Raw genomic sequence first — 67,555 nt, 5'->3', positions numbered from 1 at the left:
CTTTCCAGGTTATCTCAAAAAGTCAATGATTCATGCAATCGTGTTTGTATGTTAAGTTTAATTGTGTTTTAAGTATTTTAAATGCAATGTGAATTGCAATGTGGTGAGGCCTGTTGTTTGTCCACCTATGGTGGCCTCAATGACCAAAAGACCCCAACAGAAACCAAGACTGACTCCCAACGTGTTCCTCCTATAGATTCTGTGAAATGTGTCATGGGCTATACTCAAAGGTTTACTACTGTTGAACACCAGGTAGCGCTCGCTCTGCATGGGGCCCCTGCCTCGCTGTCGTTGTGCCAGTTTTCTCCTCACATGTTTTACCAGCTTGCAGACATGCTTTGCTGCCGCAGCTCATCCCCTTATTCCCCCACAAGCTAATCCTCTCTCTCCCTCTTACTCGCTCTCCCTTCCAACTCGTTCTGTCCTTCTCACACTGTGTGTCCGTCTCTCTCTCTTACTGTCCTTCTCACTGTCTCTCTCTCTTACTGTCCTGCTCACTGTCTCTCTCTCTTACTGTCCTTCTCACTGTCTCTCTCACTTCCTCTGTCCTTCAGGCTGTCTCTCACTTCCTCTGTCCTTCTGTCTGTCTCTTTTTCTCTTACTCTGTCTTTCTCACTTTCTCTCTCACTTACTGTCTCTCTCTCTTACTGTCTTTCTCCCTGTCTCTCTCTTGTATTTTTGCTTGTCTCTCTCTTACTGTCTTACGTGCTGTCCTCATCTGTCTCTCCTATACATTTACTCTGCCAATTTCTCTATCTCTCTTTCTGTCTCTATCTGTCCCTCACTGTGTGTGTGCGTGCGTGCGTGTGTGTGTGTGTGTGTGTGTGTGTGTGTCTCTGTCTCTGACTCTCTGTCTCTCTCTCAGTGTGTGTGTCTCTCTCTGTCTTTGTCTCTCTCTCTGTCTCTGTCTCTGTCTCTGTCTCTCTCTCTCTCTGTGTCTCTCTCTCTCTCTCTGTCTCTCTCTCTCTCTGTGTGTCTCTCTCTCTCTCTGTCTGTCTCTGTCTCTCTGTGTGTGTATCTCTCTCTGTCTCTCTGTGTGTGTATCTCTCTCTGTCTCTCTGTGTGTGTATCTCTCTCTGTCTCTCTTTGAGCATGTTCAACAACAATAACCTCTTGTCTTTGGATCTGTCCTCGGTCAAAGAACTATTTTCCTTCCTGTCCCCTCTTTGCACTTTTGATTAAATTGGCCTCGGCCCTAATCCAGAGATGTTATTTGGTGAAATGCCCCTTCTAACCCTACAGTCACAGACTGCATTCTATTGGTCGGTTTCAACGCTCCCCAGGGGTCACTACTTACTTCTTCCCAAAGTATTTATTTGAACCTCCTCACTAAACAGACCTGAGTGTTTCAACGGCAGTCAATGATTAACCACCAGCATCAGGACTACTCAGATGTACTACTAAGCACCACAGCATTCCTGCATGCATGCCCCCGCCGCCCAAAGCACACGAGTCGTCCCTACTATTGACCCTATTAAACCCCTCCTGAATGCAGTGCTGCCAGCTGTTTAAGGTCCAAATGTGTGTTTCTATGGAAACGAGACTGACTTTATCTCTATCCCCCCCCCCCCCCCGCGGTGCAGATCCGGGTGGTGAATGCATTCCGCAGCTCCGTGTCCCTCTATGAGGGCATGGAGAAGCCCGACCCGCGCTCCTCCATCCATAACTTCATGAGCCACCCCGAGTTCACCATCGAGGACTCGGAGACGCACATCCCCCTGATCGACGACACGGACGCCGAGGACGACGCGCCCACCAAGCGCAACTCGGCCAGCCCCCGCAACGCCTCGCCCGCCCCGCCCTCGCCCGGCCCCGCCCCCGGGAGCCCCGCGCCCAGCCCCGCCCCCACGCCCCCCCTCCAGGGCCCCGAGCCCCCGCCGGCCACGCCCAACCAGAACAATAACGCCGTGGAGAGCAACAACCACCTCCACGTCGGCCTGAAGCCGCCGGCCCCCACCGCCTCGCCGCTGGCCAGCCCCGGGAGCCCCCTGCACAGCCTGGAGACCTCCCTCTGAACCCCCACCGAGGGAGGGGGCCCTCACAGCCTGGAGACCTCCCTCTGATCCCCCCCCCAGGGAGGGGGCCCTCACAGCCTGGGAGGGGGCCCTCACAGCCTGGAGGGGGCCCTCTGATCCCCCCCCCCAGGGAGGGGGCCCTCACAGCCTGGAGACCTCCCTCTGAACCCCCCCCAGGGAGGGGGCCCTCACAGCCTGGAGGGGGCCCTCACAGCCTGGAGGGGGGCCCTCACAGCCTGGAGGGGGCCCTCACAGCCTGGAGGGGGCCCTCACAGCCTGGAGGGGGCCCTCACAGCCTGGAGGGGGCCCTCACAGCCTGGAGGGGGCCCTCACAGCCTGGAGGGGGCCCTCACAGCCTGGAGACCTCCCTCTGTTCCCCTGGGGCCGGGGGGGCCACACTGCTACTACTACTACTACTACTACTACTACTACTACTACTACTACTACTAGTACTACTACGACACCCACACACACCCCTGACACCACCTCCCTCAGTCCCCCCCAACCCCCCCTCCACACACACACACACACACACACACACACACACACACACACACACACACACACACACACACACACACACACACACACACACACACACACTGCTCCACGCACGCCACCACTTTACCGCCCAGCTCGGGAGGAAGCTCTGACTACCGGACAGATGCACTAGCAGGGGAAGGGGAGAGGAGACGAGGAGGCGAGGAGAGCAGTCAAGGAGGGGCCGCAGGCTCCTCGGGGGGAGCAGGGGGGTCCGGGATTGGCCCGGCTGGGCCTCGTGATGCATCAGACATTGGTTCAGAGTGGAGGGTTTTGGTTGGTGTGGATGCATTTGTCTTTTTTCTCCCCCCCCCCGACTCCCCGACCTCGCCCCCCCCCCCCCACCACCCCACCCCCGGACCCCCCCCCCCCCCCCCCCCCCCCCCCCCCGGACTCCCCGCCCTCGCCCCCCCACCCCCGGACTCCCCGCCCCCCCCACCCCCGGCTCCCCGCCCTCGCCCCCCCACCCCCACTCCTCGCCCCCCCACCCCCGGCTCCCCGCCCCCCCCACCCCCACCACCTTCCTCCGTGGTATAATTGTCTTTTTCTCGGTGCACGAGAGGTGTGATAACAAACTCGGATTGAAAGTGACCTGTTTTTATTATTATTATTATTGTTGTTGTTGTTATTCTTATTCTTCTTCTTATTATCATTGATTGAGGAGAAGAGAAGAAGCTCCTCCTGGCTTGATGATCGGCTGTACGAATTTAAAAGAATCTCTACGCTTTTATCTGAATGATGTATATTTAGCTCTCTGGCCCTCGCTCATTCAAAGCCTCTGCTCCATTGCTGTTAATATTCTGAACTATTTATGTTTTTTTTTTTTGATAAAGCAGGTCTGTTTACAAAGTTTGTAGATACTTTTTTCTGTTCGTGGGCAAAAAGAGCTTCCTGGCGTACGATCGAATTAAAACTGGGAGCAGTTTAAAAAAACTAAAAGAAGAGACACAAAAGATCGAATGAGACACGTATTTCAGATACTGCTGTAATTTTCAGGTAAAAAAAGGGTGTTTCTATGGAAACCTAACTATATTTTGCCTGCACGTTTACTTGTTATATTATTTGTAGATAATATAAACTCTCTAGCCAAACAGATAAACACTAAGGCTTGTGAAACAGTGGAACAGAGGTCTGCCGCAGGGGATTTCACAGGAAAAAGGGTGTTTGTAGGACAAACCGGACTCTCTCCACTCACATTTCTATGTACAGTTTCTGAGGAGCTCCGAGTTCTATTCACTCACTCATTCATTCAGTCATTCATGGGTTTATCGATTGCATTCAGGGCTCTGGACACCTTGATGGCTCGTTTTGAAAGGGTATGTTCTTAAGAGTTTTTGAAAACTGCTGGTTGACCTACACATTGACCTTCTCTTGATTTCTTCCTCTCCTTTTTTTACATCAGTCCCTGCCAATGTACAATATTCATATTTGTTTACTCAGGCATAAGAAAGGAATTAATACAACAGCAACAAAAAAAATCGACTAAGACGGAATCTTTTAACTTAACTTTGTCTTTAGTAGCGAAATGTTGTCTCTGGTCAAATCAAATGGATTTTTTTTCCTTCATATTTCATTCAATCTTTAAGATCTCTCTTTGGAACAACTTTATGCATCCCTCTATCCCATATCTATTTTGTTGACTTTTAAAAAATAATCCCTCACCACAAAAAAATAAACAGTTTGTATCGTCCATCTTTGTCCATAAGACTCCTTCTACCACCACCATGAAAATGTTGCTGCATCTGGGTTGTTTGTAAAATATTTTTGACACCTGATGTACTGGAAACAAACAAAAAAAAAAGGATTTGACACGTCAACATAAACGACACATACACTGGTATCTGCACAGGGTACTTTATTTCATAGCGTCCCTTGGGGAACAAATTTTGATACACACCAGACAAATTGTACCTTTGTATTTTTATGACGACACAGATGCTAACCTTTCCTCCTACTCGCAGAACGCGAGACTTGACACACAAAAACGCGGGACTGAGGTGGGGGGGCTTCAGGCTCTTGAGGATTAAAACAAATGGGTGTAAATTGGTGTGATAGGAATATTCTTCTCAGGGTGCACACGTTTTGAAAGAGAACCGGCTTCTATAGAAGAGTTTGCGGTCAAAATTGTAATGCATTGTGAAACCGATTGGGGGAATTCCTTGGCCGGCACGGTGACTGCATAGCATCGCTCCTGGTATGAACCTGGAGGACGGAGGCACAAGGGAAATGTTAACCACAATAATACATAACGTTATTTTCTGGAAATGTTTTCTTTTTTTTTTGTCATGTTTTACAGATGAAATAAAGCAGCTTGATATGGCGTACAAACTGAAGGATGAGAAAAAAGCAGTATCCATACAAAGGAGTTTGTTCCGTAGCTTCTTCCTGTAACGGGAATGAATGTTTATCCATCTGTTTTCTGGATTTTTTTTTAACATTTGGAAAATAAAGTACTTCATGTCTGGTTATCTTGAGCAATTTAAATGGTTATCGTGATTGGATTTACATTTGAAACTTTGTCAAGTAATGTGTATGGTTTTTAAAAATAAAAAATGTATTTAGCCTAAATGCAGGGCCCTGCGTTTTATTCATCAGTGGCAGATTTGGCAGGAATTCGTGAAGACGACTACAATGTGTAAACAAATATTCAGACAATTACTATAGTTATCTATTATTGAATGTTAATCATTTTTAAATGGACTATAGGGTGTGTGTGTGTGTGTGTGTTTCTATTCATGACGTTATCGGTCTCTTTATGATAACATGGTATCTGTGTTCCTGTTGGTTCTGCTGTAGAGAAGCAGCTGACTCAGTGACTGAGTAGCTCTGCATGCTGGTTAAACCATCGAGTGTCTCTTGGTTTTTCTCTGAGCTTCTACACATCACAGCTCTCTGTCAATCGTTCTTATTTTAATAAAGTCATTATTGTTGGATCAGCCGCCATAGCATGTCAGTCTGGGAGGAGTATGAACTTGGAGGGGAACTGGTCCAACTGGTTGGTTCATAATTTCCTTGTTATGATTCGGACGGTTTGTTGTGGCTCACTTCATCACAGCAGGAAGACGACCAAGGTACGTAGGCCATTCTTATCTGTGATAGATCAAGAATATGAATAACTTTGATTCTAATCAATAGTTTGATTTTAAAACCGAATGGTTAAAAAAGTAGTCAATGTATGGATGCATTGCTATTTGTCAAATTTGCTATTGAACATCTTGAAGATTCCCGTTCTGTAGAATACTACCTGTTAGAATGTGGGCATATGGGGATCGAACCCAGAACCTCCCAACCTGGAGTGAGCGTCAGGTTGAGGTTATACTGACTGTTTCCTCTGATTTAGAATTTGTTCTTAATCACAAGTGTCCTGTGGTGACTTTAAAGGTACTTAAGATATAATGTACAGTTATTATATTTGTTGTGCGGAATTATGATTCCATTATTTAGACAGGAAGACGGCCATCTTGGTTAGGGAAGGTGTTTAAACGTCATCTTGTACTGGGTCTTGTTCTCTGTGGGCCTTCATCATTCTGCCGTAGTGTATAGCCTTCTCTATATCTGGGAGAAGGTTATGTGTGTGTGTGTGTGTGTGTGTGTGTGTGTGTGTGTGTGTGTGTGTTTTTCTTGGCCCTTATCTGAATACCTGCCAGTAAAGGGTGTAACACGAGGAAGGGAAAAACCAGAAGAATCCAACCCAACAAGATTCTCTTGACGACTCATTCAAGAGAACTGAATAAAGAAAATCCCCCTGCTATTATATAATCACATGCCAGTACAGCATGCTAACCCTTTCTGAGTACTCTGTACTCTGAATTCGCTGTACTCTGAATACTCTGCACTCCGAGGACTCTGCACTCTGAGTATTTTGTACCCTGAGTATTTTGTACTTTGAGGAAACTACTCAGTACTCGGCTCCTCTGAAAAGAGAAATCATCCAACTATTGTATAGATTCTTCCGATTCATACGTTCACACTGACGCAAATAAAGAGTTGATTTAAACAAGGTGGAGATGTCTTTAAAGGATGGAGGAGGATTGTGCATGGAGGAGTTCAGCAGACACAGAGCAGAGGAGGCCTTTTCTACTTGATGTGCTTCTATTCATGACGTTATCAGTCTCTTTATTGATAGCATGGTATCTGTTCTGCTGTAGAGAAGCAGCTGACTCAGTGACTGAGTGTCTCTACAGGCTGGCTGAACCATCGAGTGTCTCTTGGTTTTTCTCTGAGCTTCTGCACATCACAGCTCTCAGTCAATCGTTCTTATTTTAATCAAGTTATTATTGTTGGATCAGCCGCCTTAGCATGTTAGTCTGGGAGGAGTATGAACTTGGAGGGGAACTGGTCCAACTGGTTGGTTCATCATTTCCTTGTTATGAGTCGGACGGTTTGTTGTGGCTCACTTCATCACAGCAGGAAGATTTGTTCTTCAAAATGTCCAAAGATTCAAATAACTTTGAATCTTATCAATAGGTTGATGGTTAGCTTCCTGTAAAACCACATGGTTAAAAACTTTAGTCAATGTGTGGATGTGTGGAAGTTAATACTGACTTTTTCTTCTTGTGTGTCCTTGTGTGACCTTAAAGGTATTTAGGACAGAATGTACAGCTGTTTTATTTGTATTGAGGTATTATGATTGCATTATTGAGACAGTAAGATGGCCATCTTGGTTAGTGAAGGTGTTTGAACGTCATCTCTTACCAGGTCTTGTTCTCTGTGGGCCAGCATCACAGATCTGGTTGTGATGTCATACCCAGGCCTGCATTAACCTGCCATTGGGCCCTGGGGCTGAGAGGTGTCGTAGGCCCCCTGAGAGGGGATCTTACAATGAAGATGTGTAAATTATTTTCCGATTGGTTGGACGACTGTGGCTGTGGTGTTCACTGGGCCCAGCTACCACTAGCCCCCTTTTTTCTTGGCTCATGAAAGGCCTCTGATCTTTGTAAGCCCCAAACAAAAATCACATTGTCTTGGGCCTTCGCCGATCGGGGGGCCCATCATGAGCCAGTATAAAAAAAAAAGAAAACATTTACCGCAGCTCATGATAGGCCCCCTGATCGTCGTAGGCCCTGGGGCTTCAGCCCAGGTAAGCCTGTGCATTAATACCCCATGAGGAAGTCCATATATGGTCCTGCCTTCAGAGTGGTTTAACCAGCACAGAGAGCAGTTGGTATGATATCCACACGGGGAACTTGATCTTATCAGACACATCTGAAGACCGTTGAGACCTTCTGTGTGGAATGATGAATAGTTATTAAATAGTTTATTAGAAACGTCTGGGCAGCATCTCCACATCTCTCCCCTCGTTGAGGACGAGAGGGTCTTCGTCTTGGAAAGACCAGCCTGCCTCATCTAAAAGCAGAGAATAAGGACTGAGTGGCCGTAGGAACCTTATGGAGCTGTGTTTGTCTCCAGTCTACTATGGATGAGGAGAGAGAGGAGGGGGGTCCTACCTCTAAGACCACTCTGTCTGGGGAACATGGTCACCATAGGAGAGCTAAGAGGTAAGAAGAGGATCTCACTTACTCTGGCTGTTGTCCATCTCAGAGCTCAACAGCGATACATCATGACTCCATCATTAGTCTGAGTAACAGCTGTGTGTGTGTGTGTGTGTGTGTGTGTGTGTGTGTGTGTGTGTGTGTGTGTGTGTGTGTGTGTGTGTGTGTGTGTGTGTGTGTGTGTGTGTGTGTGTGTGTGTGTGTGCTGAAGCCCACAGCAGCAGCAGAGAGCAGACTCCCCTGGACCCAGCTGTGTCTCCATGAAGAGTGACTGGTCTATGGCACAACCTGTTAGGTTTGAAGATGGAAACCAGTCTATTGGGAAGAGGTGAGTGTTTAGAGAGTGACCGGTCAGAGACATGGAGGGGGGCTTCTTCAGCGGTGGACGGTCGTGGGGGCGGGGGTGGGAGATGTTATGGTAAAGGTATGGTAAAAGGCTGTGATTGGCCTCGTCACACTGCAAGCAAGAGTTGCCAAATTGTTTTACTCAAAGGTGACTCCGATCTGATTTCATTCAGAACAGTGTAACAGCACAAATCACACAGAATCAGGTCTGTTCAATTCTGGTGGGGCCACTTTAATACCTGGTCCTGAATCAGATACAGGAGGGGTTTCTCTCAATGCGACCTCAGGTTGAGCAGTCGTATCGTAATGTGACTTTGACGTCACTCTAGTTCCACATTCGTCATATCGACCACATTTAAAACACAACATGAACAGCTAAACCAGAAGACCATGAAGGAAAATAAATCTGAACTGAGCATTAAGGCATCAGCTCCCCAATATGAACAGATTTCTGTCTTTGTTCTTTACTGTGTTTGGTCGGCTTAGCTCAGGAGGTAGAGCAGTTGTATTGTAACCGCAAGGTTGCTAGTTCGATCCCCAGCTCCTCCAAGCTGAGTGTTGATGTGTCCCTGAGCGAGACACTTAACCCTAACTGCTCCTGAAGAGCTGGCGGTCTCCTTGCATGGTTGACTCTGCCGTCGGAGTGTCAATGTGTGTATTAACCGATGTAAGTCACTTTGGATAAAAACGTCTGCTTAATGCCCTGATTGTAAATAGTAAATGGGTCTAAAAGAAAGATTGTCACTAAAACATTGACTTCCATTTGGTCATTGTCTGTTCTTGATATAAGAGATGGAAAGGATAACATGATTAAAATAAGACTCTGACTTTGACAGAGCAGTTTGGCACGTCAGTGTTGATCAAACAGATTTATAATTCTGTGATTGTAGTTTTGAGGTCTCAGAGCCAGTAATAACATCTCTGTAACAAGTTATAAGATCTTATCAAGATAATTAAGGACTTAAAAGCTTGAAACAAGTGAAATGCTCTCACCTAAAAACTGCCTTGTAAGAAGAATTATCTTGTCAGCATAAAAACTGCCGGGTAAAAGATGTGTGTGTGTGTGTGTGTGTGTGTGTGTGTGTGTGTGTGTGTGTGTGTGTGTGTGTGTGTGTGTGTGTGTGTGTGTGTGTGTGTGTGTGTGTGTGTGTGTGTGTGTGTGTGTGTGTGTGTGTGTGTGTGTGTGTGTGTGTGTGTGTGTGTGTGTGTGTGCTGAAGCCCACAGCAGCAGCAGAGAGCAGACTCCCCTGGACCCAGCTGTGTCTCCATGAAGAGTGACTGGTCTATGGCACAACCTGTTAGGTTTGAAGATGGAAACCAGTCTATTGGGAAGAGGTGAGTGTTTAGAGAGTGACCGGTCAGAGACATGGAGGGGGGCTTCTTCAGCGGTGGACGGTCGTGGGGGCGGGGGTGGGAGATGTTATGGTAAAGGTATGGTAAAAGGCTGTGATTGGCCTCGTCACACTGCAAGCAAGAGTTGCCAAATTGTTTTACTCAAAGGTGACTCCGATCTGATTTCATTCAGAACAGTGTAACAGCACAAATCACACAGAATCAGGTCTGTTCAATTCTGGTGGGGCCACTTTAATACCTGGTCCTGAATCAGATACAGGAGGGGTTTCTCTCAATGCGACCTCAGGTTGAGCAGTCGTATCGTAATGTGACTTTGACGTCACTCTAGTTCCACATTCGTCATATCGACCACATTTAAAACACAACATGAACAGCTAAACCAGAAGACCATGAAGGAAAATAAATCTGAACTGAGCATTAAGGCATCAGCTCCCCAATATGAACAGATTTCTGTCTTTGTTCTTTACTGTGTTTGGTCGGCTTAGCTCAGGAGGTAGAGCAGTTGTATTGTAACCGCAAGGTTGCTAGTTCGATCCCCAGCTCCTCCAAGCTGAGTGTTGATGTGTCCCTGAGCGAGACACTTAACCCTAACTGCTCCTGAAGAGCTGGCGGTCTCCTTGCATGGTTGACTCTGCCGTCGGAGTGTCAATGTGTGTATTAACCGATGTAAGTCACTTTGGATAAAAACGTCTGCTTAATGCCCTGATTGTAAATAGTAAATGGGTCTAAAAGAAAGATTGTCACTAAAACATTGACTTCCATTTGGTCATTGTCTGTTCTTGATATAAGAGATGGAAAGGATAACATGATTAAAATAAGACTCTGACTTTGACAGAGCAGTTTGGCACGTCAGTGTTGATCAAACAGATTTATAATTCTGTGATTGTAGTTTTGAGGTCTCAGAGCCAGTAATAACATCTCTGTAACAAGTTATAAGATCTTATCAAGATAATTAAGGACTTAAAAGCTTGAAACAAGTGAAATGCTCTCACCTAAAAACTGCCTTGTAAGAAGAATTATCTTGTCAGCATAAAAACTGCCGGGTAAAAGATGTGTGTGTGTGTGTGTGTGTGTGTGTGTGTGTGTGTGTGTGTGTGTGTGTGTGTGTGTGTGTGTGTGTGTGTGTGTGTGTGTGTGTGTGTGTGTGTGTGTGTGTGTGTGTGTGTGTGCTGAAGCCCACAGCAGCAGCAGAGAGCAGACTCCCCTGGACCCAGCTGTGTCTCCCTGAAGAGTGACTGGTCTATGGCACAACCTGTTAGGTTTGAAGATGGAAACCAGTCTATTGGGAAGAGGTGAGTGTTTAGAGAGTGACCGGTCAGAAACATGGAGGGGGGCTTCTTCAGCGCTGGACGGTCGGGGGGGCGGGGGTGGGAGATGTTATGGTAAAGGTATGGTAAAAGGCTGTGATTGGTCTCGTCACACTGCAAGCAAGAGTTGCCAAATTGTTTTACTCAAAGGTGACTCCGATCTGATTTCATTCAGAACAGTGTAACAGCACAAATCACACAGAATCAGGTCTGTTCAATTCTGGTGGGGCCACTTTAATACCTGGTCCTGAATCAGATACAGGAGGGGTTTCTCTCAATGCGACCTCAGGTTGAGCTGTCGTATCGTAATGTGACTTTGACGTCACTCTAGTTCCACATTCGTCATATCGACCACATTTAAAACACAACATGAACAGCTAAACCAGAAGACCATGAAGGAAAATAAATCTGAACTGAGCATTAAGGCATCAGCTCCCCAATATGAACAGGGTTCTGTCTTTGTTCTCGACTGTGTTTGGTCTAAACAAAGATTTTCACTGAAACATTGACTTCCATTTGGTCATTGTCTTTTCTTAATATGAGAGATGGAAAGGATAACATGATTAAAATAAGACTCTGACTTTGACAGAGCAGTTTGGTACAGCTGTGTTGATCAAACAGATTTATAATTCTGTGATTGTAGTTTCGAGGTCTCAGAGCCAGTAATAACATCTCTGTAACAAGTTATAAGATCTTATCAAGATAATTATGGACTTAAAAGCTTGAAACAAGTGAAATGCTCTCACCTAAAAACTGCCTTGTAAGAAGAATTATCTTGTCAGCATGAAAACTGCTGTGTGAGTAAAAGCTAAGTGTGTGTGTGTGTGTGTGTGTGTGTGTGTGTGTGTGTGTGTGTGTGTGTGTGTGTGTGTGTGTGTGTGTGTGTGTGTGTGTGTGTGTGTGTGTGTTCTCCACAGACCCCAGGAGAGGTCAAAGGTAACCAGTGCTCAGTCTGTACAGCAGCATCAAACAGAGCTGATCAAGGTGTGTAAATGTCCACCGAGACATTTGTCTTCAGCTCTTCATTAGAAAGCATCTCTTGTGGTGCTAATAGTCTCCAGGCTTCCCTCTTTAGACCAGTGGACGTGAATCCAGAACAGATGCTCCAGATGGCCTCATTGAGTTCAGAGTAAAGTTCTCCTTGATGTTTGTTCTGTTCCAGAGGGCTGAGAAGAACGCACACACTTTTCTAGACAAGGAGCTGAAGAAGCTCTGGAGGGTTCACTTCCCAGATTACCCACAATGCTCAGAGAGTCCGAGGGAGGAGGAGGAGGAGCTAGATGGTAAGAAGGAGGAGCAGAGGAGGCGCGCCATAGAGGGAGTGGTGGATATCACAAAGCTCTGCCTGATGGAGATGAACCATGAAGAACTGGCCGACACACTGTGGGCCGGTAAGAAACTCTTATTCTGAAGACAGAGGAGACTCTTATCTTTAAAATAGAGAATATTTTAATTTTGAAGAGCAGTATCAGATTCTTATTTGTTCTGTTCAGACTAAATGACATAATGTGAGACTTCTACATTTCTAATATATTCTTTAATGCGGCGATATCTTTCATCTTGGGGGTTAAATGGTTTGATCCAGATATGTATTGTTATTGTGAGTCCATCAGGTTAAAGAATGTTAAACATTATACTGCAGATCAATAGAAGATTAACTCAGTAGAAGAGATGCAACACTATCTTTTTATATCAGCATAGAAAGTCACTTTCTACTTATTCACTATTATTAGACCAATCATATTGCTGTGAAAATAACAAAATAATAACATTTTGAATCTGTAACATCCAGTCCTTGTCACAACCAGCTTCTCCGACTACAAGTAATGAAGCCACTAAACATCATGAAGTTGATCATAAGATAATTCCCTAACAGGAAATATTGACATGTTTCCATTGATTTCATCATCCACTAACTGATGTCTTCTGTTGTTTTGTCGTTTAGGATCTGCTGCTGTCGAGTGCCAACATAAAATCAAGTCTAATTTGAAGTTGAAGCTCAGGTGTGTGGTTGAGGGAATTGCTAAAGCAGGACAGCGAACAGGGCTGAATGACTTCTACACAGAGCTCCTCATCACAGAGAGAGGCAGCGGAGAGGTCAACCAGGAACATGAGGTCAGACTGATTGAAACAGCCTCCAGGAAACCAGCTGAGGAAAAACCAATCAGATGTGAGGACATCTTTAAACCCTTACCTGGACAAGATCAACCAATCAGGACAATAATGACAACTGGAATGGCCGGCATTGGTAAAACCGTCTTAACACACAAGTTCACTATGGACTGGGCAGAAGGCGAAACCAACCAGGACATACACTTCACATTTCTCCTCACTTTCAGAGAGCTGAATTTACTGAAAGGGAAAGAGTTTAGCTTGGTGGAACTTCTTCATCACTTCTTTATTGAGACCCAAGAAGCAGGAATCTGCAGATACAACCGGTTCCAAGTTGTCTTCATCTTGGATGGACTGGATGAGTGTCGACTTCCTCTGGACTTCCAGAGAAACCCGATCTGGACTGATGTCACAAAGTCCACCTCGGTGGACGTGCTGCTGACAAACCTAATCAGGGGCGTCCTGCTTCCCTCCGCTCGCATCTGGATAACCACACGCCCTGCGGCAGCCAATCAGATCCCTGCTGAGTGTGTTGACATGGTGACAGAGGTGAGAGGGTTCACCGACCCACAGAAGGAGGAGTACTTCAGGAAGAGATTCAAAGACGAGAAGCTGGCCAGCACAATCATCTCCCACGTCAAGAAATCACGAAGCCTCCATATCATGTGTCACATCCCAGTCTTCTGTTGGATCACTGCTACAGTTCTGGAGGACCTCTTCAAAACATCCAAGAGCGGTAAAGAGATGCCCAAGACTGTGACTCAGATGTACAGCCACTTCCTGAGGGTTCAGTCCATACAGGGGGACAGGAAGTATCATGGGAGAGCTGAAACAGATCCAGACTGGAGTTCAGAGAGCAGGGAGATCATTGTTTCTCTGGGAAAACTTGCTTTTAACCAGCTGACGAAAGGCAACCTGATCTTCTACGAGGCAGACCTGGCAGAGTGTGGCATCGATATCAGAGCAGCCTCAGTGTACTCAGGAGTGTTCACCCAGATTTTTAAAGAGGAATGTGGGCTGTACCAGGATAAGGTGTTCTGCTTTGTCCATCTGAGCATCCAGGAGTTTTTGGCTGCCCTGTATGTCTCTCTGTCCTTCATCGACACTGGGGTTGATCTGCTCTCAGAAGAACCACCAACCTCTGGTGAAGATAAACTCCTCTTCCTCTACAAGAGTGCTGTGGACAATGCCTTACAGAGTGAGAATGGACACCTGGACTTGTTCCTCCGCTTCCTTCTGGGCCTCTCTATGGAGACCAATTGGGATCTCCTACGAGGTCTGCTGGGGAAAAAAGATAGTAGATCACTGATCACTCAGATTAAACACAATCAGCTGAGACAGACAGGAAGGGGCTCACAGACCAATCAGAAAACAGTGCTTTACATCAAGGAGAAGATAGTTGGAGAAATCTCTACAGAGCGAAGCATCAACCTGTTCCACTGTCTGAATGAGCTGAACGACTGTTCTCTAGTGGAGGAGATCCAACGGTTCCTGACATCAGGAAGTCTCTCCGGAGAATCTCTCTCCCCTGCTCAGTGGTCAGCTCTGGTCTTCATCTTACTGTCATCACAAGAGGAGCTGCTGGACGTGTTTGACCTGAATAAATACTGTGCTTCAGAGGAGGGTCTTCTGAGGCTGCTGCCAGTGGTCAAAGCCTCCAAAACATCTCTGTAGGTTCATTAATAACATGTATCACAATACACACAACACAATATACCTGATAGTAGAATATAAAACGTTATGATAGCATAGAAAACATATTTCGAGGTTATTTTATAACATGTATCTCAATATACACAACGTTATATTGTGTAACCAGGTTGAAAAGTCAAACTCAAAAGCTCTATTCATTATGAAATAATGAAAGAAAGATTTTTTTTTTTAAATAATAATAGTTAAATCCAGCTGTATTTAAATATGTAGCTATATGTATAAATAAGAGGAGGGGGCTCAGCCTTCTTAGGGGGAGCTTAAGCCCCCGCTAGCCCCCCCTCCCCTTTTGTCACCGCTGGTTGTAACCCTAATATACAAAACATGTCTGTAGATGTACTATAACATGTATTACAATACAATACATGAAATACATAGAAACAAAACAGGTCTCAAACACTACAAAAAACTCAAATATTGAATAAAAATAGTATATATACTATTAGTATAGTATACTAATAGTATATATTAGTTAAATTAATAAAACATCTCTAATAAAAGACTTCAACATACTTCCTTCAATATGTTAAAAGTAAAAGATGTAAGTTACTTTAATCACATTGCCTAAAATGTTCTGTTTATTGTGTGTATAGGCTGAATGGCTGTCACCTGTCAGAGAGATGCTGTGAAGCTCTGGCCTCAGTTCTCAGCTCAGACTCCTCTAGTCTGAGAGAGCTGGACCTGAGTAACAATGATCTGCAGGATTCAGGAGTGAAGCTGCTCTCTGCTGGACTGGGGAGTCCACACTGTACACTGGAAAGTCTCAGGTCAGTTTTACTCAATGGTCAATTACACCACAAGTTCCACATCAGAGGAAGTTAACAGGTATAATATGTCCTCTCAGGGCTCAAGACACATTTTCTACTGGTGCACCTAATTTTCTCATTTGGTGGCACCCTAACAAATGTGTTCGCACCCCTTTGTGAAACGTGAAAATGTCCTTGATCACGTACCATCAATCTGTGTCCATTCGTGTGAACAGATTCACTCGCTTTAAATCACTTGTCAATGCTTTGAATGCATAGGGGGTCGTTTTCTGTTTTTACCGCCAGCGCCTCGACATCTCTTTCCTCACCAATCAACTCTTCATCCTCCTCAATCAAATACCTACTTATAATAACTGGCTGCTGATTGGATAATATACTCCAATTAGGTTTTATTTTCTTCACTGGGTCGTCCAGAATAGTGCAGTTCTTCACAGGCTGTTGAATAGCTGTTGAATGCTGCGGCGACATTTCAATGAAACTTTGCACAAAGTTAAAACCACTGTTTTAGTTTCTGATCAAAGCAGAGTGTCTCCATAGGAACTTAAGTGGGTCGTGCTTCCCAATAGAGCGATTACACCCGCGCCGCAATACAGCCGCGCTTTAATTCATGTGTGTGTATATTATGCTTTATGCTTTTTGAAGCATAATGATATGTTTTGTTTATGAACTATGTGAAATCTAACTCTTAATATATAAAGATCCATTAACTTCGTAAAATGACTTCGGTATTAATCATCCAAAAACATTAATCACAGTTTCTAACATGTTCTGTTTATTGTGTGTACAGGCTGAATGGCTGTCATCTGTCAGAGAGATGCTGTGAAGCTCTGGCCTCAGTTCTCAGCTCCAACTCCTCTAGTCTGAGAGAGCTGGACCTGAGTAACAATGATCTGCAGGATTCAGGAGTGAAGCTGCTCTCTGTTGGACTGGGGAGTCCACAGTGTACACTGGAAACTCTCAGGTCAGTTTTACTCAACAGTTACACCACAAATTCCACATCAGAGGACATCCAACAGATTTACCTCTAGAAACGTAATAATTCTCTTGTGTGTGTTTGTGTGTGTGTGTGTGTGTGTGTGTGTGTGTGTGTGTGTGTGTGTGTGTGTGTGTGTGTGTGTGTAGCTTGTCTGGCTGCCTGGTCACACAGGAAGGCTGTGCTTCTCTGGCCTCAGCTCTGAGCTCCAACCCCTCCCATCTGAGAGAGCTGGACCTGAGCTACAATCACCCAGGAGACTCAGGAGCTGCGCTGCTCTCTGCTGGACTGGAGGATCCACGCTGGAGACTGGACACTCTCAGGTATGGAGAGGACAGCTCACCACTCAGGGATTAAGTCTCCTATTTAAGCCGCTGCTAGATGAAGTGGTTTGAAAAGGCTGCTGTAACTCATGTTGTGTAGAACGTGATGAGACGGCAGATGATGAAGGTCAATATTTCAACATGCTGCTCTCACTTTGATTCCCCCCCAGTGTGGAGCACGGTGGAGTGGGGAGGCTGAAACCAGCTCTAAAGAAATGTAAGTGTCTGTTTGATTCATCACAACACACACTCACTATTGAGATGGAAAGTCCATCCACACAGCAGGAGGTGACGTCCGGTCATTCCCATGTGGACTTTTGTGTATACGTGTGTATAGCTATGTTTCCCTGTGTTATGTATGTCTAGTTTGTTTGTGTCGGTGTGTGTACGTATGTGTACATGTCTATGTATAGTATGTATGAACCAGGTCTATGGTATCAACAGTTAGTTTCCAGCCTGTATGTGAGCTCAGCTGGTTCAGTCTGTGGTATACACAGGCGGATTACAATGGATGTGTATTGGAACCTTTCAAAGTCTAATATCTTGAAAACAATGTAGACTATAGGTTAGATATTCGAGAGGAGCAATAAGCTCACCATGTTGTGATACGTTTTGGTGTATAATGTTTGCATGTTTTGTAAATATTGAGTAGATTTAGGTCATACATTTTCTAGGCTTCAATGTTTGAATGGGACACACACATGGGATTTACATTTAAGTTTAACTTAAATGATCGTATAAACAATGTTCACAACTATTTCTAAAGCTATAGCACACTAGTCCACTATAGAAGCTCTGACATGATTTAGTCTTTCTATGTTAGTTGATGTTTGTAGAGTAGATGAACGTGAAGAAGAAGAAGAATGCCAGAGTAACAGTATTGTTAGGATGATGAGGATGATGAGGATGATGATGATGATGATGATGATGATGATGATGATGATGATGATGATGATGATGACCAAGAATGGTTCAGCAGCCCTTCATGTCTTGTTCCCCTTCAGATGCCTGTGAACTCACACTGGACCCAGAGACAGCCTTCGGATACCACTCTCTGTCTGAGGACAACAGGAAGGTGACGATGGTTAAATTGGACCGGTCGTATCCGGACCACCCAGAGAGATTTTACCCCTGTTCCCAGGTGTTGGGTAGAGAGGCTCTGACTGGCCGCTGTTACTGGGAGGTAGAGAGGGAAGGACCTGTTGTTATAGGAGTGACATACAGAGGAATCACAAGGAGAGGAGAGGGTGTTGACTCGCTTGGAATGAACAACAAGTCCTGGAGTCTTGAGTGTTCTGATGATCGTTACTCTGCCTGGTACAACGGTATACAGACAGCCCTCCCTCCCCCCCCCGCTGGCTCCACCAGAGTAGGAGTGTATCTGGACCGGCCTGCTGGCTCTCTGTCCTTCTACAGAGTGTCCCCAGGTGGAGGAGGGTCCTCAGACACACTGACACACCTCCACACCTTCTGGTCCTCCTTCACCCAGGAGGACCTCCTCCCGGGGGTTGGGTTAGGGTGGAAGGGTGACTCAGCGTCTCTGTGTAACCCGGCGTTTACACCAAAATATTGAAAAAGACGCCGCGCAGCACGATCCCATTCAGAGTGAATGTAGAGACGCGTAGCGGGTTTGCTGCCGGACCACTTGCTGCCGAGAAAACCGGCAGCAAGATTTGATTTTCGGGCGTGCTGCGCTGCAGGCGCGTTCACGTATTTTGCGGCGCGACAAATGCTGCTCGAGTTGAAATATTTCAACTTTTCGGCAGCAAACGCGTGATGACAGCCAATCAGCGTTCAACAGCGTTGCCAAAGCTGTGTTTTGCGTCCCCTTCAAAGCTGCATCCATATATGCATGGCATGCCGAGCAGGCGATTTGTTACGATGGACCATTGGTAACAGTAGGTAACGTGTACGTGGGTGAATAATTTAACTGTTTTGCACCACCTTACTATCTCTCTTTTAAACCAATCCTTGCAGACATTTGGAAATAAACATGTCCTCTGCCGTTGTCCCAGGTCCATTGTGACAACATTGGGCAATGTTGCCGTGTCATGTTTTTGCTGGTTTTGTTTGGGTTGGGTATTGTGTATCATTGTGTGTGTGTGTGTGTGTGTGTGTGTGTGTGTGTGTGTGTGTGTGTGTGTGTGTGTGTGTGTGTGTGTGTGTGTGTGTGTGTGTGTGTGTGTGTGTGTGTGTGTGTGTGTGACTGAGCTGAGCCAAATGCCTGGCCAGGGGAGGAGAAGCTTTTGAGGCGCAGCAAAACTTTTGCTGCGCCGCAAAACATCGTGGACAACGCGTACGCACGGGCAGCAAATGCATATTTTGGTGTAAAACGCAGGGTAAGTTATAGTCTCTCGCTCTCTCTCTCTCTCCGAGTCTGAGGACACACATGAATACAAACGCGCATTTATAAACACACATGCACACGCATATAGTAACACAAACGCACATTTTTGAATACACACACAAGCACATATATTACCAAACACAAACGCATATATTACACACACATGCGCAGACGCATGCAAACACACATGCACGCTCACACACATGCATATATAAACACAAACACACACATGCTATATGAATACACATATGTACAGACACACACACATATTAAGACACACAAACTCAACACACACTTATAAACACACGCTCGCACGCACGCACACACACACATAGATACACATGCGTGCGCTGCGCGCACACACAAAACGTATACGAACACACACGTCACGTATATATGAACTCACGCATATATGAACACATGCACATATGAACACACGCACGCACGCTCACACACACACACACACACACACACACATACATAAATTGTACACACATGCATAAGTAAATGCACACACACACACATACATAAACACTCAAATATACACACACATGCAAACATGCACACACACACACATGCAGATATGAAAACACACACACACACACACATACATGCAGATATGAAAACACACACGCAGATATGAACACACACACGGACGCATGCATTTGCAATGAACACACACACACCCACACAGACTACACACACATGTATATGTAAACACACACACGCTGTGTTTGGGTCATTTAAATACATTTACTCCTGTACGTTTTCTTGGGGTTTTCTTCTTAAGATCTTCCATGAGGTTAACTATGCAGGTTTTACAAAGACAATTTTTCTAATTTCAAATGTATTTTAATTATTGATTGATGGTAAATCTAAACATGTTTATACTACAATACTGTGTATGTTTTCAGACGTTAACAGTTTCATACGGCACGGCTCTGATATCAGTTTATATTTTGAGCCTTTTTAAGCCTAACATGGAACCTAACATGGAACCTGATTTAAGGCAGATTTAATATTATATTCATAATGCAAGCAGTCTGGGAAAAGCTGTTGATCATGTTGTGATGACTTTAAACTGAGTATTGATTCTTGTGTTCTGGTGGGAACAACACAGCAGCAGAATGTTTATGATTAGAAATGCATACCTGTTTATGATTAGTTATGTCTGCTGATTCTATTGTTTGAGTCCTTGTGTTTATTGTGGTCATGTAAGGGACTGTTCTTCTATTGTTTGAGTCCTTGCGTCTATAGTGTTTATATGGGACTGTTTTTCTGTTTGGTTAATAAAGCATAATGGTGATAATCAACTCAGAGGATCCACTGAATGTTGTCTGTGTTCAGCAGAGGATCAGTTTACACTTTAAGGTCGGGGTTCACTGAATAAAAAGCACAACAGAGGCTTTGTCTACCCTAGAAGGTCTGTAGTCTCTGTAGGTCTGTGTTCTCTCGGTAGAAGTTCTGTAGTCTCTGTAGAAGGTATGTAGTCTCTATAGGTCTTTAGTCTCTGTATGTCTGTATTCTCTGAAGAAGGTCTGTTGGGTTTGTAGAAGGTATGTAGTCTCTGTATTGAATTGAATTGAATTGAATTGTTTATTTGATCCACAATCAGCTATCTCATACACAGATGAGTGCTGTTCTTCCTGAGGTCAAAAATTCCAAATTGCATATCTTGTTTAACATAAAAGCATGCATTCACACAGCATACAACAAGAACAAAAACATTCAACAAAAACAACAAAAACAAAAAGAGGGAATGAAAAATCATTACTTGATTTAAGTTGGTTAAGATTATTCTACAAAGAAAAAAAAACATTATTTAACACCATGTATCACCAAATACAATTTAAATTTGATTTTAAACGCCATTTTACTTGTTTCATTTACCAAAAAACGCGGAAGAGAATTATCAAACTATTAAACAGGCTTACAGGACTCTTTGCTGCTATTATATTTCTTAAAAAGCTGAGAAGAGAGTAGTGTAACCTAAGTTTAACTGGTAGCCAGTTCAACTTATTCAGCATCTCACATACTCTAGTTCTGTATGAGAAGTTCAGCACTATACGAGCAGCTTTGTTTTGAGCTACCTGTAGCTTATTACGATTGTTTTTGTAGTCTCTGTAGAAGGTCTTCAGGGCCTCTGTGGAAGGTCTGCAGTCTCTGTAGGTCTGTAGTCTCTTTAGAAGATCCCCATTAGCTGTCACCAAAGTGTGACGAGCTAGTCTTCCTCTGGTCCACCCATAGACACAAAACATAACAATACACAAGATACAAATCATAATTCAGGTAACAATAATCTAAAAGGAGTAAATCATTATAAACATCATCAGCAACAAATTATTCAGATAAAGTTATTACATTCATGGGTATTTCATTCAAATAGTAGGTATGTCCATTCCGAATCACAAATCTAAATAGTGCATTCTCAAAGTGTACTTAAAGGTCCTATGGCATGAAGATCTCACTTTATGAGGTTTTCTAACAGTAATATGAGTTCTCCTAGCCTGCCTATGGTCCCAAGTGGCTAAAACTTGTGTTCGGTGTAAAACGAGCACTAGGTATCCTGCCCGCCTTTGAAAAAATGTAAGCTTAGGCGCGCTGATTAGGAATGTGGCCCCATATGTCTTCATAAGGGAACAAGCTCGTCCCCTTTCTCTGCCTTCCCTGACCAGAGAATTTGGCCCGCCAATGAGACAATGAGCTACGACTGTGCGAGCGCCACATGTGTGTGTGTGTGTGTGTGTGTGATTACACACACTGTAACGCAAGGGTTGTACACTTCTTTGTTATTTGGGTAACTGTTCTGCTGTTGGTGTTATGGCCCATAACACGTCGGACTCTCGTCTCTGGTATTTCCACAATGAGACTTCTAGTGGGGGTTATCTCAGCCATGGTTGAGAAGGAATCGGGGGAAAGGAACTTTGGCTTTGACTCCCTGAAGTACATGAACCACGACATGGAGGAGAAAGGGATTGTTGCCCGCGGATGTCTCCCGCTTGAGCCCCGCTTCCCGATGTCGAGGGACCACCGCCTCGGCGCTGCAGGAGGCAGAGGTGCCTAAGCGCTGACCGCTGCCGAGGCGGTGGTCCCTCGACATCAAGGCTCCAGCGAGAGACAACCGCGGTCAACAATCGCGGGCAACAATCCCTTTCTCCTCCATGTCGCGGTTCAGTCTACTTCAGATTGATGTGGACGTGGTAGAACCAGAGACATTGGAGAACCCGACGCAGTCGTTTGAGATTCATAATATCGTCTGGAGGCCCACACAGCATTTGGCCGTGATAATATATGATATAGATATCTATGTATAATATGATATTATTTAGATATAGAGCTCCAGGACTCCCGCCGGAGCAGCCGGAGTGTTCTAGAATATTTACAGAACACGGCCAAAGTCTGTGTGCGGCTCGCCATTGCGATCCATCCACTGTTAACAGAGCACATGGTACCATCGCCGCAGCTGCTCAGGGCCACACCCCCACCCTCCTCCTTGACCCGCCTCACTCCTCCTCATTTGCATTAAAGCTACAGACACCAAAACAGCGCATTTGGGGGAAGCTCAATGTGCGACTGGCTCGGAGTGGCTGTAACTCTGCACCACGGCTGAATTTTGGGAATGTCGGTTCAGAACAAGAGGGGAACCTGCCGTTCTTGGGAAAGAAAATCAACTAAAAAATAAAGAATAAAGATTCTGAAACCCTTAACCCTCTGAATACTGAGTGACATCACATTACAATGGTTATAAACTGTGCTCGTAGTAGGATAAGACTAAAGGTGTGTGTTGTTGAATACCTCCCTGTAAACTTGTAAAGGGTGCAAGAATCCTACCAAACCAGATAATCACAGAAGACAAGTGAAGGAAGAAAATAACCCTGCTATCATAGAAACTTAACCATTATAAATTATTACACTACGTAAATTAAAGTGATCACTGTCTGTTTTCTCCTCAAATTATTTTATAACCTTTAATGCTATAACATTGCAGTTGCAGTCAGGTAGAAATGTTTAAGGGATCCATGTTGATGTCATTATAATCTATAGACTGTATTTCTTTAAGTTTCTGCTTCTGAATAATGAATGACAGCATTGGTTTCCTGGTTTTAATAAAAAAAAACTCTGCCCTTGACAGACTTCCAGCTCTGTCTGAAGACATGAGGTCACAGCAACATGACAGGGAGTTCCAACACAAAAACATCAAAACACACTCGCCCACATGAAGGCCGATGTCTACATGAATAGAAGCCATGAACTGACTCCTATTCATGTGTGATGTTGACGTCAACTCACGGGACCATAACAATGTGTTTTGGTTTAAAAAACTATTTCTGCACAAACGGTAGCAGGTGACCCTGACAAAATCATGATAATATCTCTTCCAGATAGAATAACGTGTGTGTGTGTGTGTGCGTGCGTGCGTGCGTGCTTGTGTGCGTGTGTGTGTGTGTGTGTCTTGGCCCCTATCTGAATACCTGCCAGTAAAGGGTGTTACATGAGGAAGGGATAAAAGAGAAGAAGAATCCAACCCAACAAGATTCCATTACGACTCATTCAAGAGAAATGAATGCAGAAAAATCCCCTGCTATAATAGAATCACATGCAAGTACAACATGCTAACCCTTACTGAGTACTCTGTACTCTGAAGTCAGACGGTTTGGTGTTGCTCACTTCATCACAGCAGGAAGACGACTAAGGTAATGTAGTGCACTCTGATCCGTGATAGATCATAATACGATTAACTTTTAATCTAATCAATAGTTTGATTGTTTGTTTCCTATGATAAACACAAGGTAAAAAACATAGTCAATGTGTGGATGCATTGCTATTTGTCAAAATTGCTATCGAATCGTTTTGAAGATTCCTGCTGTGTAGAATGCTACGTGTAAGACTGTGGGCTTTGGGGATCGAACCCAGAACCTTCCAGCCTGGGGTTTGCGTCAGGTTGAAGTTATAATATGGAAGCATATATGTAGCAAAATTCAAATGGCAATGCAATTTGGAATTACATTATGCATTTGACAATGCATTATGCAATTTTATAATGTAATTTGTAAATACATTATTCAAAGTGTATTTTAAAATGCAAAGTGACAATGCAATCCTCAATTAAATTTGCAAAAGTTCTAACAATACAAATAGAATAACATTTTGTCAAATTCTTTGAGTTCCTATGGAAGCATATATGTAGCAAAATTCAAATGGCAATGCAATTTGCAATTTAATAAGTAATTACGTTATGCAATTGACAATGCATTATGCAATTTCATAATGTAATTTGTAAATACGTTATTCAAAGTGTATTTTAATATGCAAAGTGACAATGCAATCCTCAATTACATTTGCAAAAGTTATAACAATAAAAATACAATAACATTTTGTCAAATTCTTTGAGTTCCTTTATTCAAATTGAAAAGCTATAGCGTCCCCGTGATTGCAATCCACTTCGCCACGCTCCGTGTGTTGCGATATTCAAATGACATTTCAATCCGCAAAACGGAATCCAAAACGGAATCCAAAGAGGAAATCCAAAGAGGAATCCAAAGAGGAATCCAAAAAGTCAATATGCAAAGTGGCAAACGTATCAGCCACCAGCGGGAACTACGTCACTTTCTAGTGTGTCAGACTGTTTTATGTGTGGGGGGAGGGAGTTCCAGAGCCTGGGTGCTGAACAGCTGAATGACCGGGCACCCATTGTAATGAGTCGTGATGTGGGGATACATAGTAGTCCAGCAGAGGTTGAGCGGAGGGAGCGGGAGGGAGTGTATTCTTGGAGGAGGTCCCAGAGGTAACTGGGGGCTAGGTTCTGGAGAGCTTTGTAGGTGAGGAGTGGGTGGAGACGGTGGGTCTCCCGACCCTATGTTTCGCACCCAGTGCCTGTAGCACTTTGGAAATCTTTGTGTTTACCACACTGGCGTCAAAACGTACCCGTGAGGATAAGTCGTCTATCCTATCTCCCAGAACACGCACTCTATCTACTGCATCTGTGTCTTCAACACGATTGTTCTCCACATCATCGGCCAAACTTCGGAGCGTATCAATAATCTCCATTGGTGACCATGGACCTGACACATACGAAAGAACTAGAAGTGAACAAGGAAATTACGAGGAAGTGACGTAGTTCCCGCCCAGACGCTGATTGGCTGATACGTTTGCCACTTTGCATATTGACTTTTTGGATTCCTCTTTGGATTCCTCTTTGGATTCCGTTTTGGATTCCGTTTTGCGGATTGAAATGTCATTTGAATATCGCAACACACGGAGCGTGGCGAAGTGGATTGCAATCACAGGGACGCTATAGCTTTTCAATTTGTATAAAGGAACTCAAAGAATTTGACAAAATGTTATTCTATTTGTATTGTTAGAACTTTTGCAAATTTAATTGAGGATTGCATTGTCACTTTGCATTTTAAAATACACTTTGAATAACGTATTTACAAATTACATTATAAAATTGCATAATGCATTGTCAAATGCATAATGTAATTCCAAATTGCATTGCCATTTGAATTTTGCTACATATATGCTTCCATAAGTTCCTTTATACAAATTGAAAAGCTATAGCGTCCCCGTGATTGCAATCCACTTCGCCACGCTCCGTGTGTTGCGATATTCAAATGACATTTCAATCCGCAAAACGGAATCCAAAACGGAATCCAAAGAGGAATCCAAAAAGTCAATATGCAAAGTGGCAAACGTATCAGCCAATCAGCGTCTGGGCGGGAACTACGTCACTTGCTCGTAATTTCCTTGTTCACTTCTAGTTCGTATGTGTCAGGTCCATGGTCACCAATGGAGATTATTGATACGCTCCGAAGTTTGGCCGATGATGTGGAGAACAATCGTGTTGAAGACACAGATGCAGTAGATAGAGTGCGTGTTCTGGGAGATAGGATAGACGACTTATCCTCACGGGTACGTTTTGACGCCAGTGTGGTAAACACAAAGATTTCCAAAGTGCTACAGGCACTGGGTGCGAAACATAGGGTCGGGAGACCCACCGTCTCCACCCACTCCTCACCTACAAAGCTCTCCAGAACCTAGCCCCCCAGTTACCTCTGGACCGCTCCCTCCGGTCAACCTCTGCTGGACAACTGTATCCCCACATCACGACTCATTACGAATGGGTGCCCGGTCATTCAGCTGTTCTGCACCCAGGCTCTGGAACTCCCTCCCCCCACACATAAAACAGTCTGACACAATAGAAAGTGACGTAGTTCCCGCTGGTGGCTGATACGTTTGCCACTTTGCATATTGACTTTTTGGATTCCTCTTTGGATTCCTCTTTGGATTTCCTCTTTGGATTCCGTTTTGCGGATTGAAATGTCATTTGAATATCGCAACACACGGAGCGTGGCGAAGTGGATTGCAATCACGGGGACGCTATAGCTTTTCAATTTGAATAAAGGAACTCAAAGAATTTGACAAAATGTTATTGTATTTTTATTGTTATAACTTTTGCAAATGTAATTGAGGATTGCATTGTCACTTTGCATATTAAAATACACTTTGAATAACGTATTTACAAATTACATTATGAAATTGCATAATGCATTGTCAATTGCATAACGTAATTACTTATTGAATTGCAAATTGCAAATTGCATTGCCATTTGAATTTTGCTACATATATGCTTCCATATTATAATGCCTGTTTCCTCTCATTTAGAATTTGTTCTGTGGGGACTTTAAAGGTACTTAAAATGTAATGTACTGTTGTTATATTTGTAAGCATGTTGGATTATTTCCATGCATCGGACCGTCAAACTGCTCTGGCAGCTCTCATAAACTTACAGGAGTCTGTCCACGAAATGTACAGGATATGTACAGATAGTATTACTGAACAGAGAAGGATCTGTAATTATGTTTTGGTTTTCGCGGCGCAGATAAGAGAAGAAGGAATATACTATGCATGTGCTCAGACATGGTGGTGTTGTGCAGTGTTTGTATTAACGCCGTTTAAAAGAACGGTAACGCCATTATTTTTTCAGTAACGGAGTAATCTAACTAATTACTGTTTCCGTCGTTACAACGCCGTTACCGTTACTGTATGTTAAATGCGGTGCGGTACTATTAATTGATTGAATTGAACTGCGTAATCCGAACGCACCCCTGGCTCCACACACAAACTGCTCGGGAGACCGGGTGGGTTAACAACGAGATCAGCCATTCGGATCCAGTATTTTTACACACAAGCCAGGACACACGCGCCACACAGTCACACACACACGCACACACACACAAAACTGATTCGATTAAGCAGCAGAAATGGCGGGTCCGGAGCAATCCGAAGAAAAGTTGACATTTTCTGTAGTATTCGGCAGATGTTCCACAGCCTTAACAACCAAGCAAATTAAAATTCAGTTGGAAGTATATCAGGTGAAGACGCGACGCCACTTTTGCGTCTTCTGTTCAGACCGTCATCATGTAGACCTAGCCTAAATGTCATCTTGTACAGGGTCTTGTTCTCTGTGGGTGTAGGGGCCAAAATGCATGTTTTGTCTATTTGTTTATTGTTTATTTTAAAAGGTTACTCACACTGTTTTGGTTAATGTCACTTCCATTTGATTGACACATGGGTGTGGTTTAATCTATATATACCGGGGCACTCGGCACGGCGGGGGTAGAGACAAAGGGGGTTAGTGGCGCTCCTGATTATATTTTCTGTTTACCGTATAACCTTCTCTGTATCTGAGAGCATCCCTCGTATGAGAGGGACATCGGACATGACCTTGAATTAACTCTGTTGAATTAACTCTGTTGAATTAACTCTGGCGCGACCGCCTAAACACAAAAGTCACTGATGACGACTGGTTTGTGTTTTTTAACTCAGTTAATTGCACTGACATCCTCTCACCAGCAGGTGGTGCTGCGGTGCACCTTTTCGTGTGTGTGTGTGTGTGTGTGTGTGTGTGTGTGTGTGTGTGTGTGTGTGTGTGTGTGTGTGTGTGTGTGTGTGTGTGTGTGTGTGTGTGTGTGTGTGTGTGTGTGTGTGTGTGTGTGTGTGTGTGTGTGTGTGTGTGTGTGTGTGTGTGTGTGTGTGTGTGTGTGTGTCTTGGCCCTTATCTAAATACCTGCCAGTAAAGGGTGTAACTTACTGTACCCTTACTGAGTACTCTGTACTCTGAATACTCTGTACTCTGAGTACTCTGCACTCTGAGTACTCTGCACTCTGAGTACTCTGCACTCTGAGTATCTTGTACTCTGAGTATTTTGTACTCTCAGTACTCTGCTCCTCTGAAAAGAGAAATCATCCAACTATTGTATGGATAGATTCTTCTGATTCATACGTTTACACTGACGCAAATAAAGTGTTGATTTAAACAAGATGGTGATGTCTTTAAAGGATGGAGGAGGATTGTACATGGCGGTGTTCAGCAGACACAGAGCAGAGGAGGCCCGCTTCTATTCATGACTTTATCAGTCTCTTTATTTGATAAGATGGTATCTATGTTCTGTTGGTTCTGCTGTAGAGAAGCAGCTGACTCAGTGATTGAGTTGACATGCTGATTGAACCATCAAGTGTCACTTGGTTTTTCTCTGAGCTTCGACACATCACAGCTCTCCGTTCATCGTTCTTATTTTAATAAAGTTATTATTCTTGGATCAGCCGCCATAGCATGTCAGTCTGGGAGGAGTATGAACTGGGAGGGGAACTGGTCCAACTGGTTGGTTCATCATTTCCTTGTTATGATTCGGACGGTTTGGTGTGGCTCACTTCATCACAGCATGAGACGACTAAGGTACTGTAGTCCACTCTGATCCGTGACGGATCATAAATATAAATAACTTTGAATCTCATCAATAGTTTGATGGTTAGTTTCCTGTAAAACCACATGGTTAACAACTTTAGTGTGGATGTGTGGACAGTGACTTTTTCTTCTTGTTTCTCCTTGTGTCCTTGGTTGAATTTAAAGGTACTTAGGACAGAATGTACAATTGTTATATTTGTAGTGAGGTATTAAGATTGATTGAATTGAATTGAAGATGGCCATCTTGGTTAGTGAAGGTGTTTAAACGTCTTCTCTTATCAGGTCTTGTTCTCTGTGGGCCTCCATCACAGATCTGGTTGTGATGTCATACCACATGAGGAAGTCCATATATGGTCCTGCCTTCAGAGCGGTTTAACCAGCACAGGGAGCAGTTGGTATGATATACCTTCTGTGTGGAATGATGATACGTTATTAAATAGTGTATTAGAAACGTCTGGGCAGAACCTCCTCATCTCTCCCCTCGTTGAGGACGACAGGGTCTGAATCTGTGTCCAGGAAAGACCAGCCTGCCTCTCGCCCAAAGAGACAACTGTTCCCTGTGACCGGAATACACAGCTCATATAAAAGCAGAGAATAAACACTGAGTGGCCGTAGGAACCTTATGGAGCTGTGTTTGTCTCCAGTCTACTATGGATGAGGAGAGAGAGGAGGGGGGTCCTACCTCCAAGACCACTCTGTCTGGGGAACATGGTCACCATAGGAGAGCTAAGAGGTAAGAAGAGGATCTCACTTACTCTGGCTGTTGTCCATCTCAGAGCTCAACAGTGATACATCATGACTCCATCATTAGTCTGAGTAACAGCTGTGTGTGTGCTGAAGCCCACAGCAGCAGCAGAGAGCAGACTCCCCTGGACCCAGCTGTGTCTCCATGAAGAGTGACTGGCCTATGGCACAACCTATTAGGTTTAAAGATAGAAATCAGTATATTGGGAAAAGGTGAGGATTTATCAGACATTATAAAGAAACAGCTTCTATCAAACGTCCATAAATCATGGATCTTGTTTTTCTAGAAGAGCCAAGCTGAAGAGAACTGTCTCCCCTGGACCCAGCTGTGTCTCCATGAAGTGTGACTGGTCTATGGAACTGCCTGTTGATGGAAATCAGTCTATTGGGAAGAGGTGAGTATTAAGAGAGTTACCGGTCAGAAACATGGAGGGGGGACTCTTCAGCGGTGGACGGTCGGGGGGGCGGGGGTGGGAGATATTATGGTAAAGGTATGGTAAAAGGATGTGATTGGCCTCGTCACACTGCAAGCAAGAGTTGCTGAATCAGATACAGGAGGGATTTCTCTCAATGCAACCTCAGGTTGAACAGTCGTATGTATCGTAATGTGACTTTGACGTTACGTCTAGATCCACATTTAAAACACAACATGAACAGCTAAACCAGAAGACCATGAAGAAAAATAAATCTGAACTGAGCATTAAGGCATCAGTTCCCTGATATGAACAGGGTTCTGTCTTTGTTCTCTACTGTGTTTGGTCTTAAACAAAGATTGTCACTAAAACATTGACTTCCTTTTGGTCATTGTCTGTTCTTAATATAAGAGATGGAAAGGATAACATGATTGAAATAAGACTCTGACTTTGACGGAGCAGTTTGGTACGGCAGTGTTGATCAAACAGATTTATAATTCTGCGATTGTAGTTTCATCTACAATTTCAAATGCATCTCTGTAACAAGTTATAAGATCTTTTCAAGATAATTAAGGACTTAAAAGCTTGAAACAAGTGAAATGCTCTCACCTAAAAACTGTCTTATAAGAACTATCTTGTTAGCATAGAAACTGCAATGTGAGTAAAAGCTGTGTGTGTGTGTGAGTGTGTATGTGTGTGTTGTTGTTGTGTGTGTGTGTGTGTGTGTGTGTGTGTGTGTGTGTGTGTGTGTGTGTGTGTGTGTGTGTGTGTGTGTGTGTGTGTGTGTGTGTGTGCGTGTGTGTGTGTGTGTGTGTGTGTGTGTGTGTGTGTGTGTGTGTGTGTGTGTGTGTGTGTGTGTGTGTGTGTGTGTGTGTTGAAGCCCAGAGCAGCAGCAGAGAGCAGACTCCCCTGGACCCAGCTGTGTCTCCATGAAGAGTGACTGGTCTATGGGTAGACCTCCTAGCTTTAAAGATGGACGCCCCTCCAGAGAGGAGAGGTAGGAGTTTCAAACAGACGATGAACACAGGCCGTGTTGTTATTATCAGACTAAAACTATACTGATGTTTTCAAGTCAGGAAATCAGAATCAGAATCAGAAAACTTTATTGATCCCTGGGGAGAAATCGTTTTGGTTGGTGCTCCGTGCAAATAGAAATTACAAGCATAGAAGATAAGGTTATGAAAATTAAAAATAAAATACAATAAATAAAAGTAAGAATAAAGGAACAAGTGGACATCTCTTAGTGGGTTATAATACAATATTTACATTCTGTTTCATGTCAGATTATCAGAGGGAGGAGTTTTAGAGTTTAATGGCCACAGGCAGGAATGACTTCCTGTGGTACTCAGTGGTGCACTTAGGAGCAATGAGTCTCTCACTGAAGGAGCTCCTCTGTTTGACCAGTGCGTTGTGGAGAGGGTGAGAGCCATACTGCAGGATCGCCCGCAACTTTGTATATGTGTAACTTTGTGTGTGTGTCGGTGTGTGTGTGTCTGTGTGAGTGATAATAAGCAAAGACCAAAAGTAGATTCAGTTAATGAACTTTTATTCACACTGATTTCTTCGCACTTCGCTCAATGACTGCCTGGCATGTCCCTGTTCCACCTATGGTTTCAAGTAGCACACACTGTCATCTCCCTCTCCACCTCTAGTGGGCGACCTGACAAAAGGAGTCACACACTGTCACCTCCTTCTCGACCAATAGAGGGAGCCCTGACACAAAGAGTCACACGCTATGAGAAATATTAACTGATGTGCAGTAAATAAACTGTGTTGCATAACAGAAGATAAGAAGTATATCTGGCTCCTACACAGACGATGGACACAGACCAGTTGGTTGTTATGAGACTCTGTGGGGAAGATAAATATAATAGGTGTGCGTGTGTGTGTGTGTGTGTGTGTGTGTGTGTGTGTGTGTGTGTGTGTGTGTGTGTGTGTGTGTGTGTGTGTGTGTGTGTGTGTGTGTGTGTGTGTGTGTGTGTGTGTGTGTGTGTGTGTTGAAGCCCAGAGCAGCAGCAGAGAGCAGACTCCCCTGGACCCAGCTGTGTCTCCATGAAGAGTGACTGGTCTATGGGTAGACCTCCTAGCTTTAAAGATGGACGCCCCTCCAGAGAGGAGAGGTAGGAGTTTCAAACAGACGATGAACACAGGCCGTGTTGTTATTATCAGACTAAAACTATACTGATGTTTTCAAGTCAGGAAATCAGAATCAGAATCAGAAAACTTTATTGATCCCTGGGGAGAAATCGTTTTTGTTGGTGCTCCGTGCAAATAGAAATTCCAAGCATAGAAGATAAGGTTATGAAAATTATAAATAAAGTACAATAAATAAAAGTAAGAATAAAGTAACAAGTGGACATCTCTTAGTGGGTTATAATACAATATTTACATTCTGTTTCATGTCAGATTATCAGAGGGAGGAGTTTTAGAGTTTAATGGCCACAGGCAGGAATGACTTCCTGTGGTACTCAGTGGTGCACTTAGGAGCAATGAGTCTCTCACTGACGGAGTTCCTCTGTTTGACCAGTGCGTTGTGGAGAGGGTGAGAGCCATACTGCAGGATCGCCCGCAACTTTGTTTACGTGTAACTTTGTGTGTGTGTCGGTGTGTGTGTGTCTGTGTGAGTGATAATAAGCAAAGACCAAAAAGTATATTCAGTCAATGAACTTTTATTCACACTGGTTTCTTCGCACTTCGCTCAATGACTGCCTGGCATGTCCCTGTTCCACCTATGGTTTCAAGTAGCACACACTGTCATCTCCCTCTCCACCTCTAGTGGGCGACCTGACACAAGGAGTCACACACTGTCACCTCCTTCTCGACCAATAGAGGGAGCCCTGACACAAAGAGTCACGCGCTATGAGTAATATTAACTGATGTGCAGTAAATAAACTGTGTTGCATAACAGAAGATAAGAAGTATTCCTGGCTCCTCACAGACGATGGACACAGACCAGTTGGTTGTTATGAGACTCTGTGGAGAAGATAAATATAATAGGTGTGTGTGTGTGTGTGTGTGTGTGTGTGTGTGTGTGTGTGTGTGTGTGTGTGTGTGTGTGTGTGTGTGTGTGTGTGTGTGTGTGTGTGTGTGTTCTCCACAGACCCCAGGAGAGGTCAAAGGTTACCAGTGCTCAGTCTGTACAGCAGCATCAAACAGAGCTGATCAAGGTGTGTAAATGTCCACAGAGACATTTGACTTCAGCTCTTCATTAGAAAGCATCTCTTGTGGTGCTAATAGTCTCCAGGCTTCCCTCTTTAGACCTGCAGACGTGAATCCAGAACAGATATGCTTCTGGTGTGCTCAGTGAGTTCAGAGTAAAGTTCTCCTTGATGTTTGTTCTGTTCCAGAGGGCTGAGGAGAACGCACACGCTTTTCTAGACAAGGAGCTGAAGAAGCTCTGGAGGGATCTCTTCCCAGATTACCCACAATGCTCAGAGAGTCCGAGGGAGGAGGAGGAGGAGGATGGTAAGAAGAAGGAGCAGAGGAGGCGCGCCATAGAGGGAGTGGTGGACATTACAAAGCTCTCCCTTTTGGAGATGAAGCAAGAGGAACTGGCCGACACACTGTGGAGAAGTAAGAGACTCTTATTCTGAAGACAGCGGAGAATCTCATCTTTAAAATAGAGAATAATTTAATTTTGAAGAGCAGTATGAGATTCTTATTTGTTCTGTTCAGACTTAATGACATAATGTGAGACTTCTACATTTCTAATCTTTTCTTTAATGTGGTGATATCTTTAATCTTCAGGGTTAAATGGTTTAATCCAGATATGTAGTGTTATTGTGAGTCCATCAGGTTAAAGAATGTTAAAGGTCCCGTCGCATGCTACTTTATGGATGCTTTAATATAGATATTAGTGGGACCCTAACACAGCATTTGAAGACGTTCCCGAAATTCAGCCGTGGGGCAGAATTACAGCCACCACGAGTCGCAGATTGAGCTTTCCCTAAACGTGCCGTTTCGGTGTCTGTAGCCTTAATGCAAATGAGGAGGAGAGAGGCGGGTCAAGGAGGAGGGTGGGGGTGTGGCCCTGAGCAGCTTGCAGCCACGGTACCATGCGCTCTGTTTAGAGTTGATGTATCGAAATGGCGAGACGCACACAGCCTTTAGCCGTGTTCTGTAAATATTCTAGAGCACTCTGGGTGCTCCGGCGGGAGTCCTGGAGCTCTATATCTTAATGATATCATATTATGCATAGATATCTATATCATATAATATATATTGTCACGGCCAAAAGCTGTGTGCGCCTCCAGACGATATTATGAATCTCAAACGACTGCGTCGGGTTCTCCGACGTCTCTGGTTCTACCACGTCCACATCAATCTGAATTATGCTGAACCACGACATGGAGGAGAAAGGGATTGTTGCCCGCGATTGTTGACCGCAATTGTCTCCCGCCGGAGCCTCGCTGCCGAGGGACCATCGCTCCTGCAGCGGGCAGCGCCGAGGCGGTGGTCCCTCGGCAGCGGGCAGCAGGGCTCAAGCGGGAGACAATCGCGGAGAACAATCCATTTCTCCTCCATGTCGTGGTTCATGTACTTCACGGAGTCAAAGCCATAGTTCCTTTCCCCCAAATCCTTCTCAACCATGGCTGAGATAACTCCCACTACGAGTCTCGTTGTGGAAATACCAGAGACGAGAGTCTGACGTGTTATGCGCCATCACACCAACAGCAGAACAGTTATCCAAATAACAAGGAAGTGTACAACACAAGTGTACAGTCCTGGAGCTCTATATCTAAATAATATCATATAATACATAGATATTTATATCATATGCTACAAATGATCATGGCCAAAAGCTGTGTGTGCCTCCAGACGATATTATGAATTACAAACCACTGCGTCGGGTTCTCGGACGTCTCTGGTTCTTCCACTTCCACATCAATCTGAAGTCGACTGAACCGCGCGCTGCCAGCTGCCGGCTGCCCGCTGAGGTAACCCCAACTACAGTCTCGTTGCGGAAGTACCAGAGGCGTCAAAGAACCGACGTGTTATGCGCCATAACACTAACAGCAGAACGGATATCCAAATAACAAAGAAGTGTACAACACTTGCCTTAGGTGTGTGTAATCACACACACACACACACACACACACACACACACACACACACACACACACACACGTGGCGCTTGCACGGTCGTAGCTCATTGTCTCATTGGCGCCAAATTCTCTGGGCTGGCAAGGCAGAGAAAGGGGAGGTGGCATCTCCCCTTATGACGACATACAGGAATGCAAGGATATTTATGTTATGACCATTAGGTGGCAGTGTTGGTTACTAGAGCAGATGGAGCTAGACTCAAGAACAACAGAACAAGTGTAACTGGAGAACCAAGACGGCTGGTAAATAAAGAAATACTGAGAAATAACCAAAGTTCTTTATTTGAGAACGCATGACTTTACTGGCGCGTCTGAGCTTCGTTTTTTCAAAGGTGGAGCAGAATGCCTAGTGCTCCTTTTACACCCAACAAAATGGATATAGCTAATGGGGGAGCATAGGTAGGGGAACTCATATTAATGTTAGAAAACCTCAGAAAGTGACATTTTCATGCCATGGGATTTTTAAACATTATAATGCAGATCAACAGCAGATTAACTCAAGAGAGAGATGCAACACTATCTTTTCATGTCAGCATAGAAAGTCACTATTTACTGATTCACTATTATTAGACCAATCGTATTGCTGTGAAAATAACAAAATGAAACATTTTGAAACTGTAACATGCAGTTGATCAAGTTGATGATAAGATAATTCCCAGTAACAGTAAATATTGACATGTTTCCATTGGTATCGTCATCATCAGGGGCGGAGTGGGGCACTAATAGCCACCGGGAGAATCCTCCCCGGTCCAGCCCCACCCCCCTGCAACACTGTTTATTTATATATTTTTTCAGTAATAAAAAAAAAAATTGGTAAAAATGAATGATATAATTATAATTAAGAAATTAAAAATGGGTAAAATAGGTCACAGTTCTGCTCTGTGCGGAAGAGAATTGGCGCTCCGAGAATTGGCGCACTTCCTTACAAGACCAGTAACCATAGCAACGCCGGTAAACAAAAGCACTCCGGATGGCCGTAGTGCTCCCCGCACTACAGCCATCCGGAGGCGCAGAGCTTTTGGCCGTGATATTATCTATACAATTATATTATACTATTATATAATATAGAACGTTATAAGACGCTGTCACCTAGTGTGAGAGGAGAGTTGACGGAGTGACCTAGTTTCAAAGTTTATACCATTTATGCTCGGTAATACCAGTGTAACGTGTTGACACGACTAGACGACTACTACTACATGTTCCAAATCTGTTAACGTATTCTCCATCCATTAAAAGAGAAAGATCAGTTAAGTCATTAATTCGTCTGAAATATACCAGCCAGCACATACACATTTGACTAGCAGCTTGTGCTAGCTCCCGCCTAGCAATAACGTCAATGGTGGAGCTCTGGCTAATTCACCTGCACAACTCTTTAATGCCTGATTTCAGCACTTAGATGCATCCCCCTCCAGCATCCGCTTCTTCTTTATTCTGGCCTTTTCAGCCCCTCCTTTCTCTTTTCTCTTCTTGCCTTCCATGAGTGCCACAACAAGCAAAAGCAAGCAACCACGAACTTGCTCGCCTTCTCTGTCTGACGCGTCTTTAGGGCTATCCCCCTACATTTCCGAAAATGGACTTGACCTGCAAGCTGTTTATTGGATAAACGCATTTCCCAATCCCAGGAGTCTTTGCTCCATTACGTCAATTCAAGAACAAACATATTAAAGTAAACTGTAGTTCGTATTATTTATTCATGGCCATGAAAGTTCTGTAACGCCTGAATAATGAAGAATTAAATGAAGTAAAAAAAAATTATATAAAAAAAAAACCATGAATGAGACATAGAGAGTAAGCAAGTGGTATAAATATTGGTTGGATGTTCTTGAGACATATATTGTTTATTTCGGGGATTTTCACGGCGTCTTGGCGGGGAATAAATCATGCTCAAGGCCGGCTTGCAGACGCCTCGCGGCCGCTCACAACTGTGGGCCGGTCCAACTGACTTCGCAGGCCGCTACACAATTGTGGGCCGGTCCACCTGAACTCGCTGGCCGGCCGGCCGACCGGGAAATCTCCCGATCATCCCGACGGCCACTCCGCCTCTGGTCATCATCCACTAACTGATGTCTTCTGTTGTTTTGTCTTATAGGATCTGCTGCTGTCAAGTGCCAACATAAAATCAAGTCGCATTTGAAGAAGAAGTTCAGGTGTGAGGTTGAGGGAATCGCTAAAGCAGGACAGCGAACAGATCTGAATGACTTCTACACAGAGCTCTTCATCACAGAGAGAGGCAGTGGAGAGTTCAACCAGGAACATGAGGTCAGACTGATTGAAACAGCTTCCAGGAAACCAGATGAGGAAAGACCAATCAGATGTGAGGACATCTTTAAACCCTTACCTGGACAAGATCAACCAATCAGGACAATAATGACAACTGGAGTTGCCGGCATTGGTAAAACCGTCTTAACACACAAGTTCACTCTGGACTGGGCAGAAGGCAAAACCAACCAGGACATACACTTCACATTTCTCCTCACTTTCAGGGAGCTGAATTTACTGAAAGGGAAAGAGTTTAGCTTGGTGGAACTTCTTCATCACTTCTTTATTGAGACCAAAGAAGCAGGAATCTGCAGATACAACCGGTTCCAAGTTGTCTTCATCTTGGATGGACTGGATGAGTTTCGACTTCCTCTGGACTTCCAGAGAAACCCGATCTGGACTGATGTCACAAAGTCCACCTCGGTGGACGTGCTGCTGACAAACCTCATCAGGGGCGTCCTGCTTCCCTCCGCTCGCATATGGATAACCACACGCCCTGCGGCAGCCAATCAGATCCCTGCTGAGTGTGTTGACATGGTGACAGAGGTGAGGGGGTTCACCGACCAACAGAAGGAGGAGTACTTCAGGAAGAGATTCAGAGAGGAGACGCTGGCCAGCACAATCATCTCCCACGTCAAAAAATCACGAAGCCTCCACATCATGTGTCACATCCCAGTCTTCTGTTGGATCACTGCTACAGTTCTGGAGGACCTCTTCAAAACATCCCAGATAGGAGAAGAGATGCCCAAGACTGTGACTCAGATGTACAGCCATTTCCTGAGGGTTCAGTCCATACAGGGGGACAGGAAGTATCATGGGAGAGCTGAAACAGATCCAGACTGGAGTTCAGAGAGCAGGGAGATCATTATTTCGCTGGGAAAACTGGCTTTTAACCAGCTGGAGAAAGGCAACCTGATCTTTTACGAGGCAGACCTGGCAGAGTGTGACATCGATATCAGAGCAGCCTCAGTGTATTCAGGAGTGTTCACCCAGATTTTTAAAGAGGAATGTGGGCTGTACCAGGATAAGGTGTTCTGCTTTGTCCATCTGAGCCTCCAGGAGTTTTTGGCTGCCCTTTATGTCTTTCTGTTCTTCATTGACACTGGGGTCAATCTGCTCTCAGAAGAACCAACAACCTCTGGTGAAGATGAACTCCTCCTTCTCTACAAGAGTGCTGTGGACAAGGCCTTACAGAGTGAGAATGGACACCTGGACTTGTTCCTCCGCTTCCTCCTGGGCCTCTCTCTTGAGACCAATCGGAATCTCCTACGAGGTCTGCTGCGAAAAAAAGATAGTAGATCACTGATCACTCGGTTTAAACACAATCAGCTGAGACAGAGAGGAAGGGGCTCACCGACCATTCAGAAAACAGTGTCTTACATCAAGGAGAAGATAAGTGGAGATCTCTCTCCAGAGAGAAGCATCAATCTTTTCCACTGTCTGAATGAGTTGAACGACCGTTCTCTAGTGGAGCAGATCCAACGGTCCCTGACATCAGGAAGTCTGATCAAAAAACATCTCCCTCCTGATCAGTGGTCAGCTCTGGTCTTCATCTTACTATCATCAGAAGAGGAGCTGGACGTGTTTGACCTGAAGAAATACTCTGCTTCAGAGGAGGGTCTTCTGAGGCTGCTGCCAGTGATCAAAGCCTCCAAAACATCTCTGTAGGTACCATTAATAACATGTATCACAATACAGATAACACCTTGTTCAGTAGTTTGGTTACATAGACGATTTGGGTTTAAACCAATAGGATGGGTTGATAAAGACAGTTCAGGGTCATCTGGGGAAAGGGGGAGAGGTCACGATTGAGCGGGAAAAAGGAGTGAGAGGGAAGAGACAAAGGATGAGAGTACTTTATTCTCTGTAGAGATCGCCCAGCTAAATGATATTTAAACATTTACTTATTAGTACCAAAGAATTATGATTGCGGGAGCTACGGGGGAAATAATACTACACACTACAATATGATGAAAATCAACCAATCTAATCAAACAACAAGCAGCAACTGTCATCGTCACCTACGTTCATAGTTCAATTTCTTTACATATAAGTCAGTCCGATGTCTTCATATTGTAGCGGTGGGTGTGGGGTTTCCACGCCACCAAGTTGAATAGATATAGAGCTCGTAAGTGCGCCCCTTCCGGTAGACCCCTCATGGGACCTCTAGGTGAGGAAAATTAGAATGGGAGTCAATGGAAAGAAATGTATTACTTTATGATCCCAGTCCTTAAATGCCTTTGATTACACATATGTTTTGTGTGGGTCCCAATAATATTTTTTCACGTAAAGAGTTTGACCGTACCCAACCAATTGTTAAAGGTTGGGTATGGGATTTGTGAAACGCCAGCAGATTTTGAAAATACACAACTCAAATGGTCCTACTTCAACGCTGACTCTGACTCCACCCATTCCAAGTACATTGACGCGCAATCATGCACGAGCGAACACAAATGCATGAGAGCGAGCCATTAGCTAGTTAGCTAGCTCCAGTAGCTACCGCAGGATAACAACAAACAGAAGCTTGCTCTGGGTCACGAGCTTTGAGTACATGCACAAAGGGGTCAAGTGGGGAGCGGGGGAGTGCAGTAAGACCGTTTGATTGACGTACTTACTGGCCAATGCCAATCGATGGGTCTGGAAATCATTGGCTGGAGTTTTTCGAGCCTTGCCCCTTCCACAGATGATTGACTTGTTTAATTTTCAGTACTTCTAACTCAGTGGCTGTAAGTGGGTTATGAAGGATTTCAAGTAATTTTGCAAAAATGGCCAAAAAAGAGAATTCCATACCCAACCTTTAAGTTAAAGGCTGTAGAGAAAATACAATGAGAAAGACTGCACGTCTCGTATGTGACGTCACGCTCCCTGCGACTGGCGTGGACAAGACCGACAATCATCACATGCCCCAACTTGTAATGGTTTTCACCGCTTTCGATGCTGTTATCCTCCCCTTGGAAAAAAGCGCTGAGGTGGAGAAGAGAGATCGCCATGTCTGTACCAGAGTGGTGGTGACGTATATCATTCACGTCAAGGGCAACGAGGGGTTGTAGTTCACAAAGCGGCAAAGTTCACAAACATTATCAAACTTTGCAAATTGTTTTTGTTTTCTTTGCATGAAATATTATAATTTAAATCCACCAACAACATATGTGTAATCGAGGGAATAAAAAGACTGGGACCAGAAAATAATTACTTTCTCTCCATTGATACCCACTCATATTTTACGATCTCATAGGTCCTATATGGGGGTCTACCGGAAGGGGCGGACTTACGAGCTCTATAATGACACAAAACACGGAGAGCAGTTCAAAGGGATGGTTTATTTACCTACTAAACTAAACCCCCAGGGTGGGAAAAGGGTCATCCATCTCCTCTAAGGCCGTAACGCGCTTCCAGGCGATCACACAGATCCTGCCTGTAGTGTGCTAGCCTTCCTGGTTCACAGCCCTAGCTTCCCATGTCTGTCGTCTGCTAGCCCTCTTAAGCCAAGTGCCCCTGCTTAATGATCCCCAGGCTTGCCTCATTAAAGGGAGGAAGTCCATGTAAGGCTTTGGGGTGGAGCCAGCAGGTTGCCAGACCTACCAGTCCCCTCACTGCCTGCAGTCTGCCACAATATAATGATGATATATATATTATTATTACATTAAAGGCTGTCACGGCCGTGGTCACCAAGTGCCGCAACGGATCCTGGGAGGGTCGGCGGCACCGAGGCAGTCGTGGTTGTGGGCGATAGGATGTGTGTTTCAGGTGTGTGTGTGGTGCGGTTACATAAAGTCTCTCTCAGGGTCGTGTGGAGTATGGGCCACGAGAGCTGCAAACTCTTATAGCTCCCGTCTGGTCGTTCCCGTGCTGCTCGCCACATTATTATTAAAAACGTATTTTTACCATTTATATTTGTCACAACAAACTGACTGGGGTTTTTTGGAGGGGGGGCTTGGAGGGGGCTCAGCCTTCTTAGGGGGAGCTTAAGCCCCCGCTAGCCCTCCCCCCCAATTTGTCGCCTCTGGTTGTAACCCTAATATACAAAAAAACTCTGTCGATGTATGTATTACATACAATACATAATACTACAATAAAAAGTCAAACTAATATTAAAAACAGGTCTAAAACGCTACAAAAAACCTCCAATATTGAATAAAAATAAAGATTGAATGTATTGAATAGTACATATTAGTTAAATTAATAAAAACATCTCTGATAAAATATTTCCTTAGTCCTTCAATATGCTAAAAGTAAAAGATGTAAGTTACTTTTCTGTTTATTGTGTGTATAGGCTGAATGGCTGTCAGCTGTCAGAGAGATGCTGTGAAGCTCTGGCCTCAGTTCTCAGCTCCAACTCCTCTAGTCTGAGAGAGCTGGACCTGAGTACCAATGATCTGCAGGATTCAGGAGTGAAGCTGCTCTCTGCTGGACTGGGGAGTCCACACTGTACACTGGAAACTCTCAGGTCAGTTTCACTAAATGGTCAAACAGTTACACCACAAGTTCCACATCGGAGGAAGTTAACAGGTCTAATATGTCCTCTCAGGGCTCAAGACACATTTTCTACTAGTGCAACTAACTTTCTCATTTGGTGGCACCCTAACAAATGTGGTCGCATCCCTTTATTGAAAAATGTCGATGGTCATGTACCATCAATCTCTGTCCATTCATGTGAACAGATTTACCCATTTTAAATCAGTTGTTAATGTTTTGAATGCATAGGGGGTCTTCTTCTGTTTTTACCGCCAGCGCCTCGACATCTCTTTCCTCACCAACCAACTCTTCGTCCTCCTCCTCCTCAATCAATTGCCTACTAATAATAACTGGCTGCTGATTGGATAATATACTCCAATTAGGATTTATTTTCTACACTGGGTCGTCCAGAATAGCGCATTTCTTCACAGGCTGTTGAATAGTTCTAGTGCTGCGGCGACATTTCAATGAAACTTTGCACAAAGTACAAACCAGTGTTTTAGCTTTCTGATCAAAGCAGAGTGTCTTCATGGGAACTTAGGTGGGTCGTGCTTCCCAATAGAGCGATCACACCGGCGCCGCAATACAGCCGCGCTTTAATTCAGCACTGAACTAAACCTGGTAGTTGATGAAAACTTCATGAAACCTTTTTTAAGTATAATGATATGATTTGTTCATGAACTATGTGAAATCGAACTCTTAATATTTAAAGAGCCAGTTTATTAACATTGTATCATTGTAAAATGACTTTGGGATTAATCATCCTAAAAACTTAATCACAGTTCCTCTGTTTATATGGGTCGGGGGGCGTGTTTAGCACAGACCCTATTCAGGGTCTGTGCTAAACACATTCAGCCTTCACATTGTGTGTGATGGCTGAATGTAGTTAAAGTAATAAAACATCTTGAATTAAAGTTTTCAACACGTCCTTCATTATGTTAACAGTAAAAGATGCAAGTTACTTAAACACAGTTCCTAACGTGTTCTGTTTATTGTGTGTGCAGGCTTAATGGCTGTCATCTGTCAGAGACATGTTGTGAAGCTCTGGCCTCAGTTCTCAGCTCCAACTCCGCTAGTCTGAGAGAGCTGGACCTGAGTAACAATGATCTGCAGGATTCGGGAGTGAAGCTGCTCTCTGCTGGACTGGGGAGTCCACACTGTACACTGGAAACTCTCAGGTCCGTTTTAATCAACAGTTACACCACAAGTTCCACATCAGAGGACATTCAACCGATTTACCTCTAGAAACTTAATAATTCTTGTGTGTGTGTGTGTGTGTGTGTGTGTGTGTGTGTGTGTGTGTGTGTGTGTGTGTGTGTGTGTGTGTGTGTGTGTGTGTGTGTGTGTGTGTGTGTGTGTGTGTGTGTAGCTTGTCTGGCTGCCTGGTCACACAGGAAGGCTGTGCTTCTCTGGCCTCAGCTCTGAGCTCCAACCCCTCCCATCTGAGAGAGCTGGACCTGAGCTACAATCATCCAGGATACTCAGGAGCTGCGCTGCTCTCTGCTGGACTGGAGGATCCACGCTGGAGACTGGACACTCTCAGGTATGGAGAGGACAGCTCACCACTCAGGGACAAAGTCTCCTATTTAAGCCGCCGCTAGATTATGTGGTTTGAAAAGGCTGCTGTAACTCATGTGGTGTAGAACGTGATGAGACAGCAGATGATGAAGGTCAATGTTTCAACATGCTGCTCTCACTTTGATTCCCCCCCAGTGTGGAGCACGGTGGAGTGGGGAGGCTGAAACCAGCTCTAAAGAAGTGTAAGTGTCTGTTTGATTCATCACAACTCACACTCACTATTGAGATGGAAAGTCCATCCACATAGCAGGAGATGACGTCCGGTCAATCCCATGTGGACTTGTGATTATGTGTGTATAGCTATGTTTCCCTATGTTTATGCATGTCTAGTTTGTTTGTATCGTTGTGTGTACATATGTGTACATGTCTATGTATAGTATGTATGAACCAGGTCTATCGTACTAACAGTTAGTTTCCAGCCTGTATGTGAGCTCAGCTGGTTCAGTCTGTGGTATACACAGGCGGATTACAATGGATGTGTATTGGAACCTTTCAAAGTCTAATATCTTGAAAAAAAAAATTACTATAGCTTAGATATTGGAGGAATAAGCTCACCATGTTGAACGGTTTGGTGTATAATATGTCTACGTTTTTATAAATATTGTGTGAGAAGATTCAGTTCATACATTTTCTAGGCTTCAATGTTTGAATGGGACAGCCACTCACACACACATGGGATATACATTTAAGTTTAACTTATTAACACTTGAATGGTTCAGCAGCTCATCATGTCTTGTGCTCCCTCAGATGCCTGTGACCTCACACTGGACCCCAACACAGCCCACAGAGAACTCTCTCTGTCTGAGGACAACAGAAAGGTGACGCGGGTTGCAATGGTCCAGTCGTATCCGGATCACCCAGAGAGATTTGAGTCCTCTCCCCAGGTGTTGAGTAGAGAGGCTCTGACTGGCCGCTGTTACTGGGAGGTAGAGTGTGTAGGATTTGTTGCTATGGGAGTGACACACAGCGGAATCACAAGGAGAGGAGGGGGTGCAGACAGCGAGCTTGGAAAAAACAACAAGTCCTGGCGTCTTCTTTGTGATGTTGGTTGTTACGTTGCCGTGTACAACGGTAGAGGAACAGCCATACGTCTCCCCCCCCCTCACTCTACCAGAGTAGGAGTGTATCTGGACCGGCCTGCTGGCACTCTGTCCTTCTACAGAGTGTCCCCAGGTGGAGGAGGGTCCTCAGACACACTGACACACATCCACACCTTCCAGGCCTCCTTCACCCAGGAGGACCTCCTCCCTGCGTTTGGGTTATGGGGGGATGAGGGTGACTCAGCGTCTCAAGTTACACTGTGTAAGTTATAGTCTCTCTCTCTCTCTCTCTCTCTCTCTCTCTCTCTCTCTCTCTCTCTCTCTCTCTCCGAGTCTGAGGACATACATGAATACACACATGCATATATTAACGCACACACACGCATATATTAACACAAACACGTGTGCATATATTACACACACATGCATATATAAACACATACACATATGTACAGACACACACACATATTAAGACACGCAAACACACACGCACATATAAACACATGCTCGCACGCACACACACACACACACACACATAAACACACATGCGTGCGCACACACAAAACGCTTATATAAACACACATGACACGTGTATATGAACACACACACACATATATGAACACATACACGTATATATATGAACACACTCACCCGCGCACGCTCACACACACACAAATACACAAATTATGTAAACACACACACACACATGCATATGTAAACGCACGCACATTCACACACACACACACACACACACACACACACACACACACATATATAAACACTCAAATATACACAAACATGCGCACATACACATGCAGTTATGAACACACACACACACATGCAGATATAAACACACACACATACACGCAGATATGAACAAACACACGCACGCATGCATTTGCAATGAACACACACACACCCACACAGACACACACATCTATATATAAACACACACACACACTCTGTGTTTCGTAATTAAAATTCATGTACTCATGTACGTTTTCTTGGGCTTCTGAAAGTTGATTAATTATTGATTGATGGTAAATCTACACATGTATATGCTACAATACTGGGTATATTTTCAGACGTTAACAGTTTCATACGGCAGGGCTCAGATATCAGTTTATATTTTGAGCCTTTTTAAGCCTAACATGGAACCTAACATGGAACCTGATTTAAAGCAGATTTAATATTATATTCATCATGCAAGCGGTCTGGGAAAGGCTGTTGATCATGTTGTGATGACTTTAAACTGAGTATTGATTCTTGTGTTCTGGTGGGAACAACACAGCAGCAGAATGTTTATGATTAGTAATGCATACCTGTTTATGATTAGTTATGTCTGCTGCTTCTATTGTTTAAGTCCTTGTATTTATTGTATTCATGTAATTGACTGTTCTTCTATTGTTTGAGTCCTTGTATTTATTGTGTTCATGTAATTGACTGTTCTTCTATTGTTTGAGTCCTTGTGTTTATTGTGTACATGTACTGTTTTTCTGTTTGGTTAATAAAGCATAATGGTGATAATCAACTCAGAGGATCCACTGAATGTTGTCTGTGTTCAGCAGAGGATCAGTTTACACTTTAAGGTCGGGGTTCACTGAATAAAAAGCACAACAGAGGCTTTGTCTACCCTACAAGGTCTGTAGTCTCTGTAGGTCTGTAGTCTCTGTAGTCTCTGTAGGTCTGTAGTCTCTGTAGGTCTGTAGTCTTTGTAGGAGGTCTGAAGTCTCTGTAGAAGGTCTGTAGTCTCTGTAGTCTCTGTAGGTCTGTAGTCTCTGTAGGTCTGTAGTCTCTGTAGGTTTGTAGTCTCTGTAGGTCTGTAGTCTTTGTAGGAGGTCTGAAGTCTCTGTAGAAGGTCTGTAGTCTCTCTGTAGAAGGTCTGTGTAGGGCTGTAGTCTCTGTAGAAGGTCTTTAGGGTCTCTGTGGAAGGTCTGTAGTCTCTGTAGGAGTTCTGTAGGTCTCTGTAGAAGGTCTGTAGTCTCTCTGTAGAAGGTCTGTCTCTCTGTAGAAGGTCTGTAGTCTCTTTATACGGTCTGTAGTCTCTGTAGGTCTGTAGTCTCAGTAGAAGGTCTTTAGTCTCTCTGTAGAAGGTGTGAAGTCTCTCTGTAGGGCTGTAGTCTCTGTAGAAGGTCTTTAGGGTCTCTGTGGAAGGTCTGTAGTCTCTGTAGGAGTTCTGTAGGTCTCTGTAGAAGGTCTGTAGTCTCTGTATACGGTCTGTAGAAGGTGTGAAGTCTCTCTGTAGGTCTGTAGTCTCTCTGTAGAAGGTCTGTAGTCTCTCTGTATACGGTCTGTAGTCTCTCTGTAGAAGGTGTGAAGTCTCTGTGTGCCGAACATGGAGGTGGAAGAGGCGTTGATGTGCTTCTTTAACCACATAGCCGGTGTGTTGGTCCCAGGTGACTGCATCACTGCATGGAACGTATCCACTGGGTTCAGAGGTCAAAGGGCAGAGCTCTGAATCCCCAGGAGGAGAGCTATGAGGGTCGTGTTGTAGCGCTCCGGTTCAGAACAAGTGGAGAACCTGGCGTTCTTGGGAAGAAAATGAACAAAAAAATAAAGAATAAAGATTCTGAAACCCTAAACCCTCTGAATACTGAGTGACATCACGTTACAATGGTTGTAAACTCTGCTGCTTTGATAAGACCAGCGACGCGGGAAGTGGGGGTGCTTAGGGTGCTGCAACACCCCCCCCTGGCGGCCCTTGGCTGTAACTGCAAGTGAGAAAGTTTTCTGAACAAATCAATACTTTTATTTATTTTTGTATAATTTTATCATACAACATGATTTTTCATTAAATTATTGACATCCACCCTTTTTATGATATTTATGATATTATCATTTCATTTTATTTCGAACATTTTCTGTGTAGGCTGACGCAGGCTATGACGCACAACGCAGAACTGTCCATTGCTGAATATGGTACTATGCTGATTTTACATAAGCATGTTGGTGTTCAACATCTGTTGTAGTGAACATTCTAAAACTGGTTTAAAATGTTGCTGCCATATTAATAGACACGTTGAATGTTATCGTTTTGATTCTGGAATCCCGCGCGTAAACTGGTTGGCAAAAAAATAGCAAAGACGGACGGTTCACTTGACGGAGAAACCGTCACTTTCCTCATATCAGACAACTCGTAACTCTGGATGAAAATGAAGGCTTTCTTTTATTGTCACTTTCCTTTGTAAACCTTTAGAAATAACCTCCTGAATCCTTGTTATAACGCAGTGTATAATTCCGGACCGCAACGGCTTGTCGGCATGTTGTTAGTGTGTGAAATTCAGCACAGTATCAGCCGAGTTGACTCTAATTTCCACATTGTTTACTTGCTAACGTTTGTGAATAACAGTGGCTAGTTGGCAGAACTCTTTTTACACACCAGTAGAGTGTTTATCAGAGCGGAGCCCTGAATGTGACGTCACCCGTCATCTCTTCTCTGTAAACAATGGATGTTGCGCAGCATTTATTATGACGTCATTATATAGACTCTCTCTCAGCACCCCCCCCTCGGACTGACTTCCCGCGTCCCTGGTGTAACCCCCTATGTTTTATTCGATACATTTCGACAGTGTTTCCCCTTATGGGTTTTTCATGACGACGGTTAAAAAAACGACAGTGTTACCCTTCACGTTCATTTGATAAAAACAACAGTGTAACCCCTTATATTTTTTTTGATGACGACCAATAAAAAACCACAGTGTTACCCTCAATGTTTTTTTTCCCATGATGACTGATGAAAAACAACAGCATTACCCCTTATATTTTATTTGACAAGGACAAATTTTTTTTTCAAATATGTTTTTTTTCATGACGACCAAAAAAGACGACAGTGTTACCCCTTATATTTTATTTGACAAAGACAACAGTGTTTTTATTCATGACGACCAATAAAAAAACAACAGTGTTACCCCTTATGGTTTTTTTCATGACGACCAATAAAAAACAACAGTGTTACCCCTTTTTTTTTTTTTCATGACGACCAATAAAAAACAACAGCGTTTCCCCTTATGTTTTTTTTCATGACGACCAATAAAAATCAACAGTGTTTCCCCTTATGTTTTTTTTCATGACGACCAATAAAAATCAACAGTGTTACCCCGTATGTTTTTTTTCATGACGATAAATAAAAAACAACAGTGTTACCCCTTATGTTTTTTAACATGACGACCAAGAAAAACTACAGTGTAACCCCTTATGTTTTTTTTCATGACGACCAATAAAAAACAACCGTTTTTCATGACGACCAATAAAAAACAACAGTGTTACTCCTTATGGTTTTTTTCATGACGACCAATAAAAACTGTTGTTTTTTATTGGTCGTCATGAAAAAAGAAATAAGGGTTAACACTGTTGTTTTTATTGGTCGTCATGAAAAGAAAACATAAGGGGTAACACTGTTGTCTTTGTCAAATAAAATACAAGGGGTAACACTGTTGTTTTTTATTGGTTGTCATGAAAAAAAACATAAGGGGTAACACTGTTGTTTTTTCTTGCTCGTCATGAAAAAAAACATAAGGGGTAACACTGTTGTTTTTTATGGGTCGTCATGAAAAGAAATCATAAGGGGTAACACTGTTGTCTTTGTCAAATAAAATATAAGGGGTAACACTGTCGTTTTTTATTGGTCGTCATGAAAAAAACATAAGGGGTAACACTGTTGTTTTTTATTGGTCGTCATGAAAAACGACAGTGTTACCCCTTATGTTTTTTTTCATGACGACCAATAAAAAATAACATTGTTACCCCTCATGTTTTTTTTCATGACGACCAATAAAAAACAACAGTGTTACCCCTTATGTTTTTTTTCATGACGACCAATAAAAAACAACAGTGAAAAAACAGACGTCATGTTTTTTTTCATGAAGACCAATAAAAAACAGCAGTGTTCCCCCTTATGTTCTTTTTCATGACGACCAATAAAAAACAACAGTGTTACCCCTTATTTTTTTTTTCAAGACGACCAATAAAAGACAACAGTGTTACCCCTTATATTTTATTTGACAAAGACAACCGTGTTACCCCTGATGTTTTCTTTTCATGACGACCAATAAAAAACAACCGTTTTTCATGACGACCAATGAAAAACAACAGTGTTACCCCTTATGTTTTTTTTCATGACGACAAATAAAAAAACAACAGTGTTACCCCTCATGTTTTTTTTCATGACGACCAATAAAAAACAACAGTTTTTCATGACGACCAATGAAAAACAACAGTGTTACCCCTTATGTATTTTTTCATGACGACCAATGAAAAATAACAGTGTTACCCCTTAGGTTTTTTTTCATGACGACCAATAAAAAACAACAGTGTTACCCCTTATGTTTTTTTTCATGACGACCAATAAAAAACAACAGTGAAAAAACAGACGTCATGTTTTTTTTCATGAAGACCAATAAAAAACAGCAGTGTTCCCCCTCATGTTGTTTTTCATGACGACCAATAAAAAAACAACAGTGTTACCCCTAAGGTTTTTTTTCATGACGACCAATAAAAAACAACAGTGTTACCCCTGATGTTTTTTTCATGACGACCAAAAAAAACAACATTGTTACCCCTTATGTATTTTTTCATGACGACCAATGAAAAATAACATTGTTACCCCTCATGTTTTTTTTCATGACGACCAATAAAAAAAATACAGTGTTACCCCTTAGGTTTTTTTTCATGACGACCAATAAAAAACAACAGTGTTACCCCTTATGTTTTTTTTCATGACGACCAATAAAAAACAACAGTGAAAAAACAGACGTCATGTTTTTTTTCATGAAGACCAATAAAAAACAGCAGTGTTCCCCCTTATGTTCTTTTTCATGACGACCAATAAAAAACAACAGTGTTACCCCTTATGTATTTTTTCATGACGACCAATGAAAAATAACATTGTTACCCCTCATGTTTTTTTTCATGACGAGCAATAAAAAACAACAGTGTTACCCCTTATAGTTTATTTGACAAAGACAACAGTGTTACCCCTTATGTTTTCTTTTCATGACGACCAATAAAAAACAACAGTGTTACCCCTTATGTTTTTCTTCATGACGACCAATGAAAAACAACAGTGTTACCCCTTATGTTATCTTTCATGACGACCAATAAAAAATGACAGCTTTTCATGACGAGCAATAAAAAACAACAGTGTTACCCCTTATAGTTTATTTGACAAAGACAACAGTGTTACCCCTTATGTTTTCTTTTCATGACGACCAATAAAAAACAACAGTGTTACCCCTTATGTTTTTTTTCATGACGACCAATATAAAACAACAGTGTTACCCCTTATGTTTTTTTCATGACGACCAATAAAGAACAACGGTGTTACCTCCTATGTTTTATTTGATAAATATCGACAGTGTTACCCCTTATGTTTATTTAATGACGGCCGATAAAAAACGACAGAGTTACCCCTTATGTTTTTTTTTCATGACGACCAATAGAAAACAACAGTGTTACCCCTTATGTCTTTTTTTCATGACGACCAATAAAAAACAACAGTGTTACCCCTTGTTTTTTTTCATGACGACCAATATAAAACAACAGTGTTGCCCCTTATGTTTTTTTTCATGACGAGCAATAAAAAACAACAGTGTTACCCCTTATATTTTATTTGACAAAGACAACTGTGTTACCCCTTATGTTTTTTTTCATGACGACCAATGAAAAACAACAGCTTTTCATGACGACCAATAAAAAACAACAGTGTTACCCCTCATGTTTTTTTTCATGACGACCAATAAAAAACAACCGTTTTTCATGACGACCAATGAAAAACAACAGTGTTAACCCTTATGTTTTTTTTCATGACGACAAATAAAAAAACAAAAGTGTTACCCCTCATGTTTTTTTTCATGACAACCAATAAAAAAACAACAGTGTTACCCCTTATGTTTTTTTTCATGACAACCAATAAAAAACAACAGTGTTACCCCTTATGTTTTTTTTCATGACGACCAATAAAAAACAACAGTGTTATCCCTTAGGTTTTTTTTCATGACGACCAATAAAAAAGAACAGTGTATCCCTTAGGTTTTTTTTCATGACGACCAATAAAAAAACAACAGTGAAACAACAGTCGTCATGTTTTTTTTCATGAAGACCAATAAAAAACACCAGTTTTACCCCTTATATTTTATTTGACAAAGAGAACAGTTTTACCCCTTGTGTTTTTTTCATGACGACCAATAAAAAACAACAGTGTTACCCCTTATGTTTTTTTCATGACGACCAATGAAAAACAACAGTGTTACCCCTTATGTTTTTTTTCATGACGACCAATAAAAAACAACAGAGTTACCCCTTATGTTTTTTTTCATGACGACAAATAAAAAACAACAGTGTTACCCCTTATATTTTATTTGCCAGAGACAACAGTGTTACCCCTTATGTTTTTTTTCATGACGACCAATAAAAAAAAAAAGTGTTACCCCTTATGTTTTTTTTCATGACGACCAATAAAAATCAACAGTGTTACCCCGTTAGTTTTTTTTCATGGCGACCAATAAAAAACAACAGTGTTACCCCTTATGTTTTTTTTCATGATGACCAATAAAAAAGAACAGTTTTTCATGACGACCAATAAAAAACAACAGTGTTACCCCTTATGTTTTTTTTCATGACGACCAATAAAAAACGACAGTGTTACCCCTTGTGGTTTTTTAATGACGACGAATAAAAAACGACAGTGTTACCCCTTATAGTTTATTTGACAAAGACAACAGTGTTACCCCTTACGTTTTCTTTTCATGACGAGCAATAAAAAACAACGGTGTTACCCCTTATGTTTTTTTTCATGACGAGCAATAAAAAACGACAGTGTTACCCCTTATGTTTTTTTTCATGACGAGCAATAAAAAACAACAGTGTTACCCCTTATTTTTTTTTCATGACGAGCAATAAAAAACAACAGCTTTTCATGACGACCAATAAAAAACAACGGTGTTACCCCTTATGTTTTTTTTCATGACGAGCAATAAAAAACGACAGTGTCACCCCTTATGTTTTTTTTCATGACGAGCAATAAAAAACAACAGTGTTACCCCTTATTTTTTTTTCATGACGAGCAATAAAAAACAACAGCTTTTCATGACGACCAATAAAAAACAACAGTGTTACCCCTTATGTTTTTTTTCATGACGACCAATAAAAAACAAAAGTGTTACCCCTCATGTTTTTTTCATGACGACCAATAAAAAACAACAGTGTTACCCCTTATGTTTTTTTTCATGACGACCAATAAAAAACAACAGTGTTACCCCTTATGTTTTTTTTCATGACGACCAATAAAAATCAACAGTGTTACCCTGTTTTTTTTTTTTCATGGCAACCAATAAAAAACAACAGTGTTACCCCTTATATTTTATTTGACAAAGACAACTGTGTTACCCCTTACGTTTTCTTTTCATGACGAGCAATAAAAAAGAACAGTGTTACCCCTTATGTTTTCATGACGACCAATGAAAAACAACAGTGTTACCCCTTATGTTTTTTTCATGACGACCAATAAAAAACAACAGTGTTACCCCTTATGTTTTTTTTCATGACGACCAATAAAAATCAACAGTGTTACCCTGTTTTTTTTTTTTCATGGCAACCAATAAAAAACAACAGTGTTACCCCTTATATTTTATTTGACAAAGACAACTGTGTTACCCCTTATGTTTTTTTTCATGACGAGCAATAAAAAAGAACAGTGTTACCCCTTATGTTTTTTTTCATGACGACCAATGAAAAACAACAGTGTTACCCCTTATGTTTTTTTCATGACGACCAATAAAAAACAACAGTGTTACCCCTTATATTTTATTTGACAAAGACAACTGTGTTACCCCTGATGTTTTTTTTCATGACGAGCAATAAAAAAGAACAGTGTTACCCCTTATGTTTTTTTTCATGACGACCAATGAAAAACAACAGTGTTACCCCTTATGCTTTTTTTCATGACGACCAATAAAAATCAACAGTGTTACCCCGTTTATTTTTTTCATGGCGACCAATAAAAAACAACAGTGTTACCCCTTATGTTTTTTTTTATGATGACCAATAAAAACGACAGTGTTACCCCTTATGTTTTTTTTCATGATGACCAATAAAAAAGAACAGTGTTACCCCTTATATTTTATTTGACAAAGACAACTGTGTTACCCCTGATGTTTTTTTTCATGACGAGCAATAAAAAAGAACAGTGTTACCCCTTATGTTTTTTTTCATGACGACCAATGAAAAACAACAGTGTTACCCCTTATGTTTTTTTTCATGACGACCAATAAAAATCAACAGTGTTACCCCGTTTGTTTTTTTTCATGGCGACCAATAAAAAACAACAGTGTTACCCCTCATGTTTTTTTTCATGATGACCAATAAAAAAGAACAGTTTTTCATGACGACCCATAAAAAACAACAGTGTTACCCCTCATGTTTTTTTTCATGACAAGCAATAATAAACAACAGTGGTACCCCTTGTGGTTTTTTAATGACGACGAATAAAAAACGACAGTGTTACCCTTTATAGTTTATTTGACAAAGACAACAGTGTTACCCCTTATGTTTTCTTTTCATGACGACCAATAAAAAACAACAGTGTTACCCCTTATGTTTTTTTTTATGATGACCAATAAAAACGACAGTGTTACCCCTTATGTTTTTTTTCATGACGACCAATAAAAAACGACAGTGTTACCCCTTGTGGTTTTTTAATGACGACTAATAAAAAACGACAGTGTTACCCCTTATAGTTTATTTGACAAAGACAACAGTGTTACCCCTTATGTTTTCTTTTCATGACGACCAATAAAAACGACAGTGTTACCCCCTATGTTTTATTTGATAAATATCGACAATGTTACCCTTTATGTTTTTTTCATGACAACCGATAAAAAACGACAGTGTTACCTCTCATGTTTTATTTGATAAATATCAACAGTGTTACCCCTTATGTTTTTTTTCATGACGAGCGATAAAAAACAACTCTGTTACCCCGTATGTTTTTCTTCATGACGACCAATAAAAAACAACAGTGTTACCCCTTATGTTTTTTTTCATGACGAGCAATAAAAAACGACAGTGTTACCCCTTATATTATTTTTCATGACGAGCAATAAAAAACAACAGCTTTTCATGACGACCAATAAAAAACAACAGTGTTACCCCCTATGTTTTTTTTCACGATGACCAATAAAAAACAACAGTGTTACCCCTTATGTTTTTTTTCATGACGACCAATAAAAATCAACAGTGTTACCCCGTTTTTTTTTTTTCATGGCGATCAATAAAAAACAACAGTGTTACCCCTTTTGTTTTTATTTATGATGACCAATAAAGACGACAGTGTTACCCCTTATGTTTTTTTTCATGACGACCAATAAGAAAGAAAAAAATTTCATGACGACCAATAAAAAACAACAGTGTTCCCCCTTATGTTTTTTTTCATGACGACCAATAAAAAACAACAGTGTTACCCCTTGTGGTTTTTTAATGACGGCTAATAAAAAACGACAGTGTTACCCCTTATAGTTTATTTGACAAAGACAACAGTGTTACCCCTTATGTTTTCTTTTCATGACGACCAATAAAAAACAACAGTGTTACCCCTTATGTTTTTTTTCATGACGAGCAATAGAAAACGACAGTGTTACCGCTTATGATTTTTTTCATGACGAGCAATAAAAAACAACAGTGTTACCCCTTATGTTTTTTTTCATGACGAGCAATAAAAAACAACAGCTTTTCATGACGACCAATAAAAAACAACAGTGTTACCCCTTATTTTTTTTTCATGACGACCAATATAAAACAACAGTGTTACCCCTTATGTTTTTTTTCATGACGAGCAATAAAAAACAACAGTGTTACCCCTTATAGTTTATTTGACAAAGACAACAGTGTTACCCCTTATGTTTTCTTTTCATGACGACCAATAAAAAACAACAGTGTTACCCCTTATGTTTTTCTTCATGACGACCAATGAAAAACAACAGTGTTACCCCTTATGTTATCTTTCATGACGACCAATAAAAAATGACAGCTTTTCATGACGAGCAATAAAAAACAACAGTGTTACCCCTTATAGTTTATTTGACAAAGACAACAGTGTTACCCCTTATGTTTTCTTTTCATGACGACCAATAAAAAACAACAGTGTTACCCCTTATGTTTTTTTTCATGACGACCAATATAAAACAACAGTGTTACCCCTTATGTTTTTTTCATGACGACCAATAAAGAACAACGGTGTTACCTCCTATGTTTTATTTGATAAATATCGACAGTGTTACCCCTTATGTTTATTTAATGACGGCCGATAAAAAACGACAGAGTTACCCCTTATGTTTTTTTTTCATGACGACCAATAGAAAACAACAGTGTTACCCCTTATGTCTTTTTTTCATGACGACCAATAAAAAACAACAGTGTTACCCCTTGTTTTTTTTCATGACGACCAATATAAAACAACAGTGTTGCCCCTTATGTTTTTTTTCATGACGAGCAATAAAAAACAACAGTGTTACCCCTTATAGTTTATTTGACAAAGACAACAGTGTTACCCCTTATGTTTTCTTTTCATGACGACCAATAAAAAACAACAGTGTTACCCCTTATGTTTTTCTTCATGACGACCAATAAAAAACAACAGTGTTACCCCTTATGTTATCTTTCATGACGACCAATAAAAAATGACAGCTTTTCATGACGAGCAATAAAAAACAACAGTGTTACCCCTTATAGTTTATTTGACAAAGACAACAGTGTTACCCCTTATGTTTTCTTTTCATGACGACCAATAAAAAACAACAGTGTTACCCCTTATGTTTTTTTTCATGACGACCAATATAAAACAACAGTGTTACCCCTTATGTTTTTTTCATGACGACCAATAAAGAACAACGGTGTTACCTCCTATGTTTTATTTGATAAATATCGACAGTGTTACCCCTTATGTTTATTTAATGACGGCCGATAAAAAACGACAGAGTTACCCCTTATGTTTTTTTTTCATGACGACCAATAGAAAACAACAGTGTTACCCCTTATGTCTTTTTTTCATGACGACCAATAAAAAACAACAGTGTTACCCCTTGTTTTTTTTCATGACGACCAAAGAAAAACGACAGTGTTACCCCCTATGTTTTATTTGATAAATATCGACAGTGTTACCCTTTATGTTTTTTTCATGACAACCGATAAAAAACGACAGTGTTACCTCTCATGTTTTATTTGATAAATATCAACAGTGTTACCCCTTATGTTTTTTTTCATGACGACCAATAAAAACAACATTTTACCCCTTATGTTTTTTTTTTCATGACGACCAATAAAATACGACAGTGTTACCCCTTATGTTTTTTTTCATGACGACCAATAGGTGACCTTGGGTGTCTTGAAAGGCGCCTCTAAATGAAATGTATTATTATTATTATTATTAATAAAATGACGCGCGTCTGTTTCTATCTAAGAGCGACACTGTAATAACTTGTCTGATTTGAATGAATCTAAACCTCCTCTCTTGTTGTGTTGATGGAGGATTTGGTGAAAAACGTTATTGGAGACGATATAGGAGCGTAGATATGAGCCCAAACTCGCCCCCCTCGGTACAATATCTGAACCCATTGGTTCCAGGCGGTAGCTTAGCAACATGCTGTCAGTTTTGTTTACCGTAAAGTGGACGTAACGTGTGTGCAAATTGCGCATGCGTGATGGGGATTTTCCTCCACGGTCCAGGAAGAGGCGGCGTGTGCAGCAGGACAGCTGAGACTGTTCTTATGGTCCCTACGCTATGAGACGGACAGCCGCTGTCTGCAGATGACACCTCGGTTGGTTGAAGCACAAGGAATGACCCGCTGCACCGCCGAGCATCTGTGAGTACCGTCGCGTCGCTCTTACTTTACGCCACTGTTGTACTTTATTGTTGATAGTAGGAACACGATATCAAACCTGAACTCTACATTGGACTTTAACCTTTGTGCCACCCTCTAAAGAGCCAACAGTAAACCACACTCGGCTCAAGGCTGCCAATCGGAGCGATAAGGAGAACCTAGTGTAGTCTTACGCTATGCAATGCTGGTCGTTTGAGGTCATGCATTCTGATTCACGATACCTTACGGTGAATATCCTTCTGAGTCGCGTCAATTTGTCATTCAGAACTAGGTTTCACTACTGCTGCTGAGTCAGGATGAGAGAATGGTGGCTTCTGGTGGGCTTGATCTGCGTCCCGCTGATGGCGGTGTACCTGCACATCCCGCCCCCCGCCCTCTCCCCTGCCCTGCAGAAATGGCACAATTCAGGGGAGAGTTTCAACTTCAAGGGAAGCAACATCTTCTATAGAGGTAATACAGAAAGTGTGTGTGTGTGTGTGTGTGTGTGTGTGTGTGTGTGTGTGTGTTTTATTTCCTTATTTTGTGAGTGATCCACATGTTGATTGCCCGTTGCTAACTGGGCTCTTCGCTGATCGCCAGACTCCCTCGGTGCTGTTGGGAGTTCGGATGTTGTCGTCTTGCTGCACGGATTCCCAACGTCTAGTTACGACTGGAACAAGGTGATGAGTGAAGGAATAGTGTGGAGCTAGTGATGTGGGTCTTCTTTGTGGAGTCTGTCGTTTTATTATTGAGTACGTAATGTCATCGATACGCATCATCCTGAAGCTCTTCATGTTGTTTTGGGGCAGATCTGGAGCGCTCTGAACCAACGCTTCCACAGAGTCGTAGCACTGGACTTCTTGGGGTTTGGCTTCAGCGACAAACCTGTACGGGTCTAAAACACACACAGACACAGAAACACAGAGACACAGATGCACACACATACTAAAGTTTTAATTTTATAATGATCCAAATATTTGAGTTTCTGGAACATTAAGCAGAAAACATTGGTATTTGTGTTCTTGGTGTCTTGAATGATTAACCCATTTTCAAACTTGGATTAAGTTAAATTCGAGTGGTCAGTCGACTCTGTCCTTTGATCCGCCAGAGTGGAAGAAGCTATTTATTTAGAATGTAGACCTGGTTTGGTTTCCCTCTGGAACGGTCGACTGTGTCGGCCGCTGGCTGGTGGAAGGTGTTCAGTCTGGGCCTGAGTCCTTCCTCTCTCCCCCCCCGCTGCGTCCCAGCGGGGCCACAGGTACTCGGTGTTCGAGCAGGCCAGCGTGGTGGAGGCGCTGCTGGCCCACCTGGGGCTGGGGGGGCAACGGGTCAACCTGCTGGCCCATGACTACGGAGACACGGTGGCCCTGGAGCTGCTCTACAGGTGTGTGTGTGTGTGTGTGTGTGTGTGTGTGTGTGTGTGTGTGTGTGTGTGTGTGTGTGTGTGTGTGTGTGTGTGTGTGTGTGTGTGTGTGTGTGTGTGTGTGTGTGTGTGTGTGTGTATTGTCAATTAGTTATAAAGGATTGTTTTAAATATTGACTGTAGAATGAATGACTTGAATCAGTAAATACCACCTCTCACCCTCTCACTCCCTCTCTCTCTAGGAGTGACCAGAACCGAACAGGTCACCTGACCATCAACAGCCTGTGTTTGTCCAATGGGGGTGAGTGACCCTGTGTTTACCCAGGAAAGTTGGGGTTCAGTGCCTTTATGTCCAGCTCCATACCAGACATAAAGATGTCCCACAAAATATTATCGGTTAACACTCTGAGTGTTGATCCATCCTTTAGTTAACAGAACTAACTAAACGCTCAAGACTTGGACTGGTGTTTTGGAGGTCACTGGGACTCAAGTATTGACATACCAGACACCTCTAAGGCAGAAGCTCAAGCCTCTTTCATTTTACATCCAAAGATTCAGCTTTTTCTGCCCAAATATAAAAGACATGGCACTCTCTCCCTTTCTACTCTCTTTTTAACAGGACTATTCCCAGAAACACACTACCCCAGATGGATTCAGACTGTAAGCGATGGCTTATTTGCATAATTGTAATCAAACTTACTTGGTAATTGTTGGAGCAGCAGCTAGCGTAGCGTAACGTGTTTGTCGTTGTTTGTGTTGAAGGTTCTGAAGGACGTCGGCCTTCTGTCTCCTGTTCTGACGCGTCTCACCAACTACATGATGTTCTCCAGGAGGTAGGCGGACGCTGTGTGGAAACACACTGGACACACATTGGTTTCATCTTGTAATGGTAAATACGTTTCATGTGTATTTCAAGTTTATATTATTTATTCCGATTTTAATCTCACGCATGTATGTATGTAGTGTACATGGGAATGACGGATTAATGTATCTTTCTTGAGCTGTCTTTTTGATGAGCTAACCGGCTTACATTTGTTGATAGGATTATGCATATCTGGTGCCCAAACCCTTTTGTGTGTAGTGTGGGGCAGGTGTTCGGGCCGTACACGCAGCCCACTGATGAGGAGTTCTGGGACATGTGGACGAGCCTGCGCTTCAACGACGGCAACCTGGTCATGGACAGGTGTGTGTCTCTGCGTGTGTGTGTGTGTACCTGGTCATGGACAGGTGTGTCTCTGCGTGTGTGTGTGTGTACCAGGTCATGGACAGGTGTGTGTGTGTGTACCTGGTCATGGACAGGTGTGTCTCTGCGTGTGTGTGTGTGTACCAGGTCATGGACAGGTGTGTGTGTGTGTGTACCTGGTCATGGACAGGTGTGTGTCTCTGCGTGTGTGTGTGTGTACCAGGTCATGGACAGGTGTGTGTCTCTGTGTGTTTATAAAGCGATGGGAGAAATAGGATATCATACAATCATACATATCATCAACTATCATGTGTGACATAGTCAATCTCTCTATCTCTGCCTCTCTCTAGAGTATAAGTTTGATAAGTAAGTCTGTCTCTGTTTCTGTCTCTGTTTCTCTCTCTCTCCCCCCCCCCCCCCCCCCCCAACAGTGTTCTGCAGTTTCTCAACCAGAGGGCGAAGCACAGAGACCGGTGGGTGGGGGCGCTGACCTCCACGCTGGTTCCATGTGAGTACCGCGCAACGCTAGAGCGCGCTGTAGCGCGCAACGCTAGAGCGCGCAACGCTAGAGCGCGCTGTAGCGCGCAACGCTAGAGCGCGCTGTAGCGCGCAACGCTAGAGCGCGCTAGAGCGCGCTGTAGCGCGCAACGCTAGAGCGCGCTGTAGCGCGCAACGCTGTAACGCGCTGTAGCGCGCAACGCTGTAACGCGCAACGCTAGAGCGCGCTGTAACGCGCTGTAACGCGCAACGCTAGAGCGCGCTGTAACGCGCAACGCTAGAGCGCGCTGTAACGCGCAACGCTAGAGCGCGCTGTAACGCACAACGCGCTGTAGCGCGCTGTAACGCACAACGCGCTGTAGCGCGCTGTAACGCACAACGCGCTGTAGCGCGCTGTAACGCACAACGCGCTGTAGCGCGCTGTAACGCACAACGCGCTGTAGCGCGCTGTAACGCACAACGCGCTGTAGCGCACAACGCTAGAGCGCGCTGTAGCGCACAACGCTAGAGCGCGCTGTAACGCGCAACGCTAGAGCGCGCTGTAACGCGCAACGCTAGAGCGCGCTGTAACGCACAACGCGCTGTAGCGCGCTGTAACGCACAACGCGCTGTAGCGCGCTGTAACGCACAACGCGCTGTAGCGCGCTGTAACGCACAACGCGCTGTAGCGCGCTGTAACGCACAACGCGCTGTAGCGCGCTGTAACGCACAACGCGCTGTAGCGCGCTGTAACGCACAACGCGCTGTAGCGCGCTGTAACGCACAACGCGCTGTAGCGCGCTGTAACGCACAACGCGCTGTAGCGCACAACGCTAGAGCGCGCTGTAGCGCACAACGCTAGAGCGCGCTGTAGCGCACAACGCTAGAGCGCTGTAACGCACAACGCTAGAGCGCGCTGTAGCGCACAACGCTAGAGCGCGCTGTAGCGCACAACGCTAGAGCGCCTACAGCCCAGGTCTCCGGGGCCCGGTGGTCGTCTCCGGGGCCCGGTGGTCGTCTCCGGGGCCCGGTGGTCGTCTCCGGGGCCCGGTGGTCGTCTCCGGGGCCCGGTGGTCGTCTCCGGGGCCCGGTGGTCGTCTCCGGGGCCCGGTGGTCGTCTCCGGGGCCCGGTGGTCGTCTCCGGGGCCCGGTGGTCGTCTCCGGGGCCCGGTGGTCGTCTCCGGGGCCCGGTGGTCGTCTCCGGGGCCCGGTGGTCGTCTCCGGGGCCCGGTGGTCGTCTCCGGGGCCCGGTGGTCGTCTCCGGGGCCCGGTGGTCGTCTCCGGGGCCCGGTGGTCGACTCCGGGGCCCGGTGGTCGACTCCGGGGCCCGGTGGTCGTCTCCGGGGCCCGGTGGTCGTCTCCGGGGCCCGGTGGTCGTCTCCGGGGCCCGGTGGTCGTCTCCGGGGCCCGGTGGTCGTCTCCGGGGCCCGGTGGTCGACTCCGGGGCCCGGTGGTCGTCTCCGGGGCCCGGTGGTCGTCTCCGGGGCCCGGTGGTCGTCTCCGGGGCCCGGTGGTCGTCTCCGGGGTCGACTGGAGCCTGGTTGTGGAGTAGGGGGCTAGGAGCTGGTATTATGCCAGACAATTCTTAGCTAGCCAACCAAATGTAAGCTGCTTAGCCGGTGTGGAGAAGCTGCTTAGCCACGTTGAGACGGCCTACTGGTGGTTATGGGGGGTCGAGGTCGGTGCAAACTGTTTGAACCCAAGGAGGCACCACAACTATTCATACATTTCTAATGCTCAATACAATCCTGATGCCAGTAATGGAATAATGAGGAAACTCAATCAATAACATGTCCTCCATGTATGTCTTGTGTAGAGCAATGCAATGTGGTCTTGATGCCAGCAGGTGGTGATGTTTTAAATGCTTACAAGTAGGCATGCAATAATTGACCTGAGAATGACACAGCACAGTAGTCCAGATTTGATTAGCTATTTGACTTTTGCCAGATGTTATTTTTGGGTGGTATGGATGTCCCCTTGGTGGTCACTGAAACAACACTAGGTCAATCTGCTTCAACATACAGCTGTGTTGCCATTGGTTAAAACTAAAGTGTGTTGGGTCGTCACAAATCTGTTGAACCATTAGCATGACCCACTATTAACCTCTAACACTACTAGCGTCACGTACTCTCTCACTAATAGATACTTTCACTTATTTGACCCACTGAGTTTACACTGAAGTGTGTGTGTGTGTGTGTGTGTGTGTGTGTGTGTGTGTGTGTGTGTGTGTGTGTGTGTGTGTGTGTGTGTGTGTGTGTGTGTGTGTGTGTGTGTGTGTGTGTGTGTGTGTGTGTGCGTGTGTGTGTGTGCGTGTGCGTGCGTGCGTGTGTGCGTCCTCAGTGCACATGATCTATGGACCCATGGACCCGGTAAACCCTCACCCCGACTTCCTCCTGCGATATAAGTAAGAGGCCGAGCTGACAGCTCTCTCCCAAACTGTACCGACGTGGTTTGTTTAATTTATCACTCAACTCTCTGTTCCCATTTCTTTTATAGCTTTTTGATTAATTGCGTTTCCGTCAGCTTTGCCAAGGCCAAACGACAGCGTCCTTTTATTCGGTGTGCTTGTTTGCATTCGAGTTGAATTTGTTTCAGATGCCTGATCGCACCAACATAATATATCTTAACGCAATAATACTATCAATCAAATATCCTGATAGTCTATCCAAACCAACTGAAATCAAACGCCCTGTTTGGTATCAGTTGGCTTGTGACCAACTGACCAGTGAGGTCCTCTGGAGCAATAGCGGGGATAAGTGAATCATTTCTTTAAACAAGGTGCAGTTCAAGTGACTGTGCCTAAAGTTGAACTGCACCCTAGTTATCATCACTAGTTATGATAACTAGGATGTTATCAAAAAGTTGCAACAAAAGTCAATATTTTTCACGTGCAGCTTCTTCTTGGGTTCTATGCAGAGACGGCGATAACCTGGAGGTGGTCTTTATCGAGAAGGCCTTAATGCAGGCTGGCTGAAGGCACAGGCCTGACAGGCCTATTGGGGCGTCTCTGCTGGCGCTTAATTAAAATAGAACTTAAATTGGCCGGGTGCCCTCCCTTATTTTCTGCATCGACGTAACAAATGAATACATAAAAAAATACAATTTTCCTCGCTGTTCCTCGTTCAGTTCTGGAGAGTAACGTTTCTGTATCCTATGAAACCTTTGGTTGGAGTCCTGCCGTGGTGGTTTAGTGGAGTCACTGTCTGAACGAGTGAGTCACTCTGAATGAGTACGCTCATTCAGAGCCATTGGGAATGAATGGATGAGGGAATGGATCCCGTCACCCGACGGTCATCGACCCCATGTCTCCAGAACAGATCCTCAACCGCTCTGTAGTTGAGGATCTGTTGTGTTCTGTTGTGCAATGTGCAGCCTACATGTGGAATGCCTTTGGTCTGATCCGTGTTGTCTGCAGGTACCTGGTGCAGAGGTCCACCGTCACGCTGCTCGACAAACACATCGGCCACTACCCTCAGCTGGAGGACCCCCTGGGATTCCTGAACGCCTACTACGGCTTCATCAACTCCTTCTGACGCCCGTCCACCGCGTCATGAGGGCTGACACCCGTCCACCGCCCCGTCCACGAGGGCCTCATGCTCAACCGTCGCAGGAATGAGTGCAGAATCATCGACAAGCATCAGCAACGCGACTACCAACACTAACGCTGTGTGTGTGTAACGGTCATAACCGTATGATTATGAAGAGAATACGTTTATACCAACATGTACGATTCATTACCGATAGACTAATAGTAGGAATGACCTAAAATGATGTCAACGATTTGGTGTACTCGATTATTGTGGGGAACTAATTATTCAGATTCAGCCATTGAACAATCTTCCAATCCATGTTAACATGATTCACAAACGTTGGCAAATAAAAGTAGTTTTCTAAGAAGGGACTGGTGTGTTCATTGACAGGTTCTTTATTTAATCTTTACTAATCCGTTCATTAACTCCTGCATCACAACAACAGAAACATAACTGCACAGAGTCGACCGCCGCAAGGACGTCAAAGTGTAGAGTGCCGACGTGGATATGAAAAGGGGGGGGGGTATAGATAACTGGGCGATGGCGGGGATTTGGTCGTGTGTGTGTGGGGGGGAGGGGGGTGTCTAGCCGACCGACGCCAGGATCACGTCGACGGGCGTCTCGTCTGCGCCGCGAACCGTCACCTGCATGGTGACGCCGTCCGACAGCGCCAGACGGGCACGCACCAGCAGGTCGTGACCCCCGCGGAACACACCTGGGGAGGGGGGGGGGGGGGGGGGGGGCCGGAGGTTAGGAGGGGTCCACAGGTGAAGTCAAGGCAATATCTGTCTTCTACTGGAACATTTAAAGTCCATGTCTACAACACAGTGATCGTCTAGGGCCGAACGATTTGGGGAAATAATCTGATTGCAATTATTTTGAACAATATTGCGATTTTTTTAATTGATCAAGTTCCTTTATGTTCTGTATTATTCACTAAAAATCAAAAAAACATTCTTTAGTATGACCAACACAACATTGGAAGCAGTCAACATATAAACGGCTCTTTCCTTTGGACCAGACCGATGTGTTGATAGAACATCTTTATTTAACTGTTGAATTGGGTCGGCTTAGCTCAGGAGGTAGAGCAGTTGTCTTGTACCCGAAAGGTTGCTAGTTCGATCCCCAGCTCCTCCTAGCTGAGTGTTGATGTGTCCTTGAGCGAGACACTTAACCCTAACTGCTCCTGACGAGCTGGCTGTCGCCTTGCATGGTTGACTCTGCCGTCAATGTGTGTATTCAACGATGTGAGTCGCTTTGGATAAAATCGCTGCTAAATGCCCTGATTGTAAATTGAAAAATTGCAAAAGAAAAATATATTTTTGATTTGAATTAGATTAATCGTTCAGCCCTATTATCATCCTACACATCCGGTAGCCAATAGATCAATGATGTATCGACCAATAGAAACGGTTGAGGGAGTCAACGCCGTTCAGATGTACTCACCAGCGAGGAAGAGGACGTGGGAGTTCTTGTTCTCGGGGACTTTGTCCGAGCGCTCGCACGGCTGCATACCCAGGAAGCTCACGATGTTCCCGACCGCCTCTACACACGGGAGGAGAGAGAGAGCGAAGGGGTGAGCCTAGCGGCCCAGCCTGGTGAACTCACAGGTCCCGGGGTTACAGGACACATTTAGGAACGTAACAGTACAAAGAAAAGGAGTCAGATTTTGATAATTAGTTATCCTTTCAAGGTATTTATCAAGTACAATACCAAACAGTTAATGCTAAATGCTTTCAAAACTCCCCAGAACTGTTCATGGATAACTACAAAATGTATTCTTCGGTTATATTTCGCTGCTCGCCAGATAAGCAAAAACTGTAAGACATCTCTCTGGTCGCATTTGCCATTATTTGGGAAATGTTAAGTTATCGACTTGATTAATAGAACAACAATTATTTATCCACTTTTAAAATACTCCTTAGATGCAGCCCTAATATCCATCACAAAGATCCCAACAGAATAAACACAGCTTTAGGAATACCGACTGATGGTCGCTGCAGGCTGGCATCGCAGCATAACGGGGCCACAGAACGTACCGTCCAGAGTGCGGACTGAACGGGGCCACAGAACGTACCGTCCAGAGTGCGGACTGAACGGGGCCACAGAACGTACCGTCCAGAGTGCGGACTGAACGTGGCCACAGAACGTACCGTCCAGAGTGCGGACTGAACTGGGCCACAGAACGTACCATCCAGAGTGCGGACTGAACGGGGCCACAGAACGTACCGTCCAGAGTGCGGACTGAACGGGGCCACAGAACGTACCGTCCAGAGTGCGGACTGAACGGGGCCACAGAACGTACCGTCCAGAGTGCGGACTGAACGTGGCCACAAAACGTACCGTCCAGAGTGCGGACTGAACGTGGCCACAGAACGTACCGTCCAGAGTGCGGACTGAACGTGGCCACAGAACGTACCGTCCAGAGTGCGGACTGAACGGGGCCACAGAACGTACCGTCCAGAGTGCGGACTGAACGGGGCCACAGAACGTACCGTCCAGAGTGCGGACTGAACGGGGCCACAGAACGTACCGTCCAGAGTGCGGACTGAACGGGGCCACAGAACGTACCGTCCAGAGTGCGGACTGAACGGGGCCACAGAACGTACCGTCCAGAGTGCGGACTGAACGGGGCCACAGAACGTACCGTCCAGAGTGCGGACTGAACGTGGCCACAAAACGTACCGTCCAGAGTGCGGACTGAACGTGGCCACAGAACGTACCGTCCAGAGTGCGGACTGAACGTGGCCACAGAACGTACCGTCCAGAGTTCGGACTGAACGGGGCCACAGAACGTAACGTCCAGAGTGCGGACTGAACGGGGCCACAGAACGTACCGTCCAGAGTGCGGACTGAACGTGGCCACAGAACGTACCGTCCAGAGTGCGGACTGAACGTGGCCACAGAACGTACCGTCCAGAGTGCGGACTGAACGTGGCCACAGAACGTACCGTCCAGAGTTCGGACTGAACGGGGCCACAGAACGTACCGTCCAGAGTGCGGACTGAACGTGGCCACAAAACGTACCGTCCAGAGTGCGGACTGAACGTGGCCACAGAACGTACCGTCCAGAGTGCGGACTGAACGTGGCCACAGAACGTACCGTCCAGAGTGCGGACTGAACGTGGCCACAGAACGTACCATCCAGAGTTCGGACTGAACGGGGCCACAGAACGTACCGTCCAGAGTGCGGACTGAACGGGGCCACAGAACGTACCGTCCAGAGTGCGGACTGAACGTGGCCACAAAACGTACCGTCCAGAGTGCGGACTGAACGGGGCCACAGAACGTACCGTCCAGAGTGCGGACTGAACGTGGCCACAAAACGTACCGTCCAGAGTGCGGACTGAACGGGGCCACAGAACGTACCGTCCAGACTGAACGGGGCCACAGAACGTACCGTCCAGACTGAACGGGGCCACAGAACGTACCGTCCAGAGTGCGGACTGAACGGGGCCACAGAACGTACCGTCCAGAGTGCGGACTGAAGCCAGCGCGAACGTCTCCTCCTTCTCAAACTCGTCTCCTACT

General features: G+C 44.0%; 4 protein-coding genes and 1 long non-coding RNA gene across 12 annotated transcripts in view; 3 read left to right on the top strand and 2 right to left on the bottom strand.

Moving 5' to 3' along the window:
• The first annotated feature begins 482 nt into the window (after nt 1-482).
• Nucleotides 483-2,275, top strand: LOC132447874 (plasma membrane calcium-transporting ATPase 1-like). Its single transcript, XM_060038884.1, has 2 exons — nt 483-2,093; nt 2,164-2,275. The coding sequence occupies exon 1, from the start codon at nt 1,632-1,634 to the stop codon at nt 2,013-2,015; it is 384 nt and encodes a 127-aa protein (XP_059894867.1). The 5' UTR covers nt 483-1,631; the 3' UTR covers nt 2,016-2,093; nt 2,164-2,275.
• A 5,652-nt stretch (nt 2,276-7,927) lies between these two features.
• On the top strand, nt 7,928-45,430 carry LOC132447861 (NACHT, LRR and PYD domains-containing protein 12-like). Of its 8 annotated transcripts, XM_060038852.1 has the most exons (14): nt 23,873-23,986; nt 29,677-29,765; nt 29,873-29,989; nt 30,064-30,171; nt 31,070-31,186; nt 32,193-32,309; nt 33,290-33,356; nt 33,537-33,762; nt 37,381-39,214; nt 41,824-41,997; nt 43,010-43,183; nt 43,375-43,548; nt 43,719-43,765; nt 44,331-45,430. In XM_060038852.1, the coding sequence occupies exons 2-14, from the start codon at nt 29,683-29,685 to the stop codon at nt 44,894-44,896; spliced, it is 3,804 nt and encodes a 1,267-aa protein (XP_059894835.1). In that variant the 5' UTR covers nt 23,873-23,986; nt 29,677-29,682; the 3' UTR covers nt 44,897-45,430. The 8 variants fall into 8 exon arrangements, with proteins under 8 accessions (XP_059894833.1, XP_059894836.1, XP_059894840.1 ...); XM_060038850.1 differs by lacking the exons at nt 23,873-23,986; nt 29,677-29,765; nt 29,873-29,989; ... (4 more) ...; nt 33,537-33,762; nt 37,381-39,214 and adding exons at nt 7,928-8,053; nt 8,259-8,375; nt 9,611-9,727; ... (3 more) ...; nt 15,468-15,641; nt 16,429-16,602; XM_060038851.1 differs by lacking the exon at nt 23,873-23,986 and having other exon boundaries at nt 28,046-29,765.
• Nucleotides 20,115-45,918, bottom strand: LOC132447879 (uncharacterized). The gene is made up of 2 exons (XR_009523250.1): nt 45,794-45,918; nt 20,115-20,271 (listed from the first exon to the last, which is right to left on the bottom strand). It is a non-coding gene; the product is annotated as an uncharacterized LOC132447879 (long non-coding RNA).
• An 11,350-nt stretch (nt 45,919-57,268) lies between these two features.
• On the top strand, nt 57,269-64,391 carry LOC132447869 (mesoderm-specific transcript homolog protein-like). The gene is made up of 12 exons (XM_060038876.1): nt 57,269-57,474; nt 57,758-57,942; nt 58,072-58,151; nt 58,281-58,358; nt 58,719-58,855; nt 59,077-59,135; nt 59,454-59,494; nt 59,597-59,667; nt 59,916-60,017; nt 60,449-60,525; nt 62,835-62,898; nt 63,910-64,391. Exons 2-12 carry the CDS (start codon nt 57,789-57,791, stop codon nt 64,025-64,027), a joined length of 981 nt encoding a protein of 326 aa, XP_059894859.1. The 5' UTR covers nt 57,269-57,474; nt 57,758-57,788; the 3' UTR covers nt 64,028-64,391.
• A 12-nt stretch (nt 64,392-64,403) lies between these two features.
• LOC132447871 (coatomer subunit gamma-2-like) overlaps nt 64,404-67,555 on the bottom strand; it is a gene marked incomplete at its 5' end in the record, with an annotated part of 12,524 nt that continues 9,372 nt past the window's right edge. Inside the window, 3 exons of the mRNA XM_060038881.1 lie at nt 64,404-64,739; nt 65,471-65,569; nt 67,494-67,555. The exon at nt 67,494-67,555 is cut by the window's right edge and continues 77 nt beyond it. Of these exons, the coding sequence (XP_059894864.1) occupies nt 64,609-64,739; nt 65,471-65,569; nt 67,494-67,555 (292 nt within the window). The remainder of the gene's footprint in view (nt 64,740-65,470; nt 65,570-67,493) is intronic.

Source organism: Gadus macrocephalus, chromosome 19 (genome assembly GCF_031168955.1).
Source record: "Gadus macrocephalus chromosome 19, ASM3116895v1".
In the NCBI taxonomy this organism is placed as follows: domain Eukaryota; kingdom Metazoa; phylum Chordata; class Actinopteri; order Gadiformes; family Gadidae; genus Gadus; species Gadus macrocephalus.
The sequence above is the reverse complement of the archived record's forward strand: the minus strand, read 5'-3'. Positions and strand labels throughout refer to the sequence as shown.

Coding starts and splice junctions, on each gene's coding strand:
- LOC132447874 (XM_060038884.1), top strand. CDS start 1,632: ATGGAGAAGCCCGACCCGCGCTCCTCCATCCATAACTTCATGAGCCAC.
- LOC132447861 (XM_060038850.1), top strand. CDS start 7,971: ATGGATGAGGAGAGAGAGGAGGGGGGTCCTACCTCTAAGACCACTCTG. Junction 12,444..12,997: donor GGCCGACACACTGTGGGCCG/GTAAGAAACTCT, acceptor TTTGTCGTTTAG/GATCTGCTGCTGTCGAGTGC. Junction 15,642..16,428: donor TGTACACTGGAAAGTCTCAG/GTCAGTTTTACT, acceptor TTGTGTGTACAG/GCTGAATGGCTGTCATCTGT.
- LOC132447869 (XM_060038876.1), top strand. CDS start 57,789: ATGAGAGAATGGTGGCTTCTGGTGGGCTTGATCTGCGTCCCGCTGATG. Junction 58,152..58,280: donor CTAGTTACGACTGGAACAAG/GTGATGAGTGAA, acceptor GTTTTGGGGCAG/ATCTGGAGCGCTCTGAACCA. Junction 62,899..63,909: donor GACTTCCTCCTGCGATATAA/GTAAGAGGCCGA, acceptor TGTTGTCTGCAG/GTACCTGGTGCAGAGGTCCA.